At 46.7% G+C, this 71,207-nt stretch overlaps 2 protein-coding genes across 6 annotated transcripts in view; one reads left to right on the top strand and one right to left on the bottom strand.

Moving 5' to 3' along the window:
- Window positions 1-20,587, top strand: part of ZC3H8 (zinc finger CCCH-type containing 8) — a 42,030-nt gene extending 21,443 nt beyond the window's left edge. For 2 of the 4 annotated variants that reach the window (XM_005599840.3, XM_070235152.1), the window contains one exon: window positions 11,287-13,259. The gene's annotated coding sequence lies outside the window, so the exon portion shown is untranslated. Of the gene's footprint in view, window positions 1-10,730; window positions 13,260-20,032 lie in introns of those variants that run through there. The other 2 variants (XM_001495216.6, XM_070235151.1) reach the window with 2 other exon arrangements.
- Window positions 20,588-25,984: 5,397 nt separating this feature from the next.
- On the bottom strand, window positions 25,985-70,747 carry FBLN7 (fibulin 7). Of its 2 annotated transcripts, XM_023618733.2 has the most exons (9): window positions 69,466-70,576; window positions 55,906-55,986; window positions 49,805-49,964; window positions 45,317-45,487; window positions 36,148-36,273; window positions 33,851-33,991; window positions 32,697-32,834; window positions 31,845-31,983; window positions 25,985-30,427 (listed from the first exon to the last, which is right to left on the bottom strand). In XM_023618733.2, the coding sequence occupies exons 1-9, from the start codon at window positions 69,538-69,540 to the stop codon at window positions 30,055-30,057; spliced, it is 1,404 nt and encodes a 467-aa protein (XP_023474501.2). In that variant the 5' UTR covers window positions 69,541-70,576; the 3' UTR covers window positions 25,985-30,054. The 2 variants fall into 2 exon arrangements, with proteins under 2 accessions (XP_023474501.2, XP_023474502.1); XM_023618734.2 differs by lacking the exon at window positions 55,906-55,986 and having other exon boundaries at window positions 69,466-70,747.
- Window positions 70,748-71,207: the final 460 nt, after the last annotated feature.

Here is a 71,207-nt window from a genome sequence, read left to right as displayed (position 1 = left end):
GATTTTATTTATTTGAGCCTTCTCTTTATCTTATTGAGTCTGGCTAAGGGTTTGTCAGTTTTGTTTATCTTCCCAAAAAAACAGCTCTTAGTTTCATTGATCCTTTCTAATGCTTTTTGGTTTCAATTTCATTTATTTCTGCTCTTATCTTTATTATTTTCCTCCTCCTGCTGACTTTGGCCTTTGTTTGTTTATCTTTTTCTAGTTCTGTTAGGTTTAGTTTTAGGTTGCTTCTTTGAGATTTTTCTTGTTTGTTAAGGTGGGCTTGAATTGCTATGAATTTCCCTCTTAGGACTGCTTTTGCTGTATCCTATATGAGTTGGTATGGTGTATATTCATTTTCATTTGTCTCCAGATATTTTTTGATTTCTCCTTTAATTTCTTCAATGATCCATTGGTTGTTCAGTAGCATGTTTAGTCTACGCATTTGTCACTTTCCCAGCTTTTTTCTTATAGTTGATTTCCAATTTCATGGGATTATGATGAGAAAAGATGCTTGATATGATTTCAGTCTTAAATTTTTTGAGTCTTACCTTGTTTCCCAACATATGGTCTACCTTTGAGAATTTTCCATGTGTACTTGAGAAGAATGTGTATTCTGCTGATTTGGGATGGAGTTTTCTATATATATTGATTAAGTCCATCTGGTCTAGTTTTTTAATTTAGTTCCACTATTTCCTTGTTGACTTTCTGTCTGGTTGATTTATCTGTTGATGAAGGTGGGATGTTAAGGTCCCCTACTGTTACTGTGTTGCTGTTAATATCTCCTTTTAGCTCAATTAATAGTTGCTTTGTGTACTCTGGTGCTCCTGTATTAGGTACATATATATTTATTAAGTTTTATGTCCTTTTGATGGAATGTCCCTTTATCATTATATATTGTCCCTCTTTGTCTCTCATTGCCTTTTTTATCTTGTAGTCTACTTTATCTAATATAAGTATGGCAACACCTGCTTTCTTTATTTGCCATTAGCTTGGAGTATCATCTTCCATCTCTTCACTTTAAGCCTGTGTTTGTCTCTAGAGCTGAGATGTGTTTCCTGGAGGCAGCATGTTATTGGGTCTTGTTTTTTAATCCATCTAGCCACTCTGTATCTTTTGATGGGAGAATTCAATCCATTTACATTTAGAGTGATCATTGATATATGAGAGCTTAATGCTGCCCTTTTGTCACTTATTTTCTGGTTATTCTGTATTTCTCTTGTTTCTCATCCCATGTATTTCAGACTGCCAATTCAGTTTGATGGCTCTCTATGATGGTTTTCTCTTTATGTATCATTTGTGTCTCTGTTCTGATTTTTTCTTTAGTGGTTACCATGAGGTTTGTATAAAAGATCTTGTAGATGAGATACCTCATTTTCTTATCTTTTTTTATGAGGAAGATGAGCCCTCAGCTATCATCTGCCGCCAGTCCTCTTTTTGCTGAGGAAGATTGGCCCTGAGCTAACATCTGTGCCCTTATTCCTCTATTTTATATGTGGGACACCTGCCACAACATGGCTTGATAAGAGGTGCTAGGTCTGCACAGAATCCAAACTGGTGAACCCCTGGCCACTGAAGCAAAGCTCACAAACTTAACTGCTGCACCACCTGGTCAGCCCTGTTAGTCCATTTTCTGATAGCCTCTTGTCTCCTAGTGTCTAAGCTATCTTTCCTCTGCCCTGTCTAAGCTATTGTTGTCGCAACTTAATCTGTTTTGTCTGTGTTTGTGGTTAAAATGAAGTGATTATATTTATTCTTGATATCTTCCTTCCCTTTATCTTTAATGGTATAATTAAGTGTTTGCCAATCTGTTCTGATAGAGACTTGCAATGATGTTGTCTGTCTCTTTTTCTCCTTGCTCAAGGCTTTGTAAAAACCATTCTTTTTTTTTCAGGTATGAGAGTCTTATTGATTATATCTTGTAGGGGGTTCTTGCGGTGATAAACTCCCTCAGCTTTTGTTCATCTGGGAAAATTTTTATTTCTCCATCATTTCTGAAAGCTATTTTCACTGGATAGAGTATTATTGGCTGAAGGTTTTTGTCTTTCAGAATTTTGAATATATCATTCCACTCTCTCCTAGCCTGTAAGGTTTCTGCTGAGAAATCTGCTGAAAGCCTTATAGGGGTTCCTTTCTAGGTTATTTTCTTCTCTCTTGCTTCCCTTAATATTCTTTCTTTGTCATTGACTTTTGCCAGATTTACTAATATATGCCTTGGAGAAACTCTTTTTACGTTGATGTAATTAAGAGTTCTATTAGTTTCTCTCACTTGTAATTCCAGCTCCTTATCCTGGTTTGGGAAGTTCTCAGCTATTCTTTCTTTGTACCACCTCATTATCATTATTATTTCTTTGTAGAAAATCCTTTCTCCCTCTCTTTTCCCTCTAGAATACCTATAATCCGTATGTTGCATTTCCTAATTGAGTCAGAGATTTATTGGAGAATTTGTTCATTTCTGTTTAGTCTTAGTTCTCTCTTCTCCTCCAGCTGAAGCATTTCTATATTTCCAACCTTTAAATTGGTAGTTCTGTCCTTTATAATATCGGGTCTGTTATTTAAGGACTTCAGATTTTTCTTTATCTCATTCATTGTGTTTTTCATCTCCACCATTTCTGATTGGTTTTTCTTTGTAGTTTCAATCTCTTTTGTGAAGAATTACCTCTGTTCATTAATTTTGTTCCTGATTTCATTTAACTGTCTTTCTGAGTTCTCTTGTAACTCATTGAGTGTTTTTTTTTATGATAGCTACTTTGAATTCTCTGTCATTTAGTTTTTAGATTTCTGTGCCTTCAGGATTGATTTCTGGGTGTTTGTCTTCTTTCTCCTGGTCTGGATTATTAATATACTTCTTCATACTATTTGATGGGGTGGATTTATATCTTCACATGGTGATACTGTCTAGTTGCAGATTTCACCTGCTGCCACTGGGTGGGGTCAGGCAGGAGCCGTGTATTCTGAGCCTGCTGTGATCCTTGTCAGCTGTGCCTGTCCAAGCCTGGGCCACTCCTTGAGACCGCAGTGGCCCTGCAGGCTCTCCAACCGAATGGACAAGCGATCACATGGGGGCTCACATCTGCTGCTGCCTGCTCTCCTGGTCCTCCCGAGATATGCTTCACCCTTCAGGGCCTCAGCGGTACTATAGGCATTCATGGCAGCCAGTAACTCGTTTGCCTGGGGGTGCAGATCCAGGTCCGTCTCCACCTGGGTGGCACCAGCTGTTGTGCTTGGTGGGTGGGACCTCCCTACTGGGTCAGAGCCAGAGCCACTCCCTGGGACTGCGGCAGTACTGTGGGCTCTTCCACTAGACAAGAAAGTGATCACACAGGGGCTCAGGGCTGCTGCCGCTTGCTTCTACAGTCCCGACAAGATGCATTCCCTGTTTGAGGGCTGCAGTGGTACTATTCGTGGGGGTGGGAACTCTTTCACCTGGGTGCACAGATCCACTGCTGTCTCCTCCTGTGTCATTGTGCTTGGTGGGCAGGGCCTCCTCACTGGGTTTGAACCTGTGCCACTCCCTGGGGACTGCAGTGGCACTGTGGGCTCTCCCACCAGACAAGAAAGCAGTCACGTTGGGGCTCAGGGCTGCTGTCACCTGTTCCTACACTCGTGCCGAGGCGTGTTCCCACCCTTGGGGCTGCAGCGGTGCTGTGGGTGCTCCAGCCAGGAGTGCAGTCACATGTGTGTACAGGGCTGCCACGGGGCTGGAGAGTGCTCACCTGTTTCTACCACCTCCCCAGAGGGTAGTCCATCCACCTCAGATGTATAGCTGCATGGGTCTCTCAGGTGTCCTGATGTGCTGTCTGGGTATCCTCTGCTGATCAATGAATGTCCCTTTAGTTGTAATTTAAAGGGGGAAAGACAAAAGGAACTGCTCGCTCTGCTGTGTTGCTGATGTCGCTGTCCTAAATTTTCTTTTTGTATATAGATATCCATTTGTTCCAATAGCGTTTTTTAAAAAGACTACCCTTTTCCCACTCTCCAGTTGTTGCATTGGCACCTTTGTCAAAAATCGGTTGACTATAAATCTAAGGATTCCTTGCTGGACTTTCAGCTGTGTTCTATTGATCTGTCTGTCTGCTCTTATATACTATCACATTGTTTTGATGACTATAACTTTATACTAACTTTTGAAGTAAGGAGGTATAAGCTATCCAGTTTTGTTCTTATTTTCAAAGATTATTTTGGCTGTTTTGTGTCTTTTGCTTTTCCATATACACTTTAGGATCAGCTTGTAAATTTCTGCAAAAGACCTTTTCTGGGATTTTGATAGAGATTGCATTGAATCTGTGGAGAAGTGGCATGTTAATGTGGAGTCTTCTGATGTACACACATGGAATGTTATCTCCATTTATTTAGATCTGTACGTTCTCTCAAAGAGTTTTATAGTTCTCAGTGTGCAAGTATACTGTTTACACTTCTTTTGTTAAATTTCTTCCTACATATTTTATTCTGTTTGATGCTGTTGTTGAATGGAATTGTTTTTTAAACTTTATTTTTGGATAATAGTATATAAAAATAGAATTTTGTATATTGATCTTGTTTCCTGAGACTTTGCTGAACTCATTTATTAGCTCTAGTGGGTTTCTTTGGTTATACATATGTGTGTGTGTGTATGTCTGTTCCTGAGGAATTTCTACGTATAGGATCATGTTATCTGAGAATAAAGACAGTTTCACTTCTTCCTTTCTAATCTGGATGACTTTTATTTCTTTTTCTTGGCCTGATTTCATTGGCTGGAACTTCCTATACAGTTTGTAATAGAAGTGAGAGCAGACATCATTGCCTGTTTCCTGATATCAGGCAAAAAGCATTCAGTTCTTCACTGTTGTGTATGATTTTAGCTGTACATTTTTCAAAGATACTTTGTAAGTTTGAACAAGTTCCCTTCTGTTCCTAGTTTACTGAGAACTTTTATCATGGATGAGTATTGGATTTTGTCAAATGCTTTTTCTGCATTGAGATGCTTATATCATTTTCCCCCTTATCCTATTAATATGACAAACTACATTAATACAACATACTGCTTAAACTAGTCTTGCATTCTTGAGATGAATCCCAGTTGGTCATGGTATATAATCTGTATGGTACATAATATTTGCATTTGGTTTGCTAATATTTTATTTTAAGGATTTTTATCTCTATTCATTGTGTATATTCATGTGTAGCTTTCTTTTCTTGTGATGTCATTTTCTAGCTTCAGAATCAGGGTAATACTGGCCTCCTAGAGTAAATTGGGAGGTTTTCCTTCTTTTGCTCTTCTCTGGAAGAGTTTTTCAAAAATTGCTATTATTTCTTTTTTAAGTTTTTGATGTTCACCAGTGAAGAGAACTGAGCGTAAGCTTTTCTTTAACAGAAGATTTTACAAACTGATTCAATTTCTTTCCTTTTTATAGTTTATTCAGATTTTCTTTTTTCTTGAATCAGTTTTGGTAATTCATATCTTTATTTTCTATTAAGTTTGCTGTTTCCTCTAAGTTGTCTACTTTGTTGGCATAAATTTGTTCATAGTATTGTTTTATACACTAATTCATATTTTTAAAGTTGATTTTTCTGAATTAGTAACCTTGCTCATCTTTCTATTAAATTTGATGATTTTAAATTTTTTCTGTAGACAGTTATCTGCAAATAATGATTTTTATTCCTTTTACAATTCTTATTTCTTTTTGTTTTTCTTGTCTTGTACTGCTGACTAGAACTTGTAGTACAATTTTTTAAAAATCAACTATATTGAATTAACATTACATTCAATAAATTGCATCTATTTTAAGTGTACAGGTCAGTGAGTTTTGACACATAGATACACCCATGTAATCACCACCACAGTAAGCATTCATCACTCTGAAATGTCCCCTCGTGACACTTCACGATCCATTCTTCCCCTCCTTCAGGTCCCAGGCAACCACTGGTATTCTTTCAGTAAGGATAGATTCATTTTGCCAGTTCTAGAATTTCATGTAAGTAGAATCCTATAACATGCATCATTTTGTTTTATGTCTTTTGCACAGCATAGTGGTTTCTTTCAAGTTTCAGATTTTGCAGCTATCAGTAGTGCATTTCTTTTTATTGCTGAATTGTATTCCTTTATATGGATATACTTCAGTTTAATATTTATGTACTCATCTGTTAATGGACATTGACTATTACAAATAAAGCTTCAGTGCACAGTTATGCTCAAGTGGCAGTACAATTTTTTTTTCCTTTTTCTCTCCAAAGTCCTCGGGTACGTAGTTGTATATTCTTCGTTATGGGTCCTTCTAGTTATGGCATGTGGGATGCTGCCTCAGCGTGGCTTGATGAGCAGTGCCATGTACGCGCCCAGGATTCGAACCAATGAAACACTGGACCGCCTGCAGCAGAGCGTGTGAACTTAACCACTTGGCCACGGGGCCAGCCCCCAGCAATACAATTTTAAGTAAAAATAATAGTGCGCTTTATCCTAGATTTTAAAGGGACTGCTATTAATATTTCCTGACTGATTACAATGTGTGCTGTAATTTCTGGTAGATACTCTATTGGGTTAAGAAAATTCTCTTCAAATTGTAGTTTGATAAAAGTTATTGGGCTCTTTGTTTTATAATTGTGGATAGATGTAGAGGCTAGATTTAGAATTCTTTTTAGATAATCATAGAGTTTTTCTAATTACTCTGCTAATATGATGAATTTTATCTTTGGGTTTAAAGGTGTTAAGCTGCCATTGTGTTCCTGAGATAACTAAATTTTCCAGTTTAAATTAAAATTTTTCAAATGTTTTGGCATAATGTTCATGATATTCTCTTTTCTTCTTGATGTCTGGAGCATCTGAAGTTATATCTGTCCTTTTATTAATTATTTGTGCCTTCTGTTCTTCCTGGTCAGTTCGTCTGGAAGTTTGACCATTCTATTATCCTTTATAAAGAACCAAGTTTACTTTTGTTAATTCTATTTTATATTAGTTTTCCATTTCATTCATTTCTGTACTTTGTTATATCATTCCTTTTGTATTCTTTGGGCTTATTGTGCCCAGGGATTGATTGTTAGCTTTTTTCCTTTCCAAGACATGTCTAAACCTATAAATTTCTCTCAATCTACCATTTTACTTATATCTAGAAGTTTATTTCTTTCATTAAATACTTTGTATCAAGGTAATATATGCAGATAGTTTTAAAAGCCATGTGATTTTACAAGAATTAGCAACTTGTAAAAACAGCAAAGCAGTAGTCCTTCATTTCATGATTGTTTCTGTAGTTGCCAAAAAGGCTTCCTGCAAAATTCAGCACTCATTCCTTATTTAAAAATAAACACTAAAGGAAATAGGAGTGGATAGATACTGTTTTTGGTCATTTTTTTACTGTGGTAAAATACAGATAACATATTTACCATCTTAACTATTTTTAAGTGTACGATTCAGTAGTAGTAAGTATATTCATATTGTTGTGCAAGCCTCACCACCATCCATCTACAGAACTCTTCATCTTGCAAAACTGAAACTCTATACCTATTAAACAACAACTACTCATTACACCCTTCCCCCAAGCCCTTGGCAGCCACCATTCTACTTTCTGTCTCTCTGATTTCGACAAGTGTGGGTACCTCAGATGAGTGAAATCATGCGGTATTTGTCTTTTTGTCACTGGCGTATTTCACTTAACATAATGTCCTCCAGGTTCATCCATGTTGTAGCATACGTCAGAATTTCCATCCTTTTTAAGGCTGAATCATATTCCATTGTGTGTATCTACCATGTTTTGCCTATCCGTTCATCTGCTGATGGTTACTTGGGTTGCTTCCATGTTTTAACTGTTGTGAATAATGCTCTTATGAACATGGGTGTACAAATACCTTTTTGAAACCCTGCTTTCAATTCTGAGTGTATACCCAGAAGTGGATTTCTGGATCATGTGGCAATTCTATTTTTAATTTTTTGAGGAACCACCATACTGTTTTCCACAGCAGCTGTACCATTATACATTCCCACCAATAGTGCACAGGGTTCCAGTTTCTCCACGTTTTCACTGACACTTGTTATTTTTTGTTTTTTTGATAGTGGCCATCCTAATGGGTGTGAGGTGGTATCTCATTAAGTTTTGATTTGCATTTCCCTAATGATTAGTGATGTTGAGCATCTTTTCATGTGCTTATTGACCATTTGTATATCTTTGGAGAAATACAAAGAACTGTTCAAGCCCTTTGCCCGTTTTTGAATTGGGTTATTTGGTTTTTATATTGCTGAGTTTTAAGAGTTCTGTGTGTATTCTGGATATTAATCACTTACGATTTATACGATTTGCAGCTATTCCCTCCCATTCTGTAGGTTGCTTTTTCACTCTGTTGATAGTGTCCTTTGATGCATGACATTTTTTAATTTTCATGAAGTCTGATTTGTCTATTTTTTCTTTTGCTGCCTATGCCTTTGGTGTCATAGTTATGAAATCCTTGCCAAATCCAGTGTTGGGAAGCTTTTATCCTCTGTTTTCTTCTAAGAGTTTTATAGTTTTAGCTCTTGCATTTGGGTCCTTGATTCATTTTGAGTTAATTTTTGTATATGATGTTAGGTAAGGCTCCAAATTCATTCTTATGCATGTGGACATCCATTTGTTGAAAAGTCTGTAGATTACCCATTGAATGGTTTTAGCACCCTTGTCAAAATTATTTGACCATATGTGTGGAGGTTTATTTCTGGGCTCTCTTTTCCGTTCCATTGGTCTGTATGTCTGTCTTTATGCGAATACTACGTTGTTTTGATTACTGTAGCTTTGTAGTAAATTTTGAAGTCAAGAAGCATGAGCCCTAACTTTGTTCTTTTTCAAGATTGTTTTGGCTATTTGGGGCCCCTTGAGATTCCATATGAATTTTAGGGTGGATTTTTCTCTTTCTACAAAAAATGTCATTGTGATTTTGATAGAGATTGAAAAGAAACTCTAGATTGCTTTGGGTCGTATTGACAAGAATGTTAAGTCTTCTAATTCATGAACGTAGGATGTCTTTCCATTTATTTATGTCTTCTTTAATCTCTTTTAATAATGTTTTATAGTTTTCATTGTACAAGTCTTTCACCTTCTTGGTTAATTCCTAAGACTTTTATTCTTTTTGAGGTATAGTAAATGGAACTTTCTTAATTTCCTTTTCAGATTGTTTATTCCTAGTATATAGAAATGCAACAGATTTTTGTGTGTTGACCCTACTACTTTGCTGAACTTATTTATTAGTTCTAACAGGTTTTTTTTGTGGAATCTTTAACGTTTTCTACAGATAAGATCATTGGATGGATGTTTTCTTAAAATGAAAACATATGTTATACCTTAGTAAGAAAGTCAGCATCATACTTAATGGGGAAACAGAGGCATTTCCACTAGAAGAGTTTATGTTCCAATGGGACTGTCTAGTTTCTAAAATTGAATAGAATTTCCCTCTGAAAACATCTGCATCTGGTCCCAGTTTCATTTAAGAATGTCCTTGGTGAAGCAGTAAAAATTATTAATGTTATTAAACCTCAATTCTTGAGTAGATCTCTTTTCAATGTTACATATAGCAAAATGGCAAGATGTATAAGTATTTCTATATACTGAAGTGGTGTTCTCTAGGAAAAGCACTTGTGCTGTTATCTCAGTTGCAAGCTGAATTAGCTGCATTTTTTCATGAATACTCTTACCTGAACAACTGAGGGGAAGACTGGTTTTTTCAGGTGAGACTGTTTGGCAGGCACTTTTTCATAAATGAACAGAGTGACCCTGTCACTTTAAGGAAAACAACTGAAAATATTCATTATCAATGATAAAATTCTAGCTTTGACAAGAAATTATAATTTTGGGACATTTGATCTACCTCTATGAGCTTTAAAGCTTTCCTATACTTAAAGTCTTTTTGGTGAGATGGGTTGGTGATATTAAAGAATGGTGATATTATTGAAGAATGTGGTTTTGGGGGCTGGCCCCTTGGCTGAAAGGTTAAGTTCGTACACTCTGCTTTGGTGGCCCAGTGTTTGCTGGTTTGGATCCTGGGTGCAGACCTACACACTGCTCATCAAGCCATGCTGTGGCGGAATCCCACGTAGAAGAACTAGAGTGACTTACAACTAGGATATACAACTATGTACTGGGGCTTTGGGGAGAAAAAAAAAAAAGAGGAAGATTGGCAACAGATCTTAGCTCAGGGCCAGTCTTCCTTACCAAAATGCATACCTTTAAAAAAAAAAAAGGAATGTAATTTTTTTAAAATACTGTATAATGAAATGTTTGAAAGATCTGCATAAATTAGTAAGCTAATATTTTCCAAATAAACAATGCATGATGTTACAAAGTTATGCATGGGTAAAACACCCATCCAACCTATAATATAGACTAATGTGTTTTAATGTGACAGTACAGAAAGTTCCTTGATATGGTTTCAGATTCTACATTGTAACTGGAAATTTGCTTGCATTTGCTTTTAATATTCATTTGCCTGTCATTTTATTTTTAGCTTTTCTGAGTAAGTCTTAGGTTTGTTTCTTGTGTGGAGGATACAGTTGGGTTTTGCTCTGTGAGCCAAACCAAAAGTCCTTTTCTTCTTTTGAAAAGTGAATTAAGCCTATTCACATTTATTGAGATGACTGAAGATGTGGTTTAGCTTCTGTCATTTTATATTATCATTAATGTTTATATTATGTTACATTTGTGTGTTTTCCTCTCTATGATGCATTTTCATTTTTGCTCTTTAATAAATTTTACTTTCTTCATCGCATTTTATTTTTAACTGATTTTTTTTTCTTCTTCTTCTTCATCTCCCCAAAGCTCCCCCAGCACATAAGCACGTAGTTGTATACTCTAGTTGTGAGTACCTCTGGTTGTGCTTTGCGGGATGCTGCCTCAGCATGGCTTGATGAGCAGTGCCATGGCTGCACCCAGGATCCGAACCAGCAAAACCCTGGGCCCCTAAGCAGAGCATGCAAACTTAACCACTCGTCCACAGGGCTGGCCCCTCTTCATCTGATTTTTATTCTTTTTGTTCTTTTCCCACTTTTGTCCAATATACCTTTATTAAGTTTCCATTTAAATCTGTTCTGTCTTGTAATATAGTCTTCATTTTGATATGATTTTTTTTTCTTGTATCATTTCTGAGATCAGTCAACTGTTGTTTCATTACTTCCATTTTTTTGTTCAGTTTTCATCTTAGTTTTTGAATTTCAGTTCAAGTTGTTTTTTCATATTCCTAAACAGGGATTTTTAATTCAGTTTGGGTTTTTTGTGTTACAGTTTTCTTCTGCATGTTTTTTTGGGGAGAGGGAGTTGGGGCTAAGTTGATCATTTTCAACAGCTGATGTGTTTTGTTTTCTGTTTTCTTCTATAGCTTTGTATAGTTGAAGAGTGCTTATGTCTATGGCTGTTCAAGACTGTTCAAGACTGTTGATTTGGAGTAGTTTATAAGAATTCTCATTTAAAGTGCCCACCTGTGTCATTGTGATGATGTGCAGCTTCTTTAATGGATGGTGTGGAGGGACAGAGTCTAGTGTATAAGTCAAGGGGTTGGTCTTCACCAAGATGTCCCAGCCATTGGAACAGGAGAGGAGCATAAATGGCAGAGAAGCTGGCTGGTGGGTAAATGTTTTGGTAGTAAATTGTGGAAGTCTCTTTTGATTGAGTTTTCTCAATAAAATAGGAAGCAAGGTTAGACTGAGTGAGCATGGATGAAGAGGTGTAGGGGATTTGAAGGCAGAAAACTGTTAGATTTCTTTAGGAAGATGTTGGAATAGTAGACGATGAATATACAGTTAGATCTTCTCGTGTCATTCAATACATTCACAACATATTTTTAATAATTGCTCACAGTTCTGTTTTATGGCTTAAATTATCATTCAATGATTTTTTAACCAATTTCCTGTCGTTGGACATTTACTATTATAAATAAAGTGGAACAATATCTCTTGTTATACCATTCATAAACTTGGAGTTCTTAACGTTTTTGTTGTTAAGATATAAGAATTGTTCTTTCTCATTGGTTCATAAAGTGTAGACAGATTATACACTTGTGTAAAATGTAAATGTTAGGAGTATGATGATGTCTTTAACATAATATTCAAATATGAAATTTGCCAAGTACAAATAATAAGATTCTAAATATGCACTTTTATATGCTGATGCTGAGTATTGTTAGAAAAATACCGTGAAACTGAAACTGTCATCATCATATTGTTTTATTACTGGGGAAAGTAATAGCATCATTGACTTGCAGTATACATAAAGCACACCGGAGTTAGTGACACTTCTTAGCAAAGTCCTATTTGAAACTAGGACTCAAAGTTGTTTTAGTTGTAACTTAATCGCTCTAAAGCAAGAAAGGGAATTGTGTATACTCCAAGCAGACCTAGGAAGGATGAAACCAGGATAGATCCTGGGCCCTTAGTGTCAGGAGTCTGTGAGCTGGGTGTGAGTCATCTCTCAGTGCCCCATTGCTGTCTGCTGGGTTGACTGGTTCACTCCCTGGCTGTGGCGGGGGAGGAGGGCAAGACAAGGCACTAGAAGCTGCCAGAGGAAGTCACAGAAGAGAGAGGCTGAGTTGACACTTTGAATGGGTCCATTACAAAAACCTTCAATAATTCAATGAAATTGTGCAAGGGAGTGCTTATATTATCTGAAGAATCAATACTTTGTATCTTCTTTAAAGATCACATACAATTTAAAGAAATTCAAGAGCTTGTCATAGCTCAGAAGTGTAGAAGGTAATTTTTATGGCAACATGTGTGTAGGCTCACATTGGCCAACACGTCAGTAAGCTAACATGAATGTACACTTACCATGCGCAAGCACTGTACTGTTTTATTTAATAATGTTTAACTTTCTTATTTAAGCCTCATAACCCTATGAGGTGAATAATGGGATCCATCGCATAGAAAAGGAATAAATAGGAACAGTTACAGTTTTTCTATTTTCATGAGCCTTGAAAAATACTTGCATTTAATCTTATGACAATTTAACAGTTTATTTCCTTATGATATTACCTCATGTATAGTTTAGTAATTATGAGGTATAAATGTTTATATATAAGGTTTATATGTAAGAAAAAATAATTCTTATATTCCAAGAAGCAATACTCGTCTCACCTGTAAACTTAACAGACCAAGCAGAGGTTTGAGGGACTGAGAAGTCAGAGAAGTTAAAGAAGCTCTTATTTTACAAAGGCGAGCATGTCTGTGTCAGTGAACTCTCTGAACTTGTTCTGTTAAATCAAGTGGAGGGAGAGACATATTCTTTTGGATGTGCCCATTGCACCTAAAGCAGCTGTGGATGTCTTATGTCTGGGTTATTATAGAGCCTTCTCATTGACCTCTTGCCTCCGTTTTCTTCTTTCTTCTCGACAGTTCACTCTTTTCCTCAGTTAGAACAGATTTCCCAGTGTACTGCTTCAGCCATGCCTCCACTGTGTAGTACCCTGAAGCAAGATCCATTTGTCCACCTGGTTTTAAGTGCTGTGTAGTCTGGCCATCTCAGTCATACCAAGCTTTAGTTCCTGCTGCCCTCTGCTCCCCTTTTTTCCTCCTGTGAAGTAAATCTCAGTGCTTTCTTGATGCAGCTCCAAGCAAGTACACATATAATAAAACCATTGGCGGTTAGAAAAATCTGGACCAAAGGAAATATAAGTAAGAAAGTTGTAATGGGAAGAGCTGTATATGGATTTACATGTCACTTGGCCAGCATGGTTGTCATGGCTGTATTAAATTTATCTTTGATCTGTTTTGGAGCCATATCAAAAGCGATGAAGTGGTTATCTACTTACCTCTCATTATCAGAAAGAAGGTAGGGTGCAAAAACCTAACCTCTCCTGGTAATGATTTCATAAAAACAATTCTTATGTAGGTCTTCATTGTGGAAATCACTGAGTAGAATGGACAGAATTCTTATTTCTAAGATTCTCTGTGACAGATTTCATAGAACTTTTTTGTGGTCACTTACCAAAAGCCACATGACAGTAAAACCCAATTTTTGTCAGCTGGTAAGATATTCACATATGTGGTCTTTTGGTGTTTTGACTTGATCCTATTGTAGAACTTAAGGAATTCAGATGCACAGATGTTAAATGACTTGTCCCCTGTCTTAATAGGTTTCCTGACCTCCGTACAAGCTTCTTAGTTCACTGACTAGTTCTGATAAGCATAACCATTGAGGGGTTACATTCAAGGATTTCTTCTGAGCTGTTGTTTGTTGAGATCAAAATACTATTTGGTTTGGTGATCTGGCCTAAAGAATATGGGGTTCATATTGCCAGTTAGAAGCTCAAACACCACATTTGGGCTGTAGTGAGATCAGAATGTCTCAGGTTCAGGTTCAGCACCTGCTGAATGCTAGGGTCATATATATGAAATCCTTTTTAATACCTATTAGAATTCTATAATAGGGATTATTATAGTAATAGTAGTTGTTATTACTATTTACAGATGAGGAAACCAAGTCTGTAAGAAGGCATTACCTTCCCCGAGTCTCCATAGTTTGTATTCTTAGTTGTATACCGTCACGTATGTTTGCTCCTCTTCCTAGCAGAATCTCAGTTTTGTTTAGGTGTCCTTCCCTCCTCCATGACATCATCTGTGCTTTGTGGATTATGGGCCCTGTCCCCAACCCTTAGGGTTGTACCATCAAGGGTCTAAAGTTGTGGTTCTCAACCTTGGCTTCACATTGGAATCATTTGGGAAACCTAAAAAAAAAATGCTGATGCCTGAGACTGACTCCCAGAAATTACGATTTTTTCCTGGGTTGGAGTGGGAGCCCTGGGGTGTGGACATGAGATTTTCAGTAGCTCCCAGATGATTCTAAGGCAAAGCCAAGGGTGAAAACCATTCATCTCAACAACTAATGGAAATGCCATTCTTCTGGCCAGTCGTTGGTTTAGACTTAAAATATGAATACATGTCGTCTGGTGCACTTCTGGAAAAGTTAACATCTCTTGAGATACACAAAGAAGAGGCTGGACATTGCTGTGTCTAAATATGACACCCAGAACTGATGGAGCTATCGATGACCTCAAGGGGAGCTAGCTAGCCAGCTGAAGATGATAGAGAGGAAAGGTGGGGAGAAGCTGGGTCCTGGATAACAACTGAGCTATGGAATTCATGAACCTTAGAAAGGAGACATCCAACCTTCAGATTGCATGTTATACCACATGAAATAACATATTTTCTTTACATTTAAGCCGTTTTGGTTTGAGTTCTCTGTTACCTGCATCCAAAGGCAAGCTAATAAATGTGAGCCAAGAATCAAACTTACATGCATTTATCCAAAGTCCATATTTCTCCCAGGGTCTCCACCCCCCTCTTCACTGACTGCGTTCACTGTCTCAGCCCCTGCAGACAGGACACAGTAAGAAACAGGTGTAAGAAAGGAGGAGACTTGACAACAGGGAGGGCAGTTTTCATGACACCGAGCAGAAACTGGGAAGGAGCAGATATGTTTACAAGGCTGAAGAGGAAAGGAGGGAATGTATTTGTGGGTAGGGAGGGATAAGATGCCCAACTCACCTCAAAGTGGTGTTGATTCCTGTGAAATGTGTAAGACTGTTCACATTATTTTAAAATAAAGTTAAAAAAATGGCACTTTTTTGGTTAATATATGTCATTAATTTTGAGATACACATTTATTTTCATAGTTAACATCTCTGAAATTGGAATGTATTTTAAGTTGTTAGAATATCACATTTTAGTTGCCAGGTTATTTTTTTCTTGTTGGTACATAAAAAATGGTGGATCTTAAGTTAGTGATATATTTAGATTTGATTGAATGTAATTTTTAACTGAAATAATATATGTATATAGTCAAAAGCTTACTGTGAAATAAAATTTGTTATGAAATTTATTTTGGATTAATAAATTATGAAAACATAAAAAGGTTTTTTAATGAAAAAGAGTCATTCCCTGCCTCCCCCACCCTCTTTGTGGTAGGCGGAATTCTAAGATGGCTCCCAAGATTACTTGCCTCTGGTGTACGTGACCTGTATAAACTTCTCCCTTGAAGTGTGGGCATTACTGTGAGTGTGATTCATTTCACTCCCATGATTAACTTAGATTATATGTCAGAAGAAGCAGCTTTACCTTTAATATATTCAAAGTCTCAAATCAGTTGGTTTTGAATTCATCAAAAGGCAGATCTAGGTGGGCCTCAACTAATCAAATGAACACTTAAAAGAAACTAGGCCCTTCCTGAAGCCAAAGATTAGAAGAAGCATTAGAGAGGTTCTCCTACTGGCCTTGAAGAAGTAGGCTGCCATGTTGTGAGAGGGCCATGTGTCCAGAGCTAGAGAGCAACCCTCACATGACTTGGAAGAAATGGGAACTTTGGTCTGTCTTACACCCACAAGTTACTGAATTATGCCAACAACCTGAATGAACTTGGAAGAGGTGCTCCAGGCTTATTTTGTATGTTCTGACCCAGCCCTCAATTGGCCATTTCTCTAAGGAGCCCAGATTCCTTTACAATCCAAGATCTAGATGCTAGATGTGCTCATTGCTTTTGAGTCTGGTCAGATGAAGACAGGCCCTGAGGATGTAGTGTGAGCTGTCATACAGATCAAAAAGTGAGAGTTTCGGGGGAAGGGGGCTTTCGAGCAGTCCCAGATCTGTTCTGCCCTCTCTGGTGGCGGCCAGGGCACTGGTTCTCACAGTTACTGCTGTTGCGGGGCTGTTGATCTGCAAGGCTACCGTGAGCTGGGGAGGGGGAATGAGGTTAGGGCAAGCCATTGCCACAAGGCATTTTACCAAGATTCAGCCGATTCTCTTGAGTAAATTCTCTTTGAATTGTTGTAAGCCTTTAATTTTCAGAATTCTGATAAAATTGATTTTGACTGTTTTTGCCAGTGTTCTCCCAAAAGTAGAAACTGGTTCACTTTTAACTACTGTTTGACATAATACCTTCTTTATTTCATATCTTCTCTTTAGAAATATTTCTTTATGACTGATATGAAGACTGAGTGTGTGCCATCTTCTAGTCATTTTATTTCAGAATCCCCCTTTCCTGCCTGCTCTCCAGGGACTCATCTTCCTGGCTGGATGCTCCTCATTCCTGAGTATTTAGGACCTTTACTCCTGCTCCAAATTTTTAAACTACCTTTTTTAGAAGTTCCACAGAAGTAGCCTTATTTACCATTCATATAAGTCTTAAATAAATATGAATTTTGTATCACAGCTGTATCCTAGACAAAAATATTTCAAATTTATTTGCCGAGATATGTTGTTTGGCAGGTATATTTGTTACATAATAATGTAAACTGAAAATTAATCTTGGACTTCCTGAACAAATTTGTGATTCAGCCCCATATCTGCTGACACACCAGCTCTTTTCAGCTTTCTGTATGCCTGCAGACTGCAAGCCAATTTAAACTTCCTTGTGTAGCTGAAGTCAGTTAGGTGAACCCGGAATCAACAGAAATGCTCCTTTTTTCAGCCAAATGCACATAAAACAGTCATTTCAGTCCATGAAGAAGGAAAACCTGGACCCGGTGAATTCCTGATTGTCTCAGAGGCTGAATGCCTGTCCTTGTGCAGCTGTGAAGGGTTCTATGTTCTCCCCAAGCTGGGAAGATGATGTGAGCGGCCTCTCAGGAAACAGAAACCTGCCCAGCCTCCCCTGGACCCTGCTGCTCTAGTCTGCCAGCATTTCTGCAGGGCTGTGTTCTTTGGGATGCGCCCTACAGCTAAATCTGTTTTAGGAAGAGGAAAGAAGGGGGAAAATGACCTTAATTTTAGATAGGATGTGTAGGCCCTGCTGTCTGAGGGGCCAAAAGGCAGGACAGGGAGCAGGGGTGCCCTGCAGCAAATGGGGAGGCCTGGGAAATACTCAGCTGGGAAGATACTCCTGGTGCCCACGGCCTTTGTTCTGTTAAACCTGAATCTCCTCAGTGGTCTCCCTCTTGCTTCTGAGACGTCACCCTCACTTCCTCTGTTGTCAAGGAGCAGCATTAGTGTACATCAGGCAAGGGCACCAGTCACCCTGTACCCTATTTTGGGCTCAGCAGCCCTCACACCCCTTGTCTTCAATTGACGTCCCTGATATTCTGGAAGCAGCACAAGGGCCTTCAGTATCTGTCTTGTTCAAGGCTGTATTCCCTGAAAAGATCAGGCACATAGAAGGCCCTCACTCCATATTTATTAAATCATTAAAATATTAAAGGGGCACTGTTTTTTTTCCCCCAACCATATGAAAAATGGTGGACCGTTAGAGGGCCAGCCCCATGGCCTAGTGGTTAAGTTCAGTGCGCTTCACTTCGGCGGCCCGGGTTCGGTTCCCAGCTGTGGACCTACAATGCTATGCTGTGGTGGCGGCCCACCTACAAAATAGAGGAAGATTGGCACAGATGTTAGCTCAGGGCGAATCTTCTTTAAGCAAAAAGAGGAAGATTGGCAACAGATGTTAGCTCAGCCTGCCTCTTCCTCAGCAGAAAAAAATACAGTGGTGCATTAGGTGAACGAATTAAAAGGGTTTTGTTTTTTAAGGGTTTTTACCACCTTGAAGTGGTAGAAGCCAAACCATGAAACAACGCAGCTGGAGATGATGTGTCCTTCTGCTCAAGAAATTCAAGAATTCCCCAGACAAAGGCAGAAATGAAGGCGGGTGGCTGACAGAGAATATGTGCCATCAAGCACAGCCAGTGGTTTCCCTGTGCGTAAGCCTGGTACATCCATGCCTCCCTGTGTGTGACGTTCACATGCACATGTGAGGTGCTGTCTAAGGCCAGTTCCTCCTGAGCAAGCCATCCTCTCGTCTCATTTCCTAACTTGGGACTCGTAACTAGTACCAGTCACCAACTACCTAGTACGCGCCTCACATCACCACACACCAGTGGATCCAGACACCCATGGTGGAGACCACTGGTGGTTACTTGGGAGTTGCTGCCCATCAGTCAAAGACCACCAGAACCCACTTAAGAGTCAACAAAGTCAGGTTTATTTGCTGGAGCAAAAGAGAATGCATATCAGGAGCTTGGGGGACATCTCAACAGGAGGGAGTTGGGGAAAGAAAATGACAGAGTTTTTGAGACTAGAGTAAGTCATGGGATGGTCTTGGTAGGGGTGGGTCAGATTTTGTAAACTAGAGTTACTGGAAGAGTCAGTGGTCTTGTCTTTGTGAATGAGCAAGTGTTAGGAGTTTACGCTGAAATGATTTGTGACATTCATGGTCTGAATGGGTGCAGTTATGGGGTGTGAGTCCTAGAGCAGCCCATTTTGAAAAGTTGTGGTTTCTATTTTCAACGCTCAGTTCTCCCCCACAGCCTAGCTGGCAGCAGGGCAGTTTTTCACTCTCTCGAGGGGAAAGTGTGATGATTTCTCAGATGCGGGCAAGGCCCTGACCTCGAGAGAACTTCTGTGGAATTCCCGTGTGTTCCTCTTTGGACTCACTTCTGAGCTAGCGTATAAGTGTGTTCCCCTTCCATTTGTGTAAGAGGAAGAGGAAACGGGGGTTGCGTGTTCTGGTTCTTAGGGCAGAACCTGACTCTAATCTAGCAGGTTGATTCACCTGCTCTGTAAGGTCAGCTGATGTTAATGAAAGCAGGGGTTACCAGGGGAGTTTCAGTCAGCCCAGCTCGTTCACCAGAGAGGAGGGGCTTCCGTCGCTGTACTTTGGGAGCGGAAGCTGCCTCACCTGCTATTGCAGGAATATTGCGGGAGAGGAGGGAGAGGAGGGGAGGGGAAGAGAGGGCAAGGTGGGGTGGGAGCGGTGGGGGAGGGAGGAGGGGTGGAGAGGGAGCTTTTGATCCTGTGGACCCTGAGGGGAGAAGGGTTTTGGTTTTGTTTGCAGTCCTTGAGGCTAATCCAGGGTTGGAATTACGAGTCTGAATTCCTTCATCATCCCCGGAGTCAGTGACTCTCTTTATGAAATATGCTGATCGAATCCTTTGTTACAGCGTTTACTGCTGTATAAGGAGAATTGTCATTACTAGTTACAAAATTAGCCAACTTCTCTTTCAAAAAAAGAAAAAAAGCCACAATGTTTGAAAATCAGCCTCCTGAATGTCCCCAGTGTGACTCTGCACTCAGTGCAAAATAACCTTCTTCTCTGACTCTAAATTTAGTGGCAGTTACACTAATAAAGTGATCATCTTTGTCGCTTTTAAGTGATCCAAGATTATTGACAAAGGAAAGGATGGCTGGGCTGAGATGTGGACTTCTGAAGAGAAGTGTGCTTGGCAGCTGGTGGCTGTCCATGTTCCCCAGATGGAGAGGAGCTCTTCCTCAGCAAGGTGAGGTGACGGACCCTCAGCAGATGTTCTGGACAGGAGACTGCGATACAAGGTGTATGGTGTATTCATATCCGTTTCCTAGGGCTGCTGTACCAGAGGACCACAAACTGGGTGCCTTAAAACAACAGAAGTTGGTTCTCTCACAGTTCTGGAGGCTGGAAGTCTGAAATCAAGGTGTGGGCAGGGCCGCACTCCCTCTGAAGCCTCCAAGTGATTATCCCTCCGTGCCTCTTCCTAGCTGCTGGTGGTTATGGGGCAATCCTCGGCGATTCTTGGCTGGGAAAGCATAACTCCACCTCTGCCTCCGTTTTCTCTCCCTGTATGTGTGTCTGTGTCTGTTTTCTTGTAAGGATACCAGTCATTGGATCCGGGCCCACCCTAATCCACTATGACCTCATTTTGATTTAACTAAATACATCTGCAAAAAAATGCTCTTTCCAAGCAAGGTCACATTCACAGGTGCCCCAGGCTTTAGGACATAAACATATCTTTTTGGAGGACATAATTCAACCTACAACACAAGGCCTAATCTGTTCCCAAGGCGAGAGGTTGGGATAGAGCTGGGGTCTAGCCTTTAAGATCTCCTAAAAGCCCTCCATGTTGCTGAGCAGCCTCCCTCCACCTTTGAGACATCCCAGTCTAGCCTAGTTTTGCAATTTATCAATGTGTGTGTGTGTGGGGGGGGGGGGGGGGGAGTTTGTTTGTTTGTTTTTTATAAAGCAGGTGTAAGGAGTTTATTCCACCCCTCAGTCCATAGCATGATCACATCATCAATGATGGAGGGATTCTCTCTTATTTTTTCCCTTTCTGCCCTGAATCAGTCAAGATAGTTATGCTGGAGGAACAAACAACCCTAAAATCTCCATGGCTTAAAACAGCAAAGGACGATATTTTGCTCATGCTGCTCACATCGTGGGTCAGCAGTCCACTGTATCACTCAGGCACCTGAGTGGGGCCAGTTCCCGTACTAGAGTGAGGAGAACTCGGGGAGTTCCAATGTCTGCAGCTAGATACTTGGCCCAGGGAGACTTGGACCATATCTTAGCCAGGACCAGTCCCACTGCTACGTCCAAGCACGAGGGGGCAGAAATGCCAGTGAACCATGGGCCCAGAGGTGAGAGAATGGGAAAGATTTGGCCAAATTCACTGATGTCTGCTACGAACACCGTCTCTTTTATTTTGTGGCTTGTCCGTCACCTTGTCCATGGGTTTCCATTAAGAATTTCCATCTTGGGGCTGGCCGCCATTCCAGGTGGCGCAGCGGTTAAGTTCGCACGTTCTGCTTCGGAGGCCTAGGGTTTGCTGGTTTGGATCTCGGGTGCAGACCTATGCACTGCTTGTCAAGCCATGCTGTGGTAGGCGTCCCACATATGAAGTAGAGGAAGATGGGCACAGATGTGAGCTCAGGGCCAGTCTTCCTCAGCAAAAAGAGGAGGATTGGCAGCAGATGTTAGCTCAGGGCTGATCGTCCTCAAAAAAAAAAACAAAAAATTTCCATCTTTAGGAGGCCCTCACTCTCCTGTTTCCTTCCCACTTGCCTTTCTAATATTCCCTCCCCGACTCCACTGTCTGAGGGCCTGTTCTTTACAAACTAAACTAAAGCCAAGTTGTTTGTGGCAGCGATGGGTGGCCCCTCTTAGATAATGTATTCACATTGCTTCTCTTGATTGAAGGTTCTTGAGTCATCAGTCAGTAGACAAGTATTGAGCACCTGGGTGGGCAGGTGCTGGGACTGTATCAGGGAGCATGAGACAGGATGTCTGCTCTCATGGAGCTGGGATTCTAGCCCCTTACATCCAGGATGTCTTGGGCTACAAACAACAAGTCCCTCTCAAACACTGAAACCATAACCACGTTATCTCATATAACAGGAAGACCAGAGGCTGGAGAGTTTCCAGGTGCATTTCGACTGGGGCCCCAGCTCCATTTCCTTTGGCTCTGCCTTTTGCCAGGAGGCTTTTTCCTTATATTATTATATTATATGTAATATATATTATATTATTGTATTATATTAGCTTCATTGTCAAAAAATGGCTTCCAGCAGCAACTCTGATTCAGTGGGAAAGAAAGAGACCTTTCCAACCTTTCTTTTCACTCTCCCTGGGACAATCCCTGCACGCACAGCAGTCACCCGGGGAATGCCATGTATGGCTGGCTCCGGTCTGGGTCTCTGACACTCATTGCTAAGGATGATTCACTGTGGCTGCCTTGGAGCCTGGAGGGTGGGGGTCACCTTCCCCCAGGGTACAGGCTGGAATTGGGAGTATGTTAGATGCTACCATAACCAGGCACCAAGGACTGGGTGGCATAAACAGCAACTTTATTTTCTCACAATTCTGGAGGCTAGAAATCTGAGAGCAAGGTGTCAGCAAGGTTGATTTCTCCCGAGGCCTCTCTGCTTGGCTTGAGATGGCATCTTCTCCCTCTGTCTTCACATGGTCTTGCCTCGTGTCTGATTCCTAATCTCCTTTTATAAAGACACCAGGCATATTGGATTAGAGCCCCCCCTAACGACCTCATTTTAACTTAATTCTCTCTTTAAAGACCCTATCTGCAAATACAGTCACCTTCTGAGGTACCAGGGGTTAGGACTTCAACATAGGAACTGGCGCGGGGGGGTGGGGGTGGGGGTGGCACAGCCCATAACAAGGAGGGAAGGGGGTCTGAGCAAAACAGGTTTCTTTTCAGAAGGTAGAAAAGGGAAATAGATACTGGGTGGGCAACCAACAGAGTCCATGTACAGAGAGAGACAGAAAAAAAACCAAGTAAACAGATAATTTGAGATGGTAAAAAGTGCTTTTAGAGAAAATGAAACAGGGTTAGGTAATCAAGAGGGGCTGCAGAGGGATGAGCAGCATTGGCAAGGGTGGCTGGGGTCGCCTCTGAGGAGGGGATGTTTGAGCTCACAGCGCGTGGAGAGCTGAGCTAGGAGCACTGCAAGGGGGAAGCAGCAGGCCCCGAGGTGGGAGTGGGCTTAGCAGGGTCAAGGGGCAGAAAGGAAGCCTGTGTCTTTGGGAGCATCATGAACAGGGGGCCAGGAGGTGGGCAGAGCATTCGGGGCCGTAGGGATTTGAGGTTGCACCCTAGGATCCAGCTGCCTTCGGGGAACCACAACAATTATGATTGGACGTGGAGTGTGTTGAACTTCCATATAGCCAAGTTACTGCAAAGATACTGTCACATGGGCAGACTCCAAACTACCTAAAACCAGCATTGGAGGGAGAAAGACCTAGAGGATGTGTTCTTGTCTCCCGCTTTCAAGGCCCAGCCCCCAACCAAGTGTGGCACTACCTGCCGGCAGAAGGCAGGAATGAAGGAACTGGTACGACAACTTCTCTTAACCCACAGGACTCCATCCAGCAAGAGGTGAGGAACAAACTCTTCCTATGAGGGAGCTTGATGGCTTGGGTAGGGAAGATACATGAGTCTGTCTAAGAAGCAGCAATCTTTATCTACAGAAACGTGTCTGCCCAGTCAGTCAACTACAAAAGGAAGGCTAGTTCTTGTACAAGTGCCACTGTGTGGCTGTTGTGAATCCTGGTGTAAGCAAGCAATGTATACATACCATAGAGCCTGTTTTTCCCTTAAAAAGTATATCTAAAGAGCTTCCTGGAGATAAAGAGATTGCTAAAATCTAATTTTTCAGTTGAAGGTGGTCAGATTCAGAAAATTCTGTCAGCCCAAACCCAAGTTTTCACCAAGTCAAACTCTTGTTCGCAAGTCAGCTGACATTTCTGTGGCTTTGCCAATGCTGGATTTTGTTGGGAATGCTCCTCATGAGGATGTGGCCTGCATTTCCCACTAGGGTTCCTCTAATAGGAACCATTTTCAGTGCCAACTTGTCCATGAACTGGTCCTGACCCTTCCAGTGGTGTCTTTCCCCCAAGCTCTGACCTTGAGCTTGCAGCTCATGCACACTGGACTTTAACTCTGTTTCTACCATTGTCAAAAGTACCCTCTTGTGATATAAGTAAAGATCTTATCTCCCAACTTGAATATAAACCCTGTCTTAGGCAAGGATCATCTGTTTGAAAAGAACACCCAAAAGAGCTTGAGCAAAGAAGGACTGAAAGGACACATCTGAAAAAAACCCACAGGCCTGAAGCCAGATTTCATGAGGCACTGGAACCCTAAACGGGAAACCAGGGGTGGCAGTTTTAAAACATGGTCCTCAAATCCTTGGAAACATCTCAGTTCAACTCAACTCTGAGGACTCACTGGTCCATGTCCACTTCTCTTTACTCAGTGGCTGCTTGTGACTGCTTCAACCAACAGGGTATGGCGGAGGTGACCCTAAGTGACTTCCAAGGCTAGGTCATAACGGCCATGCAGCTTCTGCCTTGTCTTCTGGAATACTCACACTAGGAATCCTGAGCCACCATGCCAGAAGTCTGACTACTCTGAGGCCACCAAGCTCTGAGAAAGCTAAGCCACATGAAGGATAGCTGTTCCAGTTGTCAGTCCTAGTCTTCAGGGTTTCCTGGTCCAGGTCAGGCATGCAAGTGAGTGAATGGCCCTCCAGGTAAACACAGCCCCCAGCCATGGAGTCTTCCCAGCTGAGGGAGGTGCAGACATTGTGGAGCAAACATAAACCATCCCCGTGCACTCTATCTGAATTCCTGACCCACAGAATCCATGAGCATAATAAAATCATTATTTTAAGATGCTGAGTTTTGGGCTATTTTATACAGCAATAATAACCAAAACACAAAATTAGGCTCTATCTCGGCAAGTCCCCGTGGTCTTGTTTCCTCTCTTTCCGTGTCAGCATCATTGTTCTCTTTCTGTGTAGATGCCTTTCCTTTGGGCACACGAGCCCAGTGTGGTCATCCCAGGCCTTGTATCACAACTTCCTTTGTACACTTGAGATTCTGAGTCATAATTCCAAACATCCAGGAAATGCGATCCAAGCATCACCACACCATTACAGTGTCTGCAACATCTAAGAGGCATGGATGGTATATCTACGTATATTTACGCATACACTTACTATATACTGACCAGTCTCTGTTGCTGCTTTTATTTTTATAGCACTCATCCCTCTTTGAAATTACATACTTTTCTTGTTTACATGTGCATTATCTTCTCGCTTGGTAAAATGTAAGCTCTATCAGGTGAGGATCTCTGTCAGTCTTATCATCTACTGCATCCTCAACAACTAGAACAGTGCCTGGAATACAGCAGACATTTAGGAATATTCATCCAGCTTATAAACACCTGCAGATTTTCATATGTATGAGGCAAAAGTTCTAAAAGTCCACCTTTCCATCTCTGCAGCTGAGCTTGGTAGCAGCTGAGGCGGTGGCTGGTGGAAAGTGACTTGAAGGTCTGACTTCTTCGTGTCTCTCCTTGGGACGTATGCTCAGATTCCCCATCATCCCACCAAGTTTACTGTAACTGTGCAGTGATATTTTGGTTTGGGCTTATTTTCCTTTTTGTTTACTAGTGTTGGAGGTGTTACACTTTAGAAATAAGATGATTTTAAAAAGTCATCCAAAAACCTAGCTAATTTTGCATCGCTCAGGAGCTAGTGATCCAGTTGGCTTGCCTCTCATGTCTTCCTGGTGGCTGTTGACTGCCACTCAGAAGTTCAGGACAGGCAAGTGGGCTAGCTGTGGAGCAGCCCTCCATTCAGGCCTCTCCGTCCTTCCAAAGGAGGGTCCTGTGGGTACGCACATGTGAGAACCTGGGACCCCACTGGGGCCTTCTATGATTGAGAAACAGAAACTCTCATACATTGCTGTTGGGGATGGAAAGTAGCATAATCCCTATGCAGGAAAAACTGGTACCAGAGATAATAAGGCAAAAATACAAGAAGACATATGCGTGTTGCTGCAATATTTTTAATAGCAAAGGACTGGAAACAACCCAAATGTCCATCAGGAGTATCGTATGTCCTCAGAATGGAGCATTTTGTAGAAAACCATTCTATATGGTTCTATGGAATGATATCCAATATATTGTTAAGGGGAAAAAAAAGCAAGATCAGGAAAAGTGTGAAATAGGATGTTATCATTTATCGTTTGTTTATATTTTTTAAAATGGAAGGGTAAAATGGAAAAAAATTGATTATAGCAGAAGGAGAGAATAGGGTGGAGGAGACTGGGTTAGAATACAGACTTCTCTGAATACAGCTTATTTCGTGGATTTGACTTTGGAACCACGTAAATAGTTTACATAATTTTAAAACAAAATTAAAATTAAAAAGCAATCTCTAAAAATTTAAGCAAAACAAAGTGAATAACCATAACCCTGATTCAAGTTTGGGGCACAACCACTGAGAGGGGAACTATTCCAAGTTATTTTAAAACAGTAATTTGACTGCACATCCCTAAAGGCATAAACCCTAAGGACAAAAAGAATTGCAAAATAAAAGTTTTAACTCTTTTCAGTAATTATTTTTTGTGATAATTTTGGCATTGTTATTCTGAGGATTTAAAATAATGTGTAATTATTTTGGTGATTTTTGAGAAGGAGGTTTTCAGAATGAGAGAAAGAAGAGCAGATATAAGATCAACGAGGTTACGTGAAAAACCTGGTAGTCCTGAGTTGAACTGGAAGCATCAATATAAACTCATATAGTGTTTTTTCGTTAAAAAAAACACAACACATATTTCCTAGCTCTGTGCACTAAAAACAAGAAACAATGACCAAACCACTACCAACAAGCACTCTTAGTACCCAGATTTTGATCTCTAATCATTCCCCACTAAAAGGAACCAGGGGTCTTTGGGGAAAACTGGATGACTTAAGGGCTGGGGCATAAAATATGCAAGATGAACTTGAAACATCTTGTCATACAAGATAACTACGAAACTATCAAAGACCACCAGGGTCATGTCAATGGACTCAGCCAACATGAAGCAGTTCCCAAGGGCCAAGGACAGGACAGTCTGAGCAACAGTGAGAATAATAACTGCAGTGCATTGAAACACACATCAAAGTCTGTTTAAACCGAGTCCATACTGTACTCAAAGAAGCAAACAGCTCTCCCTGAACAGCTTGGAAAGATGCCCAGCAAGCACCTTGGGAACTGACAGAGGCGAGAAAGTCAAGAATTTATCCTGCCTTTCCTATACAAACCAAACCTCAGGGTAACCACATAACTGATGAAAGGAAGTTTCTCTTTATAAAGTATGCCAGCTAATAAACAAAGAAGAAACCACAGCACTAAGAATATTATTTGCAACCTCTAAAGAAGTATTGGATCTATGCAATCATCATCAATGACTGCTAACATCAGAAAAGAGGCAACTAGAGACCATGTGGCTCCCACTGGAAGTACCTATCACCACCAATAAAGTAGTCTTGCAAAAAGAAGCCTGACTGGTCTCTGATTAAATCTCTAGATAGCACTACTGATACTTAAGAAACAGGACAGAGGAACATGTTAAAAGACACCACAGAGATGCACTTAGGAAAACCCAGACTCTGAGAAATTCTACAGGACAAAGGACACAGTACTCTAACAAGCCTCCAGGTTATTCCCATACAGGCTGAAATGTGAGAACCACTGCTACAGATTAAAGGAGACTTAAGAGGCATATCAGCAGATTACAGAGAGTGGACCTAATTCAAACAAACAAATCATGAGCCGCTCAGAAATTTGAACAATGACTATTTGAAGGTATTATGGAATTATTGCTAATTTTTAAGGTGTGATTGGTATTGAGGTTATGCTTTTTTTAAAGTCCTTATTGTCTAGAGATACATGCTGAAATATTTACAGATGAAATGATATGATGTCCAGGATCTGCTTCAAAATCATCATAGGGTAGAGTGGAGAGTAGAGATGAAAAAAAGATTGTGTTAATTGTTGAAGCTGGTGACTCCAACAAGGGGTTTGTCATACAATTCTATTTTTGTATATGTTTGCAACTGTGCATAATAAAAATTTTAAAAGCCCCTGCCAAATAATATAAAACTATATTACCTTAAAAGGGGTACAAATTAATACTACTAGCACTCTGACCTAGCAGAGATTGGAGCTATGTAAGGACAAAGGAAGAGTTGGTTTCCACAGAGGAAGGTGAGTTGAGAAGGTATAGAGAACAAGACATTCCCCAGGGAGGAAGGGCCCAGACATAATCCTCAATCCATAATCCCAAGCAGACAGTCATATGTTGGTGCTGTTGGGATTGGGGCTCAGTGTGGGATTTCATAAACAGGAGTCAGGTTTGATGATGGCAGATCTCAGTGATGCAATCCATTGCTTTAGACTGGGCCTGGTTGGCATCCAAGTCATCATTATACACCAGGTTAGGTGGGGCACCTGTTCTGTAGACCCCCAAATCACTCCTCACCTGCTGGGAGGTAAGAGGCTTGTCCCTCCGAACCAGCCCTGCCCCCAGCAGGAAGGAAGAGCACACCACTATGACATCTTACTTTCAGGAACATGGGCCAGGCCCTTGCACTCTCCCACTTGGTGTTCTGCACAGGCTGGCATGCAGGCATGCTTCTGACCTGTTAACAGCACGATCTGGAAACACAAGGCTCTGAATGATAGTTTTAATAAAGTCTTGTAACAACCCAGAAAAGCAGATTTGCGGGCCCATTGTTCCGTTGTTGGAGACATCACAGCTGAGCCCGATGTCAAGAGAAGAAAAATTTCGAAAGCAACTCTCGACTGTCTCACTCTTTGTCTGATAAAATAAGACAAGAATAGGTGTCCTAGAAACCATCTTGATGTACGGTTTGGTCACTAAACTGGCAACATTCTTCCTCTGTTTCCCTCTCTTACCAAGGCAAATACAAAGAATTTTTAAATAAAATGTGTGTGATGAAATCTCATCAGTAGATTAACATGTATTTGGATACTAAAACTTCCTCAGAGCTCAGCTGGCTTCTAAGTTTTAATTTGAATGGTCCCCCCCACCCGACTCCATCCCGCTCTCAGTCCCAGCGAGGGTTTCCTTTATTTCAGTCACCTGGAGGGCGTCACCCCTTGGCTCTTCCATCAGAAGTAGAATGCCCTAGAATCAAGGCAATTCAAGCACTTTCTTAAACTCTCCGTGGCCAGATGACACCTTACCAAGCTCCCGTTTGGCCAAGCCACATTTCTATTGTTGGGAGCAATCCCAGCATCGTTGTGTTTTTTTCTTATTCATCTATCCCAGTGGGTCCAGCCTAGACAGGAAGAGAGCCAGGTATCCTCTCCTAGAAGGAACTGGGCTAGCTCACGTTCAGGGACAAGCCAGGTGGGCAGGGGGAAGCAACAGACTTTGTTTCTTCAGCTATAACATGAGGTTATGTTTTGAGATGTGACTTCGCAAAAAGGAATTAATTCAGGCAGAAACTATGCTTTAACACTGGTTCCTTGGTCTAGAAGAATCTGTATGGGAGTCCCAGGCCCTGCCATGCCTCTCTGATGAGAAGGCTGGCAGGCATGTCACAGAGGAGAATGCAGACAAGAACACCATGCTGGGTGGTGGCAGGAGACCCACCGCCTGGGCCACAGGTGCAGGGGCATCACTGGGCCCTCAGCATGGCTTCACAACAAGCCTTCACTGTATCAATACAGGAGGACTGACAATCATCTCAGACACATACCGTGAGCTTTTCCCTCCCAGCCAGTTCAAACTCACAGTGCCATTCACACAGCATTTTGGAAGGATGCCCATTCCCCTGTGAAAAAAAGTTGAGAAAGTTAGTGCATAATCTAAGGGAAGGGCCTTAAAGCAGGAAAAACTGTGATGGCAGCAGTTTGGGTTTTGTGGCTGCCCTTCTGTGCCGCTCCATGGGACAGCCTGCGGCACTGCCCTGGAAACCCCGGTGCACAGGCTGGTGGACAGGGGCAAGGCTGGGGGGAGATGTCTGTTGCAGTCAGTGCCCACAGCTGTGTCTTTGGGGAAGAGAAACGAGCCCGCATCTCCGCACCCCTGTGCCCCCCTGGCACTCTTAGAAGTCATAAGGGGACACAAAGATGGTAACCTTGGACACGTGGTTGGCCTGGAAGGAGCGGTCCAGGTATTCTGACATGTCAACGTCCACCTCTAGTGTCTGAGGCCCCTCCAGGGTCTGGACCAGGATCAGTTCCCCCGTCTGCCGGTCTGAGCGCTGCATCACAAAGTGGCCCCGGCTGTTCCCACCCACGATCCCAAACCGCAGGCTGTTGGGTCCAGGTCGACCGGGGGCTGAGGCGGTGGCCATGCGGAAGAGCGTGATGGGCGTCTTCAGGTTGGAGGGCAGAGAAAGGTAATGGAAGGAGATGGTCTTGGGCAAGTGGCGGCAGGGTCTGCTGTCCATGGGGCAGGGGTTTCGCTCACACTGGCTGGAGCAGAGAGGCAAAATGTAGGGAGTCAGCCTTGGGGAAACTCAGGAGGGGCTGCTCTGACCTGCCTTGTCTGCCCCGCCTGCCCTCTTGCAGAGGCTGCCGAGTGACCTTTCCCAGCCACAGGTCCCTCACCACAGGTGCTCTGGAGCTACAGGCAACAGAGCGTGGCTCTGTCAGACGTGGCCAGGGCAGAGCGGCTCCCCTGACCCACCTGTATAGGTATGCATGTGTGTGTGCGCCTATATGTTTGCTAGTACTGTAGTTTTTCCAGAAAAATAAAGCTGGGGAAGACTAAATAATGATGGTGCTGGTATTCTAACCAGGTGCCCCTTGTACAAGTGCTGAGACCTCTCTCACTAAGAGTGGGACCCCAGCAGTTAGCTGGCAACATCCTGGAATGTGCTCCACCCCGGGTGAACTTTCCAAACACCCAATGTTCATTCTTAAAGCAGGAACCCGTCTTCCTTCCCTGTGGGGCCGGGGTCTTGTGGAAGTGCTTTGATAGTTCTCTACCTTACCCAGCATAAAAGTCAGATGCCATTTAGCATATTTGGTGACTTGTGTCATCATGGTTATGGAGGTCGAATATCACATCCAGCTGTTAATCAGCGATGTCCCCAAAGGCTATGACATACAGGTCCCTCTGTCCCTTCACTCATTGACTCTTGAGGAAGGTCCCGGTGTCTTCACTCTCAGTGAATAACTGCCACTCTTCAGTGCCACTGACTTCCTTGCTGCTTCTAATCTGCTCTAGCCCCAACAGCCATTCAGGTATCTGAGCTTGTGAAGTCATTCATTCTTACGACAATAAGACAAGGTAAGGCTCTTGTGATCTCTTTTTCAGAAGAAAATACATGTACTTTGCGACAGTTGTTGTTATTCTCCTAAAGGCCTGTCTTCCATCTTTTGAAAAAAAAACCTCTCTTAGGTGCTAAGGTTACTAGAAGTCAAACCTCCTAGTACCAGTGGAAAAGTAGAGTGATACAAAGCAAAGTGTACAGGATACACAGTCTGACCGGGCTCTACTAGTGACCAGCTCTGTGAACGTGAGAAAACGGTCCTCTCCCAAATCTGTCTGATATCCACCTGCCTCCTGCTAACGTCACCACAGCCATCTTCCCTCCAGTTGCCCTCCCCAACAGTGCCATCATCCCCCATGTCAGCAGGGGAGTACTTGGAACAACACTCCTATCAGGGCAAACTGGCTTCTTACTGCACAGAGCAGCAGTGCATTAAATGCAACCACTCATGGAAGCTCGGAGAAGCCAGACTCCCAGCTCCCTGCCTTCATCTTTCCTTGGACATAACTGTACCTTCTCCCAAGAACCTCCGGGAAGAATCTGGCCCAGCCACCCCGGGAGGCCTGGGTGAGGGATGTACATGCCCAGCTGTGGGTGGCCCTGGCTATACTCACAAGGGAGATGTCTTCACGTAGCTCACGTTGCCGCTGCCCTCGGGGCACTCCGGGCTGACGCACTGGAAGCCTCCACCCGTGTTGATGCACAGGGTTCCCCGGGGGCACACGTGCTGTGGGCTCGCACACTCATCGATATCTGAAATACGGGACACCCAGTGAGGGTGAAGATCCTCCGATGTCCCCTCCATCACTGACACAGCTGCACCAGAATGTGGTGCTCCACACGTGGTGAGCGTTCCAAATACCCCACGCTTCTTAAAACAGGAAACCCTGTCTTCCTTAACCATTTGAAATCCAGGTCTTGTGGAAGTGCTGCAGAACCATGCTGGGGAACTCCCCTCCCCGGGATCCTGTCCTCCTTCCCCCGGGTATGACAGGTTACAGAGGTGCCCAGAGCATGAATGAGTGGTACCGGTCACAGCACTTCTCTCAGACCTGCTCCTGCTCAGCCAAAGTGCCCTGGAGTCTCCCCTCCATGGCTACTGTGACGCCCTTTACATCCTCCTCCTTCTTGGTATGAGTTCTCTGCTCCCTTCCAGTGTGGGTTCCCCGGCTAGAGACTGTTTCTTCCCAGCGCTGCACAATCCTACCTGGGCCTTCACGAATACTTGTGGGATGGATGGACGGATGGATGGATGGCTACCTGGATGGCTTTTCCCCAGGTTACCCACTACTCTGAACCCTGCACTGGAGCCCCACTAGGATGTCACTGGGGAACCATCTTTTCTCTCATTCCATGTCGGCCCATAGAGGAGCCCTCTTCCCTGTAGTTCAGAGCCATTGTCTGCTGAGACCAGCTGGGCTCTGTCCAGCCCCACAGACGCCTGCCTCTGCTGCCGTCTCACTCACCCTCACAGCTCTTCCCGTCGGCCAGGGTCCGGTATCCGCTGGGGCAGGCACAGCGGTAGGAGCCCGGGGTGTTCACGCAGGCATGCATGCAGAGCCGGGGGCGTCCCTCCTGCCCATAGAGCTCGCATTCATTCACATCTGGGGATAGATGTGCCCAATATGACTCCAGGAACCATGCAGTGGGTGTACCCCCAGAACAGCTGTGCCTCGATTCCTGGAGGCATGGCAGCAGTGGCTAAGTGGTTGGATCTGGTGCGGCCACTAAGCCCTATGCCCGCAGAGCACTCAGAAGAGGAGCAGGCGTGCTCCCCTTTCTCCCCAGCCAAGGGCCCAGAAGGCTGAAGGGAGGCGTGAAGGCAGACCCTAGGTGGGCTCCTCTGTCTCTGGCTGAAGACTAACTGGGGAGACCCTACAGAGGCTGCAAGTCAGGCTGGGCAGCCTAGGGAGCAACGCTCGGGGCTGCAGACCCACACTTCCAGCTGGGTTTGCAGCCCCATCTTAACTCTCCTCCTCTTTGGCCTCATTTTTGGGAATGGCCTAACAGGGTCTTGTTTCTGCTGCTGTACAATGAGGCTGTTAGCACCAATTGATCAATTCTCAGGCTTGAACCCGCTGGTTTGAGTTGTTTTCAGAAGGAACTTGGGTAATCAGGAGAGGTTAGCAAAAGTGGGCCAGTCGGTAAGCTAAACCGAGAGGGGACCTGGGAATGAGTCCCAGGTCCCTGCACAGCTCCGGGGCCTGTCTCCTAGCTCAGCGGCTCAAGCTCCTCGCCGCCACCCGCGCTTGTGATTCCAGCCAGGATGGAGGGGATAAGGGGGCTCAAGGCTCTACCAGGCGAGTGAGCTTGTGGGGAGGCCCTGTCAGATTCTGACATGGGGGCGAGGCTGGGCTGCTTTCTCTACAGTCTTGCTTTCTAAGGACCGCTGATGTCTGCTGATGTCTTAGCAACCATTAGGTCAACACTTACCTAAAACGCAGCGTGGGCCGGGCTGTCTGAGACTGCGCCCAGGAAGCCGCCCCGCAGGTCCCCTGGACCCTGGGCGCGAGCTGCGTGCACCCGCGGCAGGAGGCTGGCGGGGGGAGCCCCTTGCCCTCCCGTGTCCTCCCCCCCCCCCCCCCCGCTCTTCCCCCATCCCGGCGGGGTCCGCGCCTACCCTGGCACACGCTGTCGCCGGCCGCGGCGCCGCTCAGGTGGAAACCGGCCTCGCAGCTGCAGTGCTGCGCCCGCTCCACCTGCGCACAGCGCGGCGCGCGGCTGAAGGCGGGGTCGCCGGCCACGCTGCCCTCGGCGGCGGCTGCGGGGAGAAGACACCCTCAGTGCAGGGCCCTGGCGCACCTGCCGTGGGCCCAGCCTTGGGGAGGGGCCGGGAGGAGAAGCAAGCCGGGGGTGTGGCCCTTTCTCCGAGCTTACTCTGGAGTAGGGAAAGGAAAGACAAGCAATTAACCAGAAACCCCGCAGACGGTCCAGGGTCCACCCAAAGGGGCGGAGGGCAGGGAGCGCACCCGAATGCAACTTGGCACGACAAAGCAGGCAACGCAGCTGCACGCAGCGAAGGACCGCAGTGATGCTAAATCCACGTTTGCACTTAAAAAGGCTTAACAAACACCAAAATGCTAACGATGATCACTGAAGTTTAAAACTATAAAGTGTAAAACATTGTTTTCCTTTGTTGTATTTTTTATACCTTTCTAAAGTGTCTAAACTTTTTGTTTTTTAACCAAGAACGTAAATCAATTTTCTAATCAGAAAAAAGTATTAGTTTTTGGAAGTTATCAGAGGATTTACAGCTCTCATAGGGTTAGGGGAGACGGTAGAGAAACCGGTGATAAAAGGAATGGGTCACACAAGGGGACACATACTGCATGATTCCACTTATGTCAGATTCTTAGAGACAGAAAGCAGGGTGGTGGTTGGGAGAGGCTAAGGGGAGGGAAGTCAGTGTGTCACAGGCATAGAGTTTCAGTTTTGCAAGATGAAAAAAGTTCTGGAGATGGATGGTGATTGCATAGCAATGTGAATGTACTTAATGCCACTGAACCGTATACTTAAAATAGTTTAAATGGTAAATTTTGTTATATATATCTTACCACGATTGAGAAAAAGGTGACTGGATTTAAAAAAAAAGTAATCGGAGAGAGGCTCCCCTCGGGGAGCTGGAAAGACACAGGCAGAGCTGACGGGAAGGCAGGCTCCAGGCTGAGAGACCAGGTGAGCAAGAGCCTAGGCTGGGCTGTTCATAGATACTGTGAGCACGCGCACTGGCTTTGGGTGTGCTTGCTCACTCCCTCCTTCTCCTTCCTGGTGGAGATTCCTGTCATGGGGATACTTTAGGTATAAAGTGCCCCCTGGACCTGAGGAACAATTGCCTGCAGGTTCTAACAGCAGAAGCCCTCAGATGTGGGATTTGGCACCCTCAGTGTCCAGGACCAGAAATCTGGGGTTGAAAGGGGGCCCATTTCTTTTTGCTTCTTGTTTGTAGGTAGGAGGAGAGGCAGTGGGGCTGGTCCCCGGCCTCTGTTTCCACAGCCTCAGGGACACGAGCTGTGAGGGGGGCCTCTGGGCCCCGTGGGGAGGACTGCCTCACTCTGAGAAAGCGCTCAGCAGGCTGACTCAGCTGAAGAGTCAAGAGACATTAAGCAGCAAATCTCTGAGGGCAATATTTAAAACTGACCTTGGGCTCGGTCCAAGGCAAGAATATCAAGTATCGACAAAACTTCAACTCCCTGGACACTATGCTAACCACCAATCCTTCCTCCCCACACTGAGATTCCACACAGGAATCAAGACAGCCAGACAGGACACTCCAGGCTTTTCTGGCCAAGGAACAGAGCATCTTTTGGATTTGACTTTTATATAAGAAACTTAGGTTGCAGCATAGTGTGGGAACCCCCATCCAGCCCCCATAAATTCCTTTACATTGGATTTTCTTGCCATCTGCAAAAACAGCCAGTGTGTAACTTCTAGACCTTCTGGCTGGGGATATGTTGGGACTCAAGATGTGGATAATAACCTCATCCCAGTCAAATGTCCAGTTATCCAGCTCTGAAAACACTTTGGCCTGTAATCAGTAACAATAACTTTGCTGGATGCGATGGGAGCCTTTGAAAGGAGAAGCTGTTCTGCTGATCTCCAGAGGAAATGATGACCAAGTGAGGGTGGCAGCAAGGAAATTTCTGGGCCAAATTCCCAGTCTGGGGAGTTTTCAGGTTGGCAGTCAGTCCTTCCACTTGCATTTTCTTCCATAGGAAGGATCAAAACTCTGGTCACACAAAAGAGCTAAACTCCATCCCAAATAGCCATCTCGGGGAGCCGGCGGGATCAATGGATGAAAAGCCCGTGTTCCTGAGTGGGGAACTGAGCTCCTGACCTGTCTGCATTTAGTGACCCATGACCAGGTCCTCCTCTCTCTGCGGTGGGACGTCCTCCCTCAGCCCCACAGCAGCTACGTACCAGTCTGGGCCTGATGCTGACAGCGGCTCCCAGTCCTTCCTGGAGGGCAAATGCATTTGTACTGGTTGACTCCTTCTACACATGTCCCACCATTCTGACAAGGCTGGCTGGAGCATTCGCTGATATCTAGAAAAATAAATAATTTTCAAATACAAGTATGTAAGTTCCAATTCTAAAACAAAAAACAAAGGTTAACTTTCTTTACATCACAGGATGACTCCAGCTTTCCACCTCCTTACTCTGCCCTTGCCACCGTGCCCACCAGCAAGAGCTGGGTGGGGGCCAAGGGGCTGAGATGTAATCCACCCTCCATTCAGCAAACCACATACCCGGGCACACACTGTGCCCACCTGGAGCTCTGCCTGCAGGAGCTGGTCCATCACCCCGCCACATTCCACCCAGAGGCAGCATTTGCAAGTGTAGACAGCTGTAGCCAGGCAGAGACAGCTGCCTGTAGGCATGTGCCCATATTGCCTTTGACTCAAGCCCTACTGCCCCCCAACGCTGCCTGTATCAGCCAGCATGCAGGTAGATCATCTTTTAAACAAGAACTCAATTCAAGGGGGTTACAGGAGGGAGGGATGGCCCATTGGAATGTCCAGAGATGGAGAAAATCAACTCTCGCCAATTCCCATGCAGAAGCCTTCCCGTGCGATCGAGGAAGTTTCTCTTTCTTAATGTTGGAAAGAGAAATGTTCCGTGCTCATAGACACAACAGTCCTGTGGAAAAGCTATACATAGAGAGAGATGCATATTTAAAAGTTTAATAGGTTTTTCTCTGTGTGGTAGGATTACAGGTAATTTTTCTTCGTTTATTTACATTTTTTTCGTACTCTTCCATTTTTCCTAAATGAACATTTATAAATTTTCTAATGAGAAAAAAATGAATTTTTCAAAACTTTGGGCCACATCCGCTTGTTATGAATTCCTTAAGCCCAGTTTTAATGCACAGAACACAGGCCATTTCCAGCAGAGAGAGAAGGTTTGTCATTTCACTGACTGGACCATAGCATCTTGGGAAAGAAAATTGGAAACATCTCCTGTTGGCATAGAGCATCCTTTCCTGCTGTGTCCGTCAAGAGGAAGAAAAAGGTGCTTTGCTCCTGATGAGAACAACAGCTTTGCCGTGGGTGGGTTGGCAGGGACTTTGGCTCCCTTCAGCCTCCTCGTGATTGGGATGTTATGTAGACTGTTACATGGTTTCTATTCATCATGAAAGGACCCAGACCATCCAAATGCTGCTTATGAGGGGGAAGGAGCCATCTCAGTCTCTCAGTAACCTCCACCTGGTTATGCTCTCTCCTATACGTTCTGCTTTCAGATGACTGGTTTCCAAGAATGTGTCTGGAATGACCCCGTGTACACAAATGCCACAGAGCTTGAAATTCCCATTTCAACCCATTGTCCAGCCCCATCATTGCTCACCAGTGGAGTCTGAAAGTGGGCAGACCACTAGGCCGTGAAGTGCTGGGCAGAGAGCCAGAGAGTGTGAACATTGGTATCTTTCAGTTTGACCCCAGTGGGACCGGCGCCACTGTCTCTCCCCTGCTGGGCCTCCAGTGGAAGGCACCTGGCCGGTGGGGGTCAGGGGTGGACTGGGGGCATCATCGGCTCGACAGAGAAATGCACGGGTGCCCCAGGATGCTGTGCGCTGTCTCCCCTCTCTGGATCTTGTTACCCAGGATTTTCATTTCTAGACAGGCTCCAAACAGACCTCGTTGTTTCTTATCTTGATATGCTGTCAGGGGCATTCCGTGGCCTGAGGCCCAGTTCTGCCGTCCCATCTGTGTCCTGAGTCAAGTACAGTTGTCATCACATCCACACCTGTCCAGGCTGTGGCATTTAGTTAATGCAACCCATGAGCTGTAGAGATGGCACTGGCAGAGGCTGCAGGAGAAGCTGGTGGCCAAAAGCGTGGGTGATAATTCTCTTTTAATCTCCTGTTTCATGGGCACTTACTACCTCCCGGGAACTGAACTGTGTTTTACATTCGTGATCTGATAGTGTTTTTTATTTGTAATTCTTTCCTGTGTTCTGTCATCTCGTTTCAATTCTCCGTTTCTCCAATTACCTCGTTTCTGAGGTTTTCTAATTTTTTTATCTTTTGAAAATTTCTTTCAGCTTGTTTGGAAATACTAGGTTTACAGTTTTCAACTGTTTTATGGGCATGTCTTTCTGGCATTTCTTCATTGTCTATAGAGACTCTATTTTCTTTTTTCTTATAGTAGTTTGTGTGGGATTTGACTAGTGTCCTTTTCTGTTACTCATATTTAAGTGAAGCAAGTTTTTGCATATAGCTTTTCTAGCTTCCTGACTCTCAGTCTCCCACTTCTGTGGTTTTCGATGCAGCTCTCACAATGTCAAGCTCTGACTTTTTACTCTCCTCTCCCACTTTTCTCTGGACCGTCTCTTTCATTTACACCGATTTTCCTCATTGGGCTCAATTTGGATTCTCCTCCCAGTAAAGTCTCCTCAATATTCGGGTTTTGTCCTGGAAAGTTCGAGAGTTCCTCGGGGCCAGACTACTCCAGCAACTGAAACTTCCTATTAGAAAGATGAACCCCACGCCTGGGAAAATTGGCCCAGGAAGGCCAGTACTGAGACAGATCCCAATAAAATTATTGGATTTTAAAGAAAAAGGAAAAATCCTTTGGGCATTCAGGCAAAAAGACCAAGATACTTATGATGGCAACAATGGTATCAGTTAAAACAGAAGACGTAGAGGAGCACATGCAAGATACTCAAGGAAAGAAAATGGGAGACAGGGATTTGATGTCCAATCAAACTGACACCCAGTGGTAATGCTGCACACTGCTTGAAAGTGCAAGAGCTCAGGGAACTGCCCCTCTGAGTCCCTCCTCAGGAATCGACTGGAGAGTGTCCTCATGAGGATGGCAGTGTTGCTCACTAAGGTGCAGCGTCACAAGCAGAGAGATGACTGACAGCAGGGACTTCCTAGCGGAAATATATACAAATGTCTTGCCCCCAAAACAAGAGTCTCACCTGAATCTGATCAAGCCCCTGGAGTTAGCTACCAGAGTTATAGGTAAAACAGAGACCAGAAGATCACGTTAAATGACCCCACAGGGATGCGGTTATTAGGAAAATCTAGGCTGTGAGAAACAACGCATTTTCTTCAACAGATAGACTGCAAAGGAATGAGGTGGCAAGAGGAAGAAGACTATCAATTTAAAACGATGTAAGAGACACATCAACCAATTGTAATACATGCAACTTATTTGGACCCTGGTCCAAACAAAGTGTTAAAAATATGTGTGACAATTGGAGAAATGTTTACACTGACCAGCTATTTAATGATATCAAGGAATTTGCCGTGTTGATGATTACTGGGCTGTGGGTACATGGGGGTCATTATACTATTCTTTCTACTTTCGCGTGATGGAAATTTTCCATAATGAAAAATGTTTTAGATTGCCTGTCTTGGCACAATTTATGATCATGCAAACTTGGAAACAATAGAGGAATAGTGAAGTATAGAATAGCCCTCATGAGGAAGTGCTTCATAATCATGAAAAGTTTTGTTTTGAAAGAAGAGTTAATGGAGATTTGCTCGTGTAAATATCTATACACAGATGATATTGAATAGGTAAAACTTGCATATATATGCCTGCATAAAAGTTCATAGTTTTCAAATGTAATCTCTTATTCACTCATTCAATCATTTGGTAAACCAGCCTGCCAGTGAGTCACTCAGTAACTATTTATTAAGCGACTGCCATACCAAAGGCAGCTCTTCCTACTCAAATCCTTTCTTAAAGGTCTCTGAGGAAAGGCCTCATGATACAGAAGGTGAGTGAACTGGAGCTGTGCTCTCTTCTGACACAAAATAACCTTCAGACACCCAGTCCAGTGCTACGACCCAGCTTTTCCGCAGTCTCCTTGTGGATTGCCTCTGCCGGCTCTTCCGTCTCCCGTGTCCTCCTCCAGCTGACCTCTCAGGGCCGCTCAGGTGTCCATCCTGAGCCACTTCTTTTCTATCTCTACCCTCTCCTCTCAGGTGCTCTTCACTGTCCGTGGATTCAAATACTAATATGCTAATAACTCTCAACTGACCCTCCTTCGCCCTCAAGCTCCAGACTTTCTATCCATCCGTCCACCGGACATCTCTGTTGGGAAAGGCAGCCTCATGCATGTGGTCCTCCCACCCTCACTTGGCCAAATAAGAATGGGTCCTGGGCCTGGAGCACTTCCTTAACGTGAGATGAAGAGCCACACAGCCTGGGCTGGGCTTACACCTTGTGTAGGAAGTTCTTTCCCTATTTCAAATTCAATGAGCGCTCTTTTGTTCTGCTTTAGTGTGTATGTCAGTGGCCCTCAGGCACACCCTCAGCTTTCGGTATTTCAGACTCCATGGGGAAGGGGTTGGGTCCTTCCCCTGCAGCATGAGAAGCGTATACACAGGCAATTTGCCCTGTGTTGGCTGCACAGAGAGACCCACTGGCCATGGGTCCAACACACATCACTGGAGCAGATCTTGCTCTGTCTCTTTTCTATGTGAGTGAAGCGTTGTTCCATCCAGGGCCCAACTGCATTGTGTTTTCCTTGGTGACTCCGAGGCCAAGATGCAGTGGGCAGAAGTGTCTGGAGTCCTCGCTGGGATTGGTAACCAGTGGACTGTCTGCTCCCTTGGAACAGATAACCGGTGCACAGTGTTCTGCTCAAGGATCTCCACAGGTTGAATTAATGGATCTCCACTAGGATGTCGCACAGACTTTTTAACTTAACGTGTCCAGAATGGAATTCTGAACAATGACTCACACACAGGTTGTTTAGACAGAAACCTGCATCTGTTGCTCAGTCGTCATTATCTCTGCAAGTGACACCATGCACCCTGTCACCCACAGCGGAGTCTGGGAGCCTTGACTTCTCTTCTGTGCTCACAGCCCGCCTGGGATAGCAGCAAGTTCTATCTCTAACTTTTCTTTCAATCTCCCCTGCCATATCTCTCCCCTGGACTTCTCCAACAGCCACCTAAGTGGCTTCCCGGCTCCCATTCTTGTCACTGCCAGTACATTCCCTACATGGCGGCGGCATGCACATCCAATCACCACCTCTTAAACCTCCTTATTAAACCTGTTTGTTGTGCTTGGAACTAAAATCCTACCAGCTGCATGGCCTCCATGTCTTCACAAACTGGCCTGGTGTCTCTCCGCCTCTCCTGGCTCACTCTCAACTCACATGTTGTTCCAGCAACAGGGTTCTCTATTTTATTTGTTCATTTCTTCAAGCATGTCAAATTCTTCCCTTCATCAGGGCCTTTGCACATGTTATTCCCTCTGCCTGGAATGGTGTCTTCCATGTGCCACCCACCCACCTGATGGCCACATGACTAGATCCCACTCATGCCTTCGGTCTCAGCATCCTTGTCCTGGCCTCAGAGAGGCCCTTAGCTGTTCCTCACCCCCATGGTGTTTGTCCCCAGTCCCTTCTTCGATCCCTTCAAAGCAATGACCACAAATGTCTATTCACTGACCTTTGTGTTCGCCTACCTGTTTGCTTCCGCCTTAGAATGTGAGCCACACGAGGTTGGGCAGTGTCTTGAGATTCAGTGTTGAATCTCTGGTACTTGGAACAATGCTTTGTGCATAGATGGTGCTCAATGAAAATTAGCTAAATGAATGAATGAAGGTTAATAAAGGGGGGGCGGCGGGGATGACCAATAAAAATAGTTCTTTTTTCCCAGCATGGTGGTAAGGGACAAAGCCATTTATTTCTCTCAAGTTTTCTCTTTGGTTACCCATGTTGTCAAAGGGACAAGGCCTGTGGCTATGGTCCTCCCCAATTCAGAAAACTTCAGATCTTAAAAACACGCCCTTCTGAGAAAGAAGGCAATAAAAGAGAAGTAATCTGGGAAGCCAAGTGGCTGCTTTCCATTCTGGAGTTCTAGAGCCTACCTCTGCCTACTGGGTTTTTTAATGGCATAATCATGTGTAATTTCCTATTATGCCAAGTTGGGTTCATCGCCTTCCTCCGAAGCAGTTGACTAGGGATGGGGGGAGGGGCAGCTATTAAGAAGCTGCCACATTTTTCATTGACACTGACATTTTGGATCTTGACATGACTCCCGTGATTAAAAAGATTATTGTCCCCCCTGTGTTCACAAAACACAGTGACTAAGACTGCTGATATGGAAAACGAAGGGGATGCACACAGTAGCTGCTGATAAGATTCTAGAACCACCCTGGGGGTGGGAGGGTCCACCAGATTGTTGAACTCCAGCCCCTGTCCTGCCTGCACTGCTAACACTGTCACCACTGGTCACCAAATAGCAGACAGAAGCTCTTTTTCTCTCTCCCTCTTGGCAGGCTTGGGTGGCACCTTACTGGAGAGAACATCCATTCATCAAATAAATTCCTGCTGAGAACAGAAGCGTCAATGCAGACACTGTCTACTAACCTGGGGAGAGATCATGTCCAGCAGCCAGTTGAGCCCCGTGGCTGTGACACACAGTGTTTTTGTTCCATCACCACCAAAGGGTGAACTCCCCTGCCCTGTTTACACTTAAAGATGAAAAATATCCATCTAAGATCTCAGTGTGGACTGGCCACAACCTTGTTCCTTGAGCCAATCCTTCCCAGATTTTCGATAGTAAATATGGCACTAGTAGAAGTCCAGGGTGGGCTGCACCAAGAAGGCCTCTGGGGTGGAGGTCAGGAAAGAAAGAAAAATGGCCAGGAAGGAGGCTGGGGGGAAGGGGAGACAAAGAACACACAGCAAATCTGGAATGAGCTGGTAAGTTCCAGGGCAAGAACAGGAGGAACACTGGGTCGGACAATGGGAAAGGTCAGGAGACTTGCTGGCCACACTTGGCAGAGGTCCTCCAGGGAAAGTCTGGCCTCGACAACCCAGGAAAGGGGACTGCTCAGGGGGACGGGTGCCCTGATCCTTGTAAGGGCTAGCTTGGCCTTCCCTGCCCAAAATGTCAGTGCAGGTGTAAGAGAGCACGCACAGGTATGGCTCACCTGGCCAGGGCTGACACACGCTTAGTCAGCACATGACCTACTGTTGGCTTATGGCAGGCAGCCATTCAGATTGGTTAGGACCCAAAATACATCAGCACTTCCAAATGTTCAGTTTCCTTTCTGTTTCTGGCAGTGGCAAGAACCTATAAAATGGTGTTTCTCAAAATTAAGATATCATCGGAATCTAATTGCAGATTTCCCGAGTCTCATCTATAAAAATCTCACCCAACTCAGTAGATGTTTTGAGGCTTCAGAGCCTGCCTTTGACAAGCTTTCTGGGTGACTCTGGAGCACCTGAAAGTTTGAGAACCCCCCACACAAGTCCTGGTTCAGTAGGACCCTCTTTCCCATTGAGAGGATCCTGCTGCTGGGGGACCAGGCGCTAATACATAACTGATGCATGCACGTTCAAGAGGGAAGCGGGCAGACACACCCAGCATCCTCTGGGAAGGCATCCTATTCAAGCTGCTAAGATGGAGCTGGGCCATGGAGAGTGCTTTGGGTCCCCACCATTGTCAACCAATGGCGTGTTCCTTTGCTCAAGTCATTTCTTAAGACTGTTCCTGAGCCTCTGATGTTTCCTACCTATCTGCCTAAAACTGCATTCTTTCAGCTCTCTTCTCTGACAGACTCATCTTTGCATTTAAACCTCATGGTGCTCACTCTACATGTATCTCACCACTGAGGACAGAATGTGTGGCCAATCCCTGAGCTCCACACATGGATAAAATGTGTTTCTGCCTGCAGACTGCCAGGGAGTGTGGGCTGCTGTAGCCCTTTTGAAGAGCAGCACTCGGTTCAAAGGAAGTGAGCATACAGCCAACTGCCCCCAACTCCAGCCCCAGAGAGGTGGCCCAGAGGCAAGGGGAGGTCAGAAGACCTTGCCAGTACTGTTTGTGGTGGAGGATGATGTGGCCATCAGAGGCACCTGAGCGCTCCAAGAACGAAATCAACTGGGGTCTGTAACGCAATGTGTAAGTTAAAAATACAGAGAGCCAAAGCAATGAAAATACAATGTCGTTGTGGTCCCCCCTTTGCTGCCATAGTTTATCACCCACAAGGTGCTTAACCTGGATGGAGATCTTTCAAGGTCAAGGGTAAATCCAGACACTGGCATTTCCCTGGTGTGTTTGCACGTGACATGGCTCATATTTCCTGGTTGGTTCCCAGCTGGGTCTGAGAGCTGGAACCATTAGAACCATTAGATCTTAGAACCATTGTTCTTCCCAGGAAATGGGAAACGGAAGTCGAGCTCCATGACTGTGGTTCTGGTTGCCCTGTGCTTCTCATGTCAATCCACACTCATCTCTAGAGATGGCATATTGTCGATGTTCCTTTATGTTTTCAAGTTATTTATTCATTCAAAGTCCTCTCATGCTGCTCTTCACAACCTACTTACTTATGTAATATTTACATTTCTCCTACAACTCTTGGGTTAAAATCGTGGACATTCTGCCCCAGCAGACATCCCATGAACCCTGCTCTAAAAATGACTGGTATGCAAGATTTTTTGACCATAGATTTTTGGAAAGCCAACACATTATGCGTGCCAAGTCCAATTTTCCTCTACATCAAGAAGGTACTGTTTTCAAGCCTACTGCAGACAGAAGAGAAGTCTTTCCATGCCTCCCTCTCATATCAGTGGTCTCTCCCGGTGCCTGTCTACACCAAGTGGCAGAACAGACACAAAGGACTCCTGAGGAATTTCCTCAACTCTACAGGTCACCAGCAGCCTCACAAACAAACTGCAGCCCCAGGACAGAGCAGCCATGAGGAATATTTCCCTGCATCCCTCCCTCTTGTCTTTCCCCCCAACCCACAGAAGTACCCCGATGTCGGTAAGAGCAGAGTGAGGCGTTAAGGAACATAGACTCTGGGGTCAGAGTGTGCATCAGCTCAGCCTGTCCCCTGCTGTGTGACCTTGGGCAAGTTCCTTCACCTCTCTGTGTCTCAATTTCCCCATATGCACAACAAGACTAAATTGTTGGGAAGGTTTAGTGAGCTCATGCAGATAGAGGCCAGCCCAGGCCTGGTGTGGAGATGAGTCATCAGACACATTGGCCTCAGTTGACGAATGGTGGAGGAATCAGGCAGAAAGTGTCCCACGAAATGACCCTTGCTACCCAGTGGACCCCTGCTGGGCTTCAATGGGTCCAGCCCAGGGGGCTGGGGAGGAGGGACTGTACCTTTACAGCGGGGCTGCTCCCCCGTCCAGGTGCCATTGGGAAGACACACCACGCTGCTGGGCCCAACCAGCCGGAACCCGGGGTTGCAGGTAAAATGGACTTCATGATCCACTAAATACTTGCTTCCAAACTTCCTGCCATCCAGAGGGGCATTCAGAGCAGGGCAGGAAACTGTAAGGAAAAAAGAAAGGACCACAGCCATTTAGACGTCAGTCTTGATTACAAGGCTGCTCATCTTTAAGTGCCCTCTGTTAAGTGCCTACTCCAGGCTGTGCACTGGGCCAGACATCTTAAATGCGATGTCTCGTGGAATCCTCAAAGCACTCTTGGGCATGGGTAATACAATACACGCCCTCTTAGTGAAAGACGAGGAGACCGCAGCTCAGAGACACCGAGCGTTGTGCCCAGGGCCTTGCAGCGAGGGAGGGTCAGAGCTGGGACTCCCCGCAGGGGTGGCTGACCCACCCAACGGGTCTGCTTTCTCCCAGCTCCAGCCACTCTGGGCTTCCCAGGCCTCCAGAACAGGCCCGCCTCGGCTCCACCTCCAGGCCTCGGCTCTTGTTCTCTCTGCTGGAATGTTCTCTTCAGGAACTTCTCATCTCTGGCTCCTCCTCGCTCTTCAGGTCTCAACTTGAATGCCACCACCTCCCAGAGTGTTCTCTGACCACGTGCCTGGCTAACACCCCGCCTAGACCCTCTATCCTGTGAGCTCACTTTGCGTTCTTCCTCGCCTTTGTAACCATTGGAGATAGCTTATTGGCGTCAGTCTTCTCCCTGAGAATGCAGTTCGAGAAGGCAAGGATGACGCCTGCCTTGTGTCCCTGCTGCATCCCCGGCACCTGCCCCATGCCTGGCATATGGTGAGTGCTCAATAAGTAATTCTTGACCAAACAAATGAACGAAAAATTATTTATTGAGTCCTTACTATCTGCCAGGCACTCTGTTAGCCACTTGGGATAATCAATGAACAAAACTGACAAAACCCAGCTCTCAGGAAGCCCCTTCTAGCAGGGGAGACAATCGATAACCAAGATCCATAAGCAAGTGGCAGAGTGTGACAAGTGTCATGTAGAAAATGAAAGTAGGGAATAGTGCTGGGGGTGCCAGAGGAGGGGCGCCACTGTGAACAGATGGTCAGAGTCGGCCTCACAGCAGCAGAGCAGAAGAATGCAATGGCATCACCAGGCAGTTAGCTGAGGGTCACCGAGGGAACAAGCCAGAGCAAAGGCCCTGAGATGGGAGAGTGCCTGGCAGGTGTGAGGAACATAAAGGAGACCGCAGTGGCTGCTGTGAGCGGACAAGCTGGAAGGTAGTTGGGGATGAAGTCAGAGAGGCACCACGGGGCAAGAGAGCACAGCTGCACAGGGCATCGGAAAGGAAACAAAAGGCCAAGCAGCTTGCTCTCTGCGTGAGATGGCGCCACTGGAGTGTCTGAGCTGAGGCATGAAGTGACCAACTCGCACGTTAACAGCCGCACTCTGGCTGCAGCTTGACTGTGCAGCGTCAGGTGCAAGAGGGGAAGGGAAGGGACACAACACGGGGGGCATGAGGAAGGCGGCTCAGATCGGGGCGAGCCGGGAGTGGAGGGAGATGGCTTGAGCCCTGGCTGGGCGGTGCAGGCAGAACCCACCAGGTTTCCTGAGGGCCCTCGTGGGCTGCAGAGAGCCCGAGGAGCCCTGTGCCTCCTCTACCTGCAGCCCAGGGCCACACCGGCCAGGCACTTGTTTGACCAGAGCGCGCCCACACTCCGGACTGGATTTCATTTGGTCGGAACCTCAGAGCTACTTCTGAAACGCTTTAAAGTAAGTTCCAAGTGTCCTTTGTAAAGATACTTTTAGGGTTTTAGACATGAAAGCAAAGCTGTTGCTTCAACCGTATAGGCTGCAGCGAGGGACAGACTCACACGGTGTCCACCACGCGGGGAACATCTGCCCACACGTGGCTCAGGGGAGCAGGCGGCCGCTGGGGCCCTGCCCACGCGTCCCACCCGTGTCCTGCCTGCAGCAGCCACGCAGCCTGGCCTGGGGAGGGGGCGGGCCCCTCCGGGATCTCAGTGCCCTCGGGTTGTTGGGAACACGTGACCGTTGCTGCCTCACAAACGTCTGGCTCAGCCCCAGTGGTGAGAAGCTTGTGAGGAGGAAGTGAGGGTCAGCTCCCACCCCGAAGGCGGGGCGCTCCCAGGCTGCGGCCTCGCTCCCTGCCCATAGCCAGCTTTATAGCTCTCTAAAAATTTACTACTTTATTGTACTGAATAGGATTCAAATGCTTTGAGGGAAAGGAGCAGTGTCTATTTGGGCATGAGAAATCTTTCCAACTCTCAAAAAAGAAAAATCACCTGCTAGGGCAACTCACAGGTAAGTCGCACCTGAACAGATTAAGCAGCAACTGGCAGAGAGCAGGCACTCCGTGAAGGGTAGTGGGACTAAGGAATGGATACGGGTTAAATAAAAATCAGTTGGCAGTCACTTCCCAAATGGGAGCCAAAGGCTTCTGTCCAGTGGTGGAAGGATGTGCCCCTTGGCTGGTTCATTCCACTGTGAGCACATCCTGGTGAGTCTACACGGCCACAGGGAAGCTTCCTGCACCTTCCAGAATGAGGTTAATGTGTAAGGAATGAGATCAGCAGTGGAGCAAGCCTGGCGATTTGGGAACAGGAATGGGATGAGGCTGCCTGGAGAAGCCTGAAGCTGATCAGTCGTGACATTCCCAGGAAAGAAAGGCCGGGAAAATAGAGGGAGATACTCAGATCAGAAGCCAGAAAGAGGAAGCTCCAGAATTCTGCAGGACTAGACATTATTCTTCCGGACTCCCCGCAAATGCCCTTGCAAAAGAAAAGCAAAAGATAATTTTCCCACTGTCTGCAATTTGATCTGGGGGCAGCGCTGGCTTTCCCCAGGCACAGGCAGGATGCTGACAGCTGCCTGCCCCCTACCCCAACCCTGTGTCCCACAGAGGGGAGAGACACCACACCGTGGCAATTTTTCAAATAGAGAATTGGCCACTTTAGAAAATCTTGCATGGTGCATGGAAGAAAGACCCTGAATCTGGGGATGTGAGGATTAGTAGTTTAACAACAACTACCTTTCTGTCTGTACTAGTGGACTGAGGCCCCTAACGTGGGCAGGGAAGTTTTATAAATTATCTCCTGTAGGTTCTTCTTTGAAACTCCCAGGGACTGCACGCAGCTCCGATGCCAGAAAACAGAAAGGATCTCTGGAGTTGAGCCTCTAGCAGCAAAAAAAGAGAAGAAAATCACCAGATCTAGGCCCTACAACTGCTAACTCACTTCTCTCGGCCTCAGTTTCCCCACCTGTAGCAGAAAGGAAGGATGTCCTGCTCGCTTCTCGGAGTCTGGCTATAAGGAGCCCCACTGAGGGCTGGGGCCTTACAGCGCCCGGAAAGCGTGAGGAAATCTGGCAGGTAGGCCTCGTTCTGCACTGGACGAGCCAAGGAAAACAGGAGTCGACTCAGGGCTGCGGAGGCTCTGGATTTGCCTCCAGAATCTCCTTTTCAGGTAGGAAATCCAACGCCTTCCCCAGGAAACTTCATCTCACACAGCAAAGAAGGCCCTTGAGGAATGTGTCTTAAGTGAGGAAATGACCTCAGATGTTCCAGAGGCACATGACTTAGAATGACAGGAGGACCTCCCACCTGAGACCCCCATCACCCTGAGGAGAAGCCAAAGGAAATCCAGCCGCCCATTTCTGGGCCTCGACAATGTGACAGCCGTTACTGGAACAACCAGGAAAAGGCCCCAGTGTCTGTGAGAGTCCTCCCTCAGAGGAGGGAGTCTGGGGGGCCCACTGTAACCTCACCAGACAAGCGGGCCTTGCCATTAGCAGCCCCTCCCTCCCATCCCACTGGCTCTAATGGGGGACTCATGTCACAGGACTAATTTTCAGGCCTGAAAAACTGAAGCCAGTGTTGGTTCACTGACTGTCCCAGGCGTGCCACCCTGGGGCGGGGCATTGATGGGGGGAGGTTGCGTGTGTGTTCAGGGAACGTGTATGTGGGAGTCCTCTGTGCTTCCTGCTCAATTTTGCTGTGAACTGAGAACTGCTCAAAAAAATAGCCTATTACATTTTTTTAAAATGGAGCCAACTGGAGTCTGGCTGGAAGGGGACGGGGCAGGGGGAAGAAGCTCATGCTGTAAAAGTGGTTCCTTTCAGCAGTTCTCTAAAGACAATATGTAGACATGCGAACTGTTAAGCCTGGGATGAAAAGGTCTAAGAGGAAATGGGTGACATTCAGACAGGGGGACAAGACAGCTGGCAGACGCTTTTTCAACACACTCACCTCGCACCCCCTACCAACCAGAGTTTAAAAATGGGCCCCAGATTGAGGGAGAAGCAGGGAAAGGCCTGGGAATCCACCGCGAGATACGGTGGCGGGTGGTGGGGAGTGGGCAGGTCGGATGGGGAGAGGACCCACAGGTGAAGGGCCTGAGTGTCCTGTGGCTGCAGTCAGGGTGCCGACTTGGGGACCCACCGGGGGGGGCGTCGGGGCCCACTCTGTTCACAGAGTTCTGCAGCGCAGCCAGCCGGCTCTTCATGTGGCGGATGCCCTCGGCGAAGCGCGTCTCCTGGCCCTTCAGGAGCTGCTGCAGCTGGCGGATGGCTGTCAGGAGCTGCTGTTTGTTGAGACAGTTCTGGGGAGAGAAAAAGTCACCATCACCCGCCATTGGGGCTGCTTCAGTCCCACACGCTCACCGGGGGCTTCCAGAAGTCACCCGCGCCCCGGAGCCCAAACAGCCCTGTGGGTCACTAAGCACAATGTGAAGGTGGCCTCACCGGGCGTCCTTCCCTGCCCAGTGTTCCAGCTGGACGGCACCATCTGTCGAGTTAGGTCCCCAAACGATGGCACCAAGCACACACATGGTAGCCCCACTTCACCCCCATCAAAAACGAAACTCCCATTTTCAGAGCAAAGGGCAGAATTGATGATTCTAAATGATTGGGTAGCTGAACAATGATTTGAACACAAAGTGCCTTATAATGAACAGTCTGTTACTTCCTAATTCTTCTCTCTAAATTAGTGCTCTGAAATCTGGGCCTTGGTGAATTTTTTCTTTCTTTCTCCCTTGGACATTTTAAAAGCAGATGGATGATAAAGCCTATAAAACAAGCAAAACAGGAATGCCCAGTGGTTCCTAGACTTTTGAAAGTATAACAGGGCAAATGAGAAGAAATAGAGTGAAAGAAGCATCCGATCAAAGTCAGCACCTAGTTCTGATGATTTTTAAAAAGCTTAAAAAACAAAAAGTTGGGGCTGGCACAGTGGCACAGCGGTTAAGTTTGTACGTTCTGCTTCAGCGGCACAGGGTTCACTGGTTCAGATCCCGGGTACGGACATGGCACCGCTTGGCAAGCCAGGCTGTGGCAGGCGTCCCACATATAAAGTAGAGGAAGATGGGCACGGATGTTAGCTCAGGGCCAGTCTTCCTCAGCAAAGACAAAAAGGAAGCTCGTGCTTATTATGATGAAGACTAACTTAAAGCAACACCCAGCATTATACTTGGTGATAAAAATGTCAATGTTTCCAATCTCAGTTGTCTTTAAGAGCCGGGACATGAAAAGGAGTAAAGGAGGGGTGAATTCAGTAATAGCACCTTGGCCTTCAGGGGGGTCACGTGGGGGTTGCGTGCTAGCTCAGCATTGCCTCGTCTAACCTGGCTCATATGACCTCTACAGAAGAAGAATGTCAAGAAGATATTGATGGTGATCTTGAGAGCTAGACTTGTGGATTATTTCTAATTTTATACTTAATTTTTTCCTACAATGAGTATTAGTTTTGTAATTTAAATTTTTTTCTAAAAGCCAGCAGGGTGGCTGGAGGCATGTGGCCTCACCAGTGGTGCGCTGCCACCACGGTGGAAACAGAGCCACCAGCGCACTCCCAGGGAGGCTGCCAGGCCACTGCACCTCGGAGATTTCACCAAACAGATGACTCACTGGCCTGATTCAATGGACGCTTTTGACGGAGCTGAATCCCCACTTGCCCCTGGACCTCATTAATCCATGGGGGCTCCTTGGCCTCCACCCTAACCAGGGCCTGACTGGGCCTGGCCCCAAAGGCAATTGCTGGGAAGCCAAGTTTTGTTTGTTTTCCTTCCTCCTCCCCCATCATGGTCTTTCTCACGCAGGTTCGGGGGCAGCTGGGCAGTGACCTCCTGCAATCCTGTACCTGCCCAGCACTGCACAGCCATCCCACCCAGACCTGATTTCCCACACCCACATCCCCTCCCTTTAAAAAACAGCTGCTTTTAGAGAGGGCTTCATAGCTTATGTGTGACTTACATTTGTGAACTTCTTCACAGTTTACAGAGGTATTTGCTACTTCAAAGATCACTACTGGCTGGCAGCAACTCTGTAAAGAAGGCCTGAGATTGTCTCTATTTCACAGATGAAGATATAGAGGCTGAAAGTCAAGCGACTTGCCCCAAATCATGCGGTTTAGGTACAGAAGAGCTGAGCTGGGAACTCTGTTGACTCCCATCCCAGCGCCCACCACCACCACCGTAAGGCAGCCGTGCCCCAACGGACTGTCTCATCCTGTCTCATTTGTTCCTTGCATGCCCCCGTGTGACAAATGGTCTTAGTGATTCATTGTCACTAGGGATTGATAACTCTAGGACCCAAGCGAAATATCCCACAGGAGTGCATTTCTAACCCCTGTGCAAATTTCAGGTTGGGGAGCTTGGGCAGTGGGGGCAGGAAGACGGGAAGGAGTGTGGAGAAAACATCCCTCGCCACATGGAGCCAGGCAAGCAGCTGCCTCCCTTTTCTACCAGCCGGCCAGGGCCCTGACAGCTGGGCAAGGGCTGGCTGGGCCGCAGCTGCTCAGGGGGCACAGAAGGGCTACGTTTTGAAGTGGGGAGAGATCAGTGCCAAGGCCTCTGCCAGGAACCTGGGAGTGGCGACATGGGGTTCTGGGAAGTAAAGAAAGAAGGGCAGTGTGTGTGAAGGGAAAGGGGCCCAGGTTCCACGTGGCCGCTGGGCAGCCCAGTGTGTCTAACCTCAGTGCTCTAGGTCCAGGCACAACTGGCCTCTGCTTCTAGGGGCACTTCCCGGAGTCCTCGCACCTGCCCCGTGGACACCAGGCACCAGCTGCTCTCCCTCTAAGTGCTCATTACAGGTGAGATGTGCTCATCTCGCTGGAAGAACTTCAAGACAATACGCACTGAGGCCGCCTCCCAGGTGGGGAGGGAGATGGCGGGTTTCAAGCACACTTGCTGAGGAAAGGTCCAGAAGCCGGGCCCATCCCTACCTCCAGTCTTGCTGGGGTGATGTTAACAGAACGAAGTATAGTGCAAGGAAGAGCCTTGTGAGCCCAGAAATAAACCCATGCATATGTGGTCAATTAATTTACGATAAAGGAGCCAAGAATACACAATGAGGAAGGGACAGTCTCTTCAAAAAAGAGTGTTGGGAAAACTGGAGAGCCACATGCAAAAGAATGAAACTGGGGGGCTGGCCCCGTGGCCGAGTGGTTAAGTTCGCGCGCTCCGCTGCAGGCGGCCCAGTGTTTCGTTAGTTCGAATCCTGGGCGCGGACATGGCACTGCTCATCAGACCACGCTGAGGCAGCGTCCCACATGCCACAACTAGAAGAACCCACAACGAAGAATACACAACTATGTACCGGGGGGCTTTGGGGAGAAAAAGGAAAAAATAAAATCTTTAAAAAAAAAAAAAAAAAAAAAAAAAAGAATGAAACTGGGCCACTGTCTTACACCACACACAAAAGTCAATTCACATTGTATTAAAGACTCGAACAAAAGACCTGAAACCATAAAACTCCTATAAGAAAACATAGGCAGTAAGCTCCTTGACATGGGTCTTGGTGACTATTTTTTGGATTTGACACCAAAAGCAAAGGCAGCAAAAACAAAAGTAAACAAGTGGGGCTGCTTTTTTTTTTAAATCAAACTAAAATGTTTCTGCACAGCAAAGGAAACTGTCAACAAAATAAAAAGCTAGCCTACTGAATGGGTGAAAATATTTGCAAATCATTTATCTAATAAGGGGTTAATCTCCAAAATATATAAGGAACTCATACAACTCAAGAGCAAAAACAATCCAATTAAAAAGTGGGCAGAGGAAATAAATATTTTTCCAAAGAATACATACAGATGGCCAATAGATGGACATACATGAAAAGGTGCTCAACATCACAATCATCAGGGAAACGCAAATCAAAACCACAATGAGTAGATCTTAAAAGTTCTCATCACGAGGAAAAAACATTTGTAACTATGTGTGGTGATGGATGTTAACGAGACTTACTGTGAGCATTTCACAATATATACAAATATTCAATCATCATGCTGTATGCCTGGAACTAATATAATAAGTTAAATATCCCTCAATTTAAAAAAACACAATGAGATATCACCTCACGTCTGTTAGAATGGCCATCACCAAAAAGACAAGAGATAATAAGCATTGGCGAGGATGTGGAGAAAAGGGAACTCTCGTGCACTGTTGGTGGGAAAATACATTGGGGCAGCCACTATGGAAAACAGTATGGAAGTTCCTCAAAAAATTAAAGATAGAAGTACCACATGATCCTGCAATTCCACTTCTGGGTACACATCCAAAGGAGATAAAATCACCATCTCGAAAAGATATCTGCATCCCCATGTTCATTGCAGCATTATTTTCAGTAGCCAAGACATGGAAACAACCTGTGTCCATTGATGGATGAGTGGATTAAGAAAATGTTATATCTATCTATCTATCTATCTATCTAACATATTTATATATTATATATAACATATAAAGCATTATTTATGTACACATATATAATTCAGCCATAAAAAAGGTGGAAATCCTGCCATTTGCAACAAGATAGATGGAGCGTGAAGGCATTATGCTGAGTGAAATAAGTCAGACAGAGAAAGACAAATACTGTACGATCTCACTTATATGTGAAGTCTAAAAAAACCAAACTCATAGGAAAAGAGTAGATTGGTGGCTGCCAGTGGTGGTGGTGGTGGGGGGAACCAGTGAAGGGGGTCAAAACGCACAAACTTCCAGTTATAAAATAAATAAGTCCTGGGGGTGGAACGCATAGCATGGCGATTATGGTTAATAATGCCGAATGTATATTTAAAAGTTGCTAAGAGAGTACGTCTTAAAAGTTCTCATCATAAGAAAAAAAGACATTTCATAAGGAAAAAACAATTTGTAACTGTGTGAGGGGATGGATGTTAACTAGACTTATTGTGGTGATCATTTCGCAATATATACAGACACCAAATCATTATGTTGTCTGCTTTGGACCAATGCAGTATCATGTGTCAATTATATCTCAGTAAAACTGGGGTGGAAAAAAGAAAGTTCCCAAGGGGAGAAAAAAGGGAAGATCCTTGTGCTCTTGGCAAGCCAGCATGCCGGGGGCAGGGCCGGGGGCCAGGGAAATGGGAAGAATTCTTGCCTTGGACCTGCGGTTTGATGGGTCTGTGTGGCAGCTGCTGGTAACAGGGCAGTTCCTTGATCCCAAAGTGCTCGGAATGGAGCCCATGGGAGCCATGCTCAGAATCTGTCACCTGGAGTCGGACTTCGGCACAGGCATAACTGAGTTTACCCGCAGAGTCGGGTGATGAGGCTGGAAGCCTCAGACCAAGTCAGGTGCTCAAGAGGTCTGCATTACGGGGACAAATGAGGCCACGGGAGGGCCTGAGGACCTAACTGCTTCCCCTTTTCAAACCAAGGAAGCTTTATCATTTTGCTTGATCATAAAAATAAAACATACTCGCTGCAAAACGATTCAAAATACAGAAAAACACATCAAAGAACAAATCCCATGACTAGCGACAACCACTGTTAACTGTTGGTTCAGTTTCAGCTGTTGGATGACATACACGTGCCCACAGCACAAGTATCATCTTGCACAGGCTGGACCGTAGGACACAGGTTCTGCGTCAGCTCTTTATTCTCCACACTGGGTCCTGGCATCGTTCTCACGTCAACAAGCAGAGCAACTCCTCGGACCCTGGGCCTCGATTTCGCTTCTGTTCCTCTGTGCTCTTTTCAGTCTGGGGAGGGGGCACCTTGCCCCCCTCCATTTGTCTCCCCACTTCCCCTCCCATACTCCCCACTGTCTCCCGCTCTGGGCCAACAGAAGCATCTCCTTCTTTGTCCCTGATGAGGTCAGCCCAAGGGGACTGTGAGGGGCTTCTAGGGCCTCCAAGGCTGGGGGACAGGAAGCAGGCCGGACCTTGGGTGGCAGCCACCTGCACTTCAGTCCGGCCCTGCCACAGTGAAGGGCTGGCTTTGGGCAGTCCCTTCCCACCTCAGGGTCCCAGAGGCTGAGGAAGCTGCAGAGTCAGGGCCCCCCACTTTCACAGGCCTCTTCCAGGGCCCTCAAGGGGCCCTCATTCTTAATATTTTTCTCAAAGAGATCCCCTCAAATGGCATAAGTTTCCATCCCTTCAAAACCTGGCTTCATGCCTGGCTTAGGCCATTGACAATAAATAATGAAAAATAGTTTCCATTTCTTTGAGTTATTAACTTATTTGAAATGGAACCAAGAAAAGACATTCAGGGAAACTCTTCCATCTCTGAGGAGAAAAAGATCAAGATTTACCGTTTCTGTTATCAAACTCTTCTTCAGAGGGGCGGGCGCTTCATCTAACTCCAGACCAACGGCAGTGTTTGCAGAGAAGACCTGAAGCAGTGAGAGAAGTAGCAACAGAGGTCACCCCCCAGCTCTTCCCAAGCTGCGGTGGAGGTGGCAGAGATGGTTCTAGAACACTGAGTTGAGACCTGCGGGGTGGGAAGGGCTGGTCCTACGGCTCCTGGGAGGAAGGAGGCCACAGAACCATACTCCATCCACCCCACCCCACCCTCAGGGAAAATCTCGTGCATCTTCTCCCTAACCCATTCTCTCACAACATTCACTCTGGTGACTCCTCAGAGCTAACAACGCTCCTTTCTCTGAGACTGACCCACGCTCCAGTAGAGGTGGGCCTCCAGAGCCATTTTGTACCCCAAGACCCCACTTACTTGCCCAGGTCTAGATACAGACAAGGACCATGTGTGTCCCTCCCAGCTCATCCTGTCGCCACGCCAGAACATGTAGGCCTGACCCTTCCCACTCCATCCAGGCTTCCTTGCTGTTTGGGCTCAATTTATAAATGAAGTTCATGACCCAGAGCCTGCTCTCAAGGCACTGAGGGCACAGGTGACGCTCCAGGGGCGTGTGGGGACACAGGAGGGGATCCGCAGGGCTTTTGTTCTTATGTGACCTGGCTCAAGGGTCTTCCCTACAGTGACAGTCTTGGCACAGTGACTATTTCCTAGAGCCACCTCTGTGACGGTAGAACCCCGAGACCAATTCAGGTGGCCACAGATGACCCCTCGGACCTCAGAGGCGCCGTCTCTCGCGCCGGTTTCTCCTAAGCCACAGCTATGCGTCACGTCAGCGTTTTGTTAACGGGAACACAGATGTTTTGATGCCTTTAGGTCTATGAGAGGACGAGCACACTTGCCAAATGTGTGCCTGCTAGCCAAGGCTTGAAGCCCTCGGCTCTGAGTCATGTCGAATTCGTGCATGTTTTTTCTCCAGAAGTTATTTTTGTTTTAGACCAAGTCACAGGCAGGTTATAACTCGGACTTCTCTCATCCCAGTGACCTCAACATAGAAGAGGAGCACCCACACAGAAGAGGAGAGAACGTGGACGCTTCCGGGGAAAGTGAGGGAATCTCGCTTGGGGAGCTGCCCAAGGCCCTTGTATTAGTCAGAGTTCTCCGGAGAAACAGACCCGAGAGCTTGTATGGTGTATATGTACACATCCTGGAGAGAGAGAGAGAGCGAGCGACAGATTTATTTTCAGGAATTGGCTCATGCGGTTGCGGGGACTGGCAAGTCGAAATCTGCAGGGCATGCGGTCGGCTAGGGCCCCGGAAAAGTTGGTGTTGTAGGTCGAGTCCAAAGCCCGAGGAGGCACAATTTTCTCCTTCTCTGGGGACCTCAGTCTTCTGGATGCAGCCCGCCCCCATTACGGAGGGGAATCTGCTTGACCCAAAATCTACTAATTTAATGCTAATCATACGTAAAAAATACCTTCACAGCAACATCGAAACTGGTGTTTGCCCAAATATCTGAGTGTCCAGCCAGGTGGACAGATAAAAGTAACCAGCACAGCCTTCCAGCCGGAGCCTCCCTTCAGGGCTCTGCACCCGGCGTGCTCAGGGCATCTGGGCTCTCACCATGCTGGCTGCCTATTCTTGTATGTTTACACAGCAAGCCCCCTTCCTGTCTAGTTTTTGTAACGGCCACGGCAGCGATAACAACAACAGTGGGAGACGAGAGCCAGCACCGCGACCACACTTCACACAAGTAGCCCGTCAGATGCTCATGACAATGCTGGAATGTGAGCGCCATGATTACTACCACTTCCCGGGCGAGGAAGCCAAGCAGTCGCTTGGCCACAGTGACACATGCAGGATTCAAACCCCAGCGCGCCTTCTCCAGACCCTGATGTGACGGGATGGTGGACCCACTTTAGAGAGGAGTCCGCAGAGAACCCCCAGAAGACCTGCCTCTGCCCATTTCCTGACTCCTCTCGTCTTACAGCACCCCCTTGCTGGCCTTGACAGTCACCTCTGGTCACCTCTCCTCTGACCCCTTTGCAAGCTTGCGGGCAGAAAACAAGTTACAGACAACTTGGAGTCCTCGTCACTGAGGACAGGCTCTGCATACACACCGGATGCTCATCTGAATGAACCAACAAGCAAATGAATGAATGAAGAGTGAAGGGATGAAGTAAGTGGGAGCCCAGGACAATGTCACTCATCTTACTACCCAAACCCACCTTATTCTTCCACCTGGCCCTGCGGCTCTCCCCACCCCTCTCTCCACAACCTGAGGACCTCCCAGCTGCAGAAATGGGGCACGTGGTCCTTTTTTCCTTTTGAGATTTAACCCAATATGATATAATGGGAGAGAGAAAGTTTAGAGAATAAAGCGGGAATAAAAGAGGAAAAGAAATTTAATATATTGCATCTTCTCGTTCATTTATTTTTTGTTTGGTTGGTTTTTATTATTTTTTATATTATGTTTTTTTATTGAGGCATAAGTGACATACAACATTGTATTAGTTTCAAGTGTACAACACGATGATTTGATCATTCATTCATTTATTCATCATTCCACAAATATTCACCAAGGACCCCACTACGGGCCAGGCACTGATGTAGAAAACAGAACCATCCTTATCTTGTTTAGTCCTCCTTGCAGCCCTATGAGGCAGGCGTTATTATCTCCATTTTACAGCTAGAGAAACTGAGGCTGAGGGCACCCGGCTGGGAGATGGTGGGACTACCATGCACTACAGTGCATCTATCCATCCATTCGGAAAGCAGGGTCTGCCTTCTTTTTTCAGCCTGAGGGAACCAGGACGAGGGCATCAGAGAAGGCCCAGAGTTTGTGAGCGGCGCCTTTCAGTCCCCCTGACACGCGCACACACACAGACCCTTCCAGGAACATTCGCACTGGGTTGCTGGTTGTTTTAGTGTGTGGCACATGTGTGTATGCACATTCACACGTGATCCAAGATTTATGTGGCTTGTGAAAATCGACATCTGGATTTTACTGGAAAGCCAGGTCTCCTGCCCGTGACTCTGGGGAGAGAGGGCAGGGCGGGGAGAGGGCCTGGTTCTGGCAGGCAGCAGGGGCAAATCGAATGGGAGGGACAAAATGACCACTGTGAGCTGGGGCAGGACATGAGATTTGGAGCCCGGGAGCCCTTGTTCTTAGAGTAGCTAACCTGGATTGTTGTGAAGGCTCAGTACAAGGTGTGGGGGCTTTCACATCTTCTGCTCTCTCTAGTGAGAAATCCCAAGTGTTCCTGGGTGGGTAGGCCACAGCACAACTGAAACGACTCTGCCCTGGACCACGGCGCCTGTGTCCCACCTGTTCTCCCCGTGTCCTCACGTGCCCTCCCACAATCTGTGCTTCCCAAGGACAGAGGTCAGAGGCCAGACGGCAGCACTTCCTCACTTAAACCCTGCCGCCGGCTCCCCGCCCAGGACAACAAAGGCAGGCTCCTCATCGTGCAGCTGACACAGTGCATTCGCTTCCTGCTGCTGTAACAAATCAACATCGACTTGGCTGCTGAAAACAACACAGATTTATTACCTTACAGTTTTGTAGGTCAGAAGTCCAACACGGGTCTCACTGGGCTGAAATCAGGGTAAGATTCACAGGTTTTGGGGATAAGAACATAGACATCTTTGGAGGGCCATTATTCTGCCTGCAGAGCCATATGTTCAAGCCCTGTCACCTCCAACTGTGCCCAGGTCAGGTACCTTCTGTCCACGGAGCTCCAATATTTGGACCGCCTCTGTGTTTCTCCGCACACCTCAGTAAGCTCATTTCTAGCTCAGGGCCTTTGCACTGGCTGTTTCCTCTGCCCAGAAAATCTGTCCCTGGTCCTCGAAAGTCAGGCTCCTTTCTTTCCACTTTCACTTAGCAGTCCCCTCCTCCAAGAGCTCTTACCTGCCTACTCGATGTGGAACAGCCTCTTGGCCACCCTCCAACACAGCACCCCATTTCAGCTGTCCACCTTCTGATACTCTGCAAGTTCGTCCTGTTTTTCTCTCCCTGCTTGGTAGGCTGTGTGAGAGCAGGGCCTGTGTCTGCCTCGTCTTTCTCTCCCTGACACATACTGAGCTCTTACTGTGGGCCTGTTCTTTGAATGTCATTCATTTTTCTCCTTACTAGGATCCCATGAAATGGGGATGTCTATTATCCCCACAGTATGCCCCAGGACCTGGCCCCAGGTCACCCAGCCTGGAAGAGTGGGAGCCAGGACATGGACCAGGCACTGCATGTCTTCACTTCCTCCCCAGGCCCAGAACAGCATCTGGCTCAGCAGCAGGACAGGCTCTCAAGACATAGTTGTTGAATGAGCACATTATCTTACTAGCTAGATTCCTTCTGGGAGGATAAAATCTTTAATTATGTAATCAGAGAAAAGGCTTAAATTGCAGGAGCCCCAGGGTGATACTGACATGTTCAGGTGATACTAACATATTTGTATGTTTTCGCACTACAGTGTAAATGATTGACAGGTATCTGATGCCTCTCCGGATGCAGTTTTTCCTTTTTTTTTTCTTTTTTGCCTCTGATACACAGACACCCCTGCCTTGGAGCTCTGTGGCGCTTTCTCTTTCTTCCAATCAGTGGGGAATCACCTGCTTCTCTCAACTCCCTGGGCAGCACACCCAGGTACGGGCCACTCTCTCCCACCCCAGCCCTTCCTGCAGAGATGGGAAACGCAGCCCGGGTGAGGAGAGGGAAGGGCTCCTCCTGGGCTTGCAGTGCGGCCTCCCCTTCTGTTGAGGGTCTAGAGATAACTTAGTCTCCAGCATAAAGAGAAGTGTCTGAGGCAGTGGCCAACCAGATGGCAACAGTGAGGCCATGGAGCAGCTTGGGGACTTTTGAATCCCCTCCCAGCTGCCACCTCCCTCCCCTGATCCCTTCAGTCTTTGATGTGAACAATGGGCACCTTCTAGTCTTATGTGGAGACCCAGCCCCAGGTTGGGTTCCTTGGGCCTCATCTCCCATCTAGGCTGCCTCCCTAGGGAGATGCTGGTCCCCAGACTGCCAGAGTGACCCCAGTTTCCTACACACAGGGGAAATAAATGATTACTTCCAGGAGGCAGAGATTTTACTTACTGAAAGGGGTAGGTTTGGATCCTGTCAAATTATAGGTGCTTATTTTTTCTTTAGTGAAACGTGTGTAATGGCCCTTATTTTAGGTCCCAGGCAGTTACTGAGAAGCATGGAAGCCTCTGGTGGAGGGTTTGAAAGGACACAGAAAGTTCTAGCCACCCAGGGAGTCTGCCCTGTTGTCCCCAGGGCCCTGGGGCTGCACGAGCCTTGGGAAGGTTGGTCCAGCAGCCCCACCATCGTCCCTATGGATCAGGATCAGGGGAGTGACTGGCACAGTCAGGCCCCTGTCAACAGTCAGGACATAGATGCTTCTCCTGGGGCAGCCCGGGCATGGGGCTGGCTGGGATGCAGCTCAGGGTGGCATGTGCAGGGAGGGCTGGTGCTCAGATGGTGAGGGGATCAAGTCCGATGTCAAACAGGATCCTCCAGGATGAGCTGGCCCGCGAGGGCATCAGGGCCTGACTGAAGGACTCCAGGCCGACCTGAGAAACCACTGCACTGCCCGGGCACATCTCCTGCACCAGCTGGTCACGTCTCAGGCCACATTCTCAACCCTTACTGCCCAGAGCACCTGGGGCCAGAAAGTGCCCCAAGGGAGCAAAGGGGCCTCCATTCTTCTCTGTAATCAAAGCTTTCCTTGACAGGACTTGAGTCCCATTCCCGAAGGTGCCAGGGAAAGATGTCAGCTGCTGCAGAAAGCAGAAGATGGCAGGGAGGGCTCCCTGTCACCCATCCTCGCCCTGACTCCCCCCATTCATCTAAACACAGGTGCCTGTGGGGAGTAAATCTCGGGGTCACTATGATGGAAGGTTTGCAGAAATGGCACAGTCCTTGTCCCCCACCACATCCATACCACTTGCAAGGAAGCTTTGCTGTTCTTCCCATCAAGAGAAAAGTCTGTTTTCCCATCTCTGGATATGGGTGGGCTGGTCTTGTGACTTGCTTTGGCCAACAGAATGCAGTGGAAGCTTGGCACCAGTTCCAAGGCTGTGTCTCAAGAAGTCTGGTGTATTCTGCTCAGTCTCAGCCCTCTCCCACTGCTACCACCATGTGAAAAGCCCGGGCTAGCCGGCTGGAGCTGAGAGGCCACGTGGAGCGGAGCCCAGATGCACCAGGTGAGCCACCCTGCGCCAGCCAGCCCCAGCTAACTGGGCAGCTGTCCAGAGAGGAGTGAGCGAGTCCAGTCCAGACAAGCTGGGTCTGGAGGTGATTAGCAGAACAGCCCAGCTGAGCCCAGTTCAGACTGCCACCCTGGTCTGCCAACTCCGGATCCAGAGCTGCTCTTTCAAAACCAAAAGCAGGGTCCTTGTCTGTTTTGTTCCCAGTGCCTGGGCCATTGTAGGCACCAAATATCTGTTTTATGAAATACCTCTTTTTAGATCGGAATGGTTCACGCATCCCTGTCACTTCAGTTTGTCTCCATGTGTTCATATAATACAAGGGCTGGTGTATAAAAATCCCTACTGTAGGGGCGGCAAATACTCCTGGTGCTGTGACCATGCGGACTCCACTAATCAATCATGCTGGCCTTTCACACTGAGCTCTACAGTGACCAATAACCCGCCTCGACCTAGATGCCCAGCAGCCCCAAGCAATCGATCCACACCGGCAGTTACTGTGACACTGATGAGCCGACCACACCACCTGGGGAAGGGATACTCTTGGCTTGTCATTTTCCCACCCTTCTTCATCTCATTTGTTCTCAGACTAAGGAAGAGGTCTCAAACCCTCCCCACCTCCCTCCCCCAACTCAGTCAGGGGGGACAGGGGACAGGGTCACCTTTCCTCCTCTCACTCCCAACATTAGGACTCAGCTGCCACTCTCTTGGCCACATCAGGATCCCCATCTACAGCATGGGGACAATGGTGCTACCGTTGACTGCTTTCAAGTTTTTCTGTAGAAAAAGGGGAATTTCTACAGCAGGAAAGTGATTTGGGAAGGCCTAACGATAGTGGATTAAAAAATCATTTTCCCGAGGATGTGTTCAAAAAAACAAGGGAGTAAGCCAAGAAAGAGGAAGACATATGATCTAGAAAACGTAAACTCCAGCTCAGGCCAAAGTCTCTGGGTAGCCGCAGGGCCAGGAGCCCAGAGAGGGTCAGCTGGCCCAGGGAGGACGGGCTCCAGGGACAGGCAGCCTGATGGAACGTCAAAGAGCAAAGAGCTTTTGGAAACAATTGTGCTCATGTAGATGATGGACGGGGCAGAAGAGAAAAAAAGTTCAGGAAAACCAAAGAGTTACACAAGAAAGGAAGTTAATCATAGTAGACTATTTGGCCCTGCAGTGAACAGTGGAACAAAGCATTCATCTGTCATTACAGGAGATCAATTGTTCAGAAATGTGGAGTCACCTCCAGGGTATTTAAAAGCAGTTGCCTCGAGAGAGAAGACTATGGAGCAATTTCTTGAAAGCCACAAACTACCAAAAATCGCCCAAAGCAAAAAAAAGCTAAATAAAATAGTTCTGTATCTGTCAAAGAAATTGAATTCAGTTAAAAACCTTCCAGAAAAGAAATCTCCAGGTCCAGATGGTTTCATTGGTAAATTCTACCAAACATTTTAAGAGGAACTGACAGCAATTCTACACAGTCTCTTCCAGAAAACAGAAGCAAAGGGAACACTTCACAAGTCATTTTATGAAACCAGCATTACCCTGGTAACGAAACCAGGGCAAAGACAGGAGAATGAAACTACAGACCAGGAATCAAACAAAGGGATGTGCAGAGAGAGGGCCAGAGAGGAACAATGTTCATCTTTGCATCCCATATGGTCTCTGTTGCAACCACTCAACTCCCTGATTGCAATGCAAAAAGCAATGAGATGATAGGTAGAGATGACGCGTCAATGGATTGGTGTGGCCAGACTTGACCAGTAGTGGGCTGGATGTGGTTCATGGTCCACAGTTTGCTGACCCTGCTATACACCAATATCCCTCATGAACATAGATACAAGAATTTTCACAAAATATTAGTAAATGGAATCTAGAAATATAGATGTATAAGACACCACAATCAATTAGGGTTTATCTGGGAATGTAAGGCTGGTTTCAAAATTAGAAAGTCAATCAAGGTCATCTGCCTTATTAATAGACTAAAGACAAACCATAACGTCATATCCATTGAGGCAGAAAAAGCATGTGACAACATTCAACGTCCATTCATAATAAATACTCTATCAAACTATGACTAGAAGGAAATCCTAGTCTGACAAATGGCATCTACAAAAACCAACAGCTAGCATCACACTTAATGTTAAAAAAAAGTGTTCTTTCTAAGTTCTAGAACAAGGCAAGGATGTCCACTCTTTTACTCAACATAGTACTGGAAGTTGTAGTCAGTGAAATAAGGCTAAATAAATGGCACATAGATTAGAAAGATCAACATAAAAAAGTCCAATGGATTTCCATATACTAGGAACACACCATTGGAAATGAAAATTCAGAACAACAATACCACTTAAATTAGATCCAAAAATGAAATACTTAGATATAAATCTAACAGAGCATGTATATGTTAAAAACTAAAAAATGCTGATGAAAGAAATCAAAGATCTAAATAAATGGAAAGACATATTATGTTCACAGATTGGAAGACTCAGTATTGTTAAGAGGCCAATTTACCCCTAACAGATCAATAGATTTAACGCAATGCCAATCAAAATTCCAGCAGGATTTTTCAAAGAGATAGACAAGCTGATTCTAAAATTTTAATGGAAAGACAAATAAGCTAGAACTGCCAAAACAATTTTCAATAATAAAATGTTATAATCTACCTGATTTTACGTCTTACTACAAAGTTGCAGTGATGAAGATAGTGTGTTATGGGCAGAAATAGACCCATACATGTATGAAGTATTGACTTTTTACAAAGTTGCTAAGACAATTCAATGGCAATTCAACAGTCTTTTCAACAGATGGGGTTGGAACCATTGGATATCTATTTGCAAAAAGTGATCCTCAACGTAAACCTCATACTTTATACAAAAATCAACTCAAAATGGATCATAGCTCTAAATGTGCAAATGCAAACTACTAAAGTTTAAGAAGAAAATTTTCATGACCTGGGATTAGGCAAAGAGTTCTTAGCCCTGACACTAAAAGCACCACCCATAAAAATAAAAAATTGATCAATTGGACTCCATTAAAACTTAAAACCTTTGCTCTGGGAAAGACGCTGTTAAGACAAGCTACAGACTAGGAGAAAATATTTGCAACTTACACATCCAAAAAGTAGCTGTATTTAGAATATATAAAGAATACTCAAAATTTAACAATAAGAAAACAGACAACCATTTAAAAATGGGCAGAAGGCTTAAACAGACACTTTGCCCAATAGACCATTCAAATGGCAAATAAGCACATGAAAAGATGCCCAATATTATTAGTTATTAGGGAAATGGAAATTTAAACCACAAAGAGATACCACTACATACCTATTAGAAAGACTTGGAAACAAACGGACACACCTGACAATACTAAGTGCTGGTGAGGATGCAGGGTAACCGGTCTTTCATACATTGCTGGTGGGATCACAGAATGATACAACAGATATGGAATATAATTTGGCTGTTTCTTACAAAGGTAAAGAAACATTCACGGTATGACCCAGGAATCCCACACCTAGATATTTACCCAAGAGAAGTGAGTATTTACATTCACATAAAAAGCTGTATGGGGATGTTTCTAGCAGCTCTATCTATAACAGCTAATAACTGGAAATGACACCATGGGTACCATCCAGCTCAATGGGTGAACTGATGATTGTACTAAGTCCACACGATGGAATACTACTCAGCAATAAAAATGAACGATGCACACCCAGAACCACACGGAAGAGTCTTAAATGCTTTGTGCTAAGTTAAAGAAGCCAGACTCAAAAGGCTATGCACTTTCTGATTCTGCTTATATGACATTGTGGAGAAGACAACTCTCTAATGAAGACCAGATCAGTGTTGCCAGGGGCTGGGGTGGGTAGACGGTGTGACTACAGAGGGCAGCGTGACGTAGTTTTGGGGTGGTGGGCCTGTTTTCTCCTGACTGTGCTGGTGGTGATCACATACAGAATATAGTCCTATGGTTAAAGTCAGGGAAATGTACACCAAAAACATTTTTTTCCTTTCAACTGTAAAAAGCAATGTATCAAATGGGAGCAGGCAACCAAAAGAATGAACCTCTAACGGTGGAATTTGGACCCCTGTGACATCTGGTCACAGGAGAGGTTCTGGAGAAGGGGAAACCTCCTGAAACACCGTAGCACCCCCACCCCACAGGCGAGGAGGAGGCTGAGAGCTGTTGTTGGGGGAAGAGGATGAGGCGTGGGGGGGTGCTAAACATTCTCTCTTTCCTGTCTCCCCAGCAAGGCTGTTTCTCTTCCAGCGGGAAGGCCACAGAGTGGGCAGTGGTGTTGAGAAAGGGCTCCACTCGTGGGATCCCCACACCGCTCCACCTGCCTCCTTCCCCGTGACCACCTGCTCTCCATCAGCTGGTCACAAAAAACCTGTACGGTGACTCAGGACAGACGTGCTGACAAGAGGGACACATGTGAAAAGCCATGGAGGACCGCAGGAGGGAGAACGAGACTGTCGGTCACCCCAAGTTCACTACTCCAGACCCTTGGCAAAAGCAGCTTCTACCACCTGTAACACACACACACACACACACACACACACACGAAGACATGCACGCCCCTACACACACCCTCACACACACAGTCACTCAAACATTCACACAGTCACAGGCACAGGCACATAAAGACAGGCACAGGCACACACACAGATACACACCCATCATGGTTGCCTTGGGCTGTCACCTAACACAACGCAGTGAGCACATTCACAGGCAAACAGGCAAACCCTGCACAGGGCTGTGGGCTGCTGCCACGAGGAGGCCCGGCGCCTCTATTGGGGGTCCCTGGGTCCATCTCCTCTGTGGTGGGAGACGGTCTCACGGGTACACTTCATTCTCTGACTCCTGCCGAGTCTCCACAGGTCTTACCACTGGATCCAAGAGCCCCGGGCTCCCACTACACTCTGATCAGGTAAACCCCGGGGGATTCACCCTGACTCCCCTGCCCTCGGCCCTCTCCTAGGTCGGTTCACGGCTTTCAGCTCTGAAGGTTCCCCCGGGTCTCAGGCTCCTGCTTCATTAGAATCACTGGGGACAACTCTAAAAAACACATCAGCATCACCCTGAGCCCCCACCCAGAGCAACTGAGGCAGAATCTCTGGGGTGAGGCTGGCATCAGGATTTCTACAAGCTCCCTAGGTGACCTGATGCACAGCCAGATCCACTCAGAGACTGCCCAGCCCCATCCTGCTTGGACCAGTACCACCATGACCAGGCCCCATTGATTCCGCTGGGCCCCTACCATGTGCTGGTCCCTGGACAAGAACCCCAGGTGTGGTCCCTGCCCTGGGCCCTTGTAGTGGGGAAGACAGACAATAAACTCAAAACTTACCCAAATAAACCATTGTGAACATCATCAGTGCTATGCCAGAGCCCTTCAGAAAACCCAAGGGACGAGAGGGGCCCTGTTTAGAGAGGGTTGGGGAGGCCTCTGCAAAGGGGCACTTATTTGAGCAGAGACCCAAAAGATGAGAGGGAATGAGGTAAAGAGAGCTCCTGAGGCTCCCCGAGATGGGCTGAGGGAGAGCCACCCACCCCCCACCTCCACCACACAGGACTCTGGATGAAGGACAGGTTCAAACCAATTTCTGCGGACAATCCCTTTTGCGGCCTTCCCTCTGCCCGCCCCCCCCACCCCACCAAACCCCAGGAGGCAGGTGCTTTTGCAGATTTAGAAGACAGGAATTTGAGAAAGCCTGGATGTGGCAGGATTTGACCCGGATCTCCCAGGTACAGAGGCTGCGACAGCTCACTTCTCTGCTTCTGCAGCAGCCGCAAGCATCTGAAAACTGCCACAGTGTCCCCTGTCTTCCAGGTAAGCTCCAGAGACAGCACTAGCGCCACAAAATCAGGTAAGGGCAGGGCAGGGCAGGGCTCCCCAGAAGCTCATCCCACGTCCTGCCCCCCGCCCCTCCGCTCACCCTGGCTGGGGAGCTGGTTTCAGGATACACCTACCCGTGTTTCTGGCCTTGGGCTCTGGGCCTGATGTTTTGCTTTGTTTTGTAATCTGCAAAGTGGGTGGGAGACCCCTCGCTCTGCTGGGTGGGTTCATTGTGGCCCCAGACCAGGCCTCTGCAGCCTAGCGGCTGAGCGGCTTCCTTCGCTGACCGCTCACCACTTCTGCACTAACGCCCACCATGTCTGCTTGGAACTGAGCTCTCCCCGCCTGGAATCTTCCTGCACCCCAGGGGCTTGTGGGTGGTCATGGACATGCCTGTCTGGTTGAGGAATTTAGTCTGCAGACGAGTGTCTGTGGGGAAGGCGAAAGACTTGGAGAGAGACTAAATTTACTCCCATCCTTCCTGGCTGCGTGACCTTGAGTAAGTGACAATCTCCCTGGGCCTCAGATCTCGCATCCACAAAATGGGATGACAACAGTCCCCACCTCACAGGGCCACCCCGAGAACTAAGAGGCTGGAAGTTGCTTAGCAAGAACCTGGCAGTCATCAGGCGCTCAGGCTTTCCTTCCCTCCGCCTTCAGGTACTGTTACTGCTGTGGTCGGTATTGTTGGGGTGGCAGCCGCAGCCCACAGGCCACGCCCATCACAGAGGGCGGTGTCTCCGGCTTCCAGAGAGAGTCTGGTGGTGGGTGCCTCTGAATTCCGCAATTCCAGGTTCACCTTCGGAAGACGTGTTTTTCTCTGCATTCTTACCTTAATTTTAACCATCAGTTCTTACTGGTTAACATAAAGGTGAATCCGGTCTGGTAAGTAAATCCAGTGCCACTCCAACAAACACAAACGGCAAGGGGAGAAAAACCAAACAGCAAGCTGCGCGTATGTGTGGGAAGAAACGCAGTCCCAAACCTGAGGCCCAGCGGACTCCAGAGGAGACCGCTGCACAACCCCAGCCTCCCCTGCCTGGAAACGTCGAGAACTGCTAAGAAAGTCCTGTGCGTGTTTAACAGTTGGTAGTGGTAAGAACGGTATTTCAGTTCGAAATTTAAATGTTGGAGGTTGGAGGGAGGGGACATTCTCTACCCCAATGGGGCGACCCGGATCTCGTGGGGAGACCCAGGAAAGACGGACGTCTCACAGATCCTAGGGAGATCGTCCTCCAAACCGCGGTTCTCACGACGAGCCCGGTCCGCAGCGGACCGAGGCTTTGGCACCAACTGCTCGGCTAGACCAGCCGGGTTCTCCCAGACGCCGGGCCAGCGATGCAGCTGAGGTGACAGACGGGGGACCCTACACCTCTCTCTCTGAGAACTGAAGCCCAGCCCAAGGCTCGCTCCAAACCCCCAACCCGAGCATGCCCGTGGAATGGGGCAAGCCCAGGTCCTCCGGCCTTGGCGTTGCCTCCCCTGCAAGCGGGACAGGGGAGAGGCGGGAGGGACACTGACCTGGGAAGCCCGCGACTCGGGGCAGGCGAGGAGCAGCAGCAGAAGGAAGAGCGCGCGGGGACAGCTGGGCACCATCTTGCCAATCGGAACCTTTCTGCTTGGGAAAGGGGAAATAACCTTGCCTTCGCTGCCCAGTTTGTCGCAGCCGATGCCGCAGCCGCCCTGGCAGGGCGCAGGGCGCCGCGCGGTCCCGAGCGGCTCCGGCGGGGAGGGAGAGGGAGCCCCGGCGCGCAGCCCGGCCGCCGGGCTCCGGAGGCGCAGTCTCGGGTCCAGGTGCGCCGCGCGCCGACCCTGGAGCACCCGCGGCCACGAGCGTCCGCAGCCGCCCGCACGAGACAGTCCCGGCGAGGCGGGGAGGCGCCAGCCCCTTGGCCAAGGCCGAGGAGGAGGGGCTGCCCGGCCAGGAATGCGCCTGGGAGCGCGCCCAACCCGCGCGGCTCCCGGAGGAGGCCGGGCGCGACGCCGAGGACGAGCGCGGGCATCCTTAGGGCCCCGGCCGGGAAGGGCGGCCGAGGCAGCGCGGCCGGTGCCCCGCACGCGTGCGGGAGACTGGGAGCCCCCCTGGGCGGGGCCGCTCCTGACCGTCCCCTTTCCCAACTGGGGAGACTGAGGCTGACATCACCCGGCAACGAGTGGCAGAGTGGCGATTCGAATCCGGGTGTGTCCTACTTCAAAGCCGGCGCACGGACACCTTCCTCCGCGGCATTCAGAAAACACGACCAGCTGGCCAGGAGATGGGCTTCGCAAACTTCACACGAGTTAGACTGAGTTCTCCATCCGAGTAGACTGGGGACCTTTTAAATAATGCTCTTGGGGTCCAAGGACACACGTGCACTGTGACTGAGAATCTACAGTCCCCCACTCCCCAGACAGAAGGAGAAACTCAGCTTAAAATGGAGGCCGGCTTATCGGAACGTTGGAGGCTTTGCTGAAGTCATGTGGGAAATGCCCCTGGGAGGGGCAGACAGCAGCCGACTGAAGTCCCCTGCATCCAGGGGCCGTGGGAGGAACCAGACGGTCTCAACCTCAAGCTCCTGGAAAGCGTTAAGTTCTTACTGGAAGAATGTTTTCAGAAGGCAACACAGCAGATGTCATGGTGCACACCAAGTCTGGCCAAGCCTCAAATCTGTTTTTCCTTTTCCGCATTTCACTTAGCAGAGCCCACTCAGAGCTCAAGGAAGGAAGCTCAGAAGACCGCAGCCTCTGAGCAGGCGCTGTCTTCCATTGGAAAGCGGGAAGGAAAGTTGGAGTCCCCTGAAAAGCATGGGGCATGGTGCTAGCTGGCCACCTGAGCATCATTACCCGGGAAATCCTCCCGTGCTCTCCCGCCCCCTGCCTGCCGGCGGAGGGAGAGCAGGCCTATGGGATCTCGCGTTGCATTCCTGCTTCAGCACCTTGAGGAGACACCTGGGCAGAACGCTGCTTCTCCCTGGCCAGGTGGAGGGAGCGGGCAGCAGTGGCCCAGTCCGGGCAGCCTGTGGGAGCTGTGGTTTTCTGCCCCTCAGGTCTCTCATGTGTTTGCTGTCTATGCTGAAGCCCAGTGTCCCCCTCTCTCTTTGTACTCCCTGTCCCACGAAAGGATTCGTTCTGGTCAACGTGGCCTTGTTTATTTTGTATTTTCCCCCCGTGTCTACATGGCCACCTCCCTGGAGGCCTTCTCAGGCCTGTCCTGGCTGTGCGCTGGGAGCCAGACATCGGCAGATGGAGGCGAGCCTTCTGCTGTCTCCTCATGCCCTCTGCAT

Source organism: Equus caballus, chromosome 15 (genome assembly GCF_041296265.1).
Source record: "Equus caballus isolate H_3958 breed thoroughbred chromosome 15, TB-T2T, whole genome shotgun sequence".
Taxonomy (NCBI): Eukaryota; Metazoa; Chordata; class Mammalia; order Perissodactyla; family Equidae; genus Equus; species Equus caballus.
This window is presented reverse-complemented; position numbering and strand designations above follow the sequence as displayed.

Excerpts from the sequence above, each read along its gene's own strand:
- FBLN7 (XM_023618733.2), bottom strand. The coding sequence starts at position 69,540 with ATGGTGCCCAGCTGTCCCCGCGCGCTCTTCCTTCTGCTGCTGCTCCTC. Across the intron at positions 33,992-36,147 it reads TCAGCATCAGGCCCAGACTG|CCGCCGCCGAGGGCAGCGTG; the intron begins GTACGTAGCTGC and ends TTCTCCCCGCAG. Across the intron at positions 32,835-33,850 it reads CGGCGACAGCGTGTGCCAGG|ATGTGAATGAATGCGAGCTC; the intron begins GTAGGCGCGGAC and ends ATCTATCCCCAG.